We start from the raw sequence: 72,089 nt of genomic DNA on the forward strand, positions 1-72,089 counted from the left end.
AGTCCCATCCTCCAGGGGACTAACTTCTACTAGAGCCACTATTTTCCTTTTCATATAGCTGTAGAAAGTCTTATTATCTGTTTTTATATTTCGTTCGAGTTTACAGTGGGCTGTAAATCTATGGAATTATATGCTCCGGAGGATGTTGGGTCCTTGAATATATTGAAGACGGTGGTAGACAGATTTTTGAGTGATAAAGCAATAAAGGGAGCGGGCAGGGAAATGGAGCTGAATCCATGAGCCGATCAGCCATGATCTAATTAAATGGTGGAACAGGCTAGAGGGGGCACCTGGCTTGCTCTTGCTCCTAGTTATTATGTTCCAATGTTGTTATTGATATATTCCTGCAATCAACATTTTTCTGCTTCTTATAGACCACACAGCCAAAATGCTGTATTATTTGCTAATTTCTTAATCATACGGAATACTTCCAAGTCGAAATCATTGATATCTGCCAGAACAAGCAAGGGAGCAATATTGAGCCCTGTGGCATCTCACTCGGAACATCCTTCTATTCACAAAATTACGTTTCACACATTATCCCTTGAGTCCTGCGTTTGAGCCATTTTTGGATTCAACTTGCCATTTGCATTTGATCCCATGGGCATTTAGTCCCAAAATAACATTAGAAATAGGAGCAGGCGTAGGCCATTCGGCCCCTCCGACATTCGATGTGGCCATGCCTGATCTTCTACCTCAACTCCACTTTCCTGCGCAATGTCCATATTATTCTGGGAATCCTGGTTCTAGACTCCTCAGCCAGATAAACCATCCTCCCTGCATCTACTCTGCCATGCCCTGAAAGAGTGTTGTATGTTTCAATGTGATCACCTCTCATTCTTCTAAAGTTTAGAGAATATAGTCCGAGTCTACTCAATCTCTCCACAAAGGGTAACACCACCATTGCAGGAATCAGTCCGGTGAACCTTCGCTGCACTCTCTCAATGGCATATACATTCTTCCGTAGGTAAGAAAACCAAAACAGTATGATGTGCTGCAGGTAGGGTGTCACCAGGGGCCAATATCATTGCAGTAAGATGTATTTACTCTTATAGTCAAATCCTCTTGTAAATAAGGCCGACATACCGTTTGCTTTCTTAATTGCTTGCTGTACCTGCATGTTAACTTTCAATGATTCTTGTACAAGAATACCCAGGTCCTACTGAACAGCAAAATGTGCAACTCTCTCACCATTTTAAATAACTCTGTTTTTCTATTTTTCCTACCAAGATCGATAGATTCACCATCTTCGTTACGTCCACAAAAATATCAATCAAGTTAGTCAGACATGACCTTCCCGAAACAATTCCATGATGACTCGCCTTGATTAATCCGTGTCTTTCGCAATGAAGATTCATCCTGCGCTTAAAATGTTCTCCACTAATTTCCCCACCACCAAGTTGAGGCTAACTGGCCTGCATTTAATCGATCTATTCCTTTATCATCTTTCAAACAAAAGTACAATGTTAGGCGTCTCCCAGTCCTCAGGCAGAACACCTGTGGCCAGAGAGGATTTTAAAATGACGGCTAGAAGCTCTGGTATTTATCCTTTTGTTTCACTTAGCAATCTGGGATACATGTTAGCTGGGATTGGTGAGTTATCCAAATTCAATTCTGATACATCCCTAATTACTTCCAATATCACTACATTTATTTCATCAAATATTACACACTCCTCCTCCCTCATTGCAATGTCTGCATCACCCCTCTCTTTTCTGAACACAGAGGCAATGTATTCATGAAGAATGAAGCCCACGTCTTCGCCTCCACACACAAGTTACCTTTATTGTCTCTAATAGGCCCTACTCTTCACTTAGTTAATATCTTGCTCTTAATGTACATATAAAACATGTTCTGGGTTTCATTGCTTTTACTTACCAACATTTTTTCATGCTCCCTCTCTCTTTGCTTTCCTGATTTCCTTTTTTAATTTAACGCTGCACTTTCTATAGTCCTCTTGTGTTTCTGCAGAATTGAGCCGTCGGTGCTGCGTAAGCCTCCTTTTTTTTCTTTATATTACCCTGCATGTCACTTTAAATCCATGGGCTCTAGATTTGTTACTCCCACTCTTTTGCTTTAAGGGAACACACTTGCTCTGAACCCTCGAGTTCTCCTCCTTAAATTCCTCCCACTGCTCTGACACTGATTTAACTTCAATAGTTGTTTCCAGTCGACCTTGGCTAAATCATATCTCAACGCAGTAAAATTGTCTTTCCCCCAAATTAAACCAGTTATTCGTGCTCTGTGATTGTCCTTTTTCGTAACTACACAAACTCCAACTGAATTATGATCACCGGCAGCAAAATGCTCTCACATTGTTACCCCTACCACCAGCCCAGCTTCATTCCCTACATCAAAGTCCAGAACCATGCACTCCCTTGTTGGGCTTGCTACATACTGGATAAAAAAAAGTTCTCCTGAATACATTTTAGGAATTCTTCACCCTCAATATCGGTCACATTAATTATATCCCTGTTAATATTAGGGTAGCTGCAATCGCGTTGATGTCACAGTTTAGTTTTGCACATAATTGAATCTCATTCCTTTGAGGTGGAACATTGTATTTGCTGCTTCACAATAAGTATTATCTTGTTATACGTTTTTGGCTGATCAGTTCCTCAGTTTCACAAGCAAATTTGGCTGATACTCTCAAAATAAGGGCCCGCCCATTTAAAACTGAGATGAGAAGAAATGTCTTCTCTCAGATGGATGTAAATCTATGGAACTCTCTGCCCCAGAGAGCTGTGGAGGCTGGGTCATTGAATGTATTTAAGGTGGAGCGAGACAGATTTTTGAACAATAAGGGATTAAAGGGTTATGGAGTGCGGGCAGTGAAGTGAAGCTGAGTCCATGATCAGATCAGCCATGATCTTATTGAATGTCGGAGCTTGCTCGAGTGGCCAAATGTCCTATTCCTGCTGCTATTTCCTATGTTTTTATGTACTCATTTAGTTTATGTATGAAAGTAACACTGGAATTCCTTCAGCATCAACCCACTGACTGAAACTCAGATAAACGCAGCGAGAAATAGCGGCAGCATCGGGACAGATGGTGGAATCTATAAGAGAGATGGTGAGATCCAAAACGGCCTCAGACTCCAAAAGGCATGACAGGTAGCTGATTGATATCATTTAGTGGCTACAAGGCTGCCCGGCTGTGGTTTGGCTCCGTGGCTTAGCTGGTCAAAAAAACTGGCTAGTAAACAGGAAATCCTAGGTTCGGAACATAGCCCTCTTTTTAATAATGCACAATGGGCGAATTTCTTCCCGGGTGAAAGGATTTTTCAATTGAACTGCGGCTGCACCAGTTGCTATTCTGGATTAACGGTCCAGTCGCAGCAGGAGATGGGTTGAATTCCACCGGTGCCATAATTTCTGGCGGGGCGAATGTTGGCCTCATCAAAAGAAACATTTTTCTAAGCAGTTCTGCTTAAGCCTTTGCTGTGGCCAGCAAACGCTTGTAACAGCTGCTTTGGGGCGCTGTAATCATATAGTGGTTAGTACTCTGCGTTGTGACTGCAGCAACCTCGGTTCGAATCCGAGTTATGCAACAGTTTGCTTTTAATCTCTTGTCCTCTGCGGCACCTGCTGATAAACACAGCAATACATCAATCTTTACGATATGAAACAAATATTATTTTGTTGGCGGTACAAACATGTTTACTCATTTCAACACGTCTCTTGTCACAGATTTTTCTGCCTTCCATGAACAACAGCCCTTTGCTTACCATTTTCTCCACAATAATTGTTGTGGCGGCAGCAGAGGCTGCGTGGTCGAATAGAAAAGGCGCCTGACTTTGATACTAACAAAGCCGTGTCAAGGTCCTTTAATTTACCAGTTCAAACATTTTTTTTCACTGTTTTGAATCTGTTCCAAAACAGAACATTTCTGGTGCTCCCTCACGTGAAGCAACGGAAGGCCATTTACTGACAAACACGAATTGTACACCTTGAACATTGTTGCAACTGGGTACAGGGCAGGACAAGTGGTGAGTTCCGTTTGTCACTGGGGATTTCTGTTTGGATGCAAAAAGCAGAAAGCTGAATGACTGATTACACAGTACCATTATACGAGGTGGCCGAGTGGTTAAGGCGAAAGATTGTTAATCCATTTTGCGCTACTTGCGCGAATTTGAATATAATCCTCGTTTTTAATGCATTGGACATTTGATGCTTCAGTTTGTTTTGTTAATCACCAGAAGCGTCAGGTCCAAATTCACCTTTTGCTCCACGTATGCTACACTCAGCTCATGTCATGTCTCAAATTACTAACATGCACATTAAAGAGAAAACATTTGTAGGATTATGGGGAGTGGGACTAATTTAAAAGCTCTCTCAGGGACACAGCACAGGCAGGATGGGCGTTAAAACGGTCAAGAAGAATATGAGATTTCAATATGTAATGAGTTGCGTTGTATTTTTTATCGGAGGCTCGTTGGTCTAGCGATTTGATTCTCTCTTTGCGATTTTAAGCAATGAAATGCGATAGATCCCGGGTGCAAATCCCGGACTGTCGTCGCTCGCGTTTAGTCAAAAATCACCTTCTCATAGCCGAAATGCACTGCAGAAAAGATCAATAATTTAAATTCAAAATCTGTGAATTTGCGCTGTATTTTGTACATGGTGCGAAATCACGAGCTTCACAGGAGCAACAGTAAAACCAACCAACTGAGGAAAGTTAGATGCTTCCCGGTATCTGCGGCTCTGTGTCCCATTGGACGTCTTACACACGTGGGAGCGGAGAGGAGCGTCCGTTTGCCAAGCGGGAGCAGAGAGTAGTGGATGTTCACAGAGCAGGAGCCGAGAGCAGCGGCTGTTTACAGAGCGGGAGCAGAGAGGATCGGCTGTTTACAGATCGGGAGCAGAGAGAAGCGGCTGGTTACAGAGTGGGAGCAGAGAGGAGCGGCTGGTTACAGAACGGGAGCAGAGAGGAGTGGCAATTTACAGAGCGTGAGCAAAGAGGAGCGGCTGTTTACAGAGCGGGAGCAGAGAGGAGCGGCAGTTTACAGAGCGGGAGCAGAGAGGAGCGGCTGTTGAGAGAGCTGGAGGAGAGAGGAGCGGCTGTTTCCAGAGCTGGAGCAGAGAGGAGCAACTATTTACAAAGCGGGAGCAGAGGTTCCCGGCTGATTAAGGAGCGGGAGCAGAGAGGAGCGGCTGTTTCCACAGTGGGAGCAGAGAGGAGCAGCTGGTTACAGAGCGGGAGCAGAGAGGAACGGCTGTTTACAGAGTGGGAGCAGAGACGGGGTCTGTTTACATAGCGGGAGCAGAGAGGGGGTCACTTTACAGAGCGGGATCAGAGAGGAGCGGCTGGTTACAGAGCGGGACCAGAGAGGAGCGGCTGTTTACAGAGCCGGAGCGGAGAGGAGCGGCTGTTTACAGAACGGGAGAAGAGAGGAGCGGCTGTTTACAGAGCGGGGGCAGAGAGGAGCGGCGGGTTACAGAGTGGGAGCAGAGAGGAGCGGCTGTTTACAGAGCGGGGGCAGCGAGGAGTGGCTGTTTAGAGAGCGGGAGCAGAGAGGTGCGGCTGGTTACAGAGCGGAGAGGAGCGGCTGGTTACAGAGCGGAGAGGAGCGGCTGATTACAGAGTGGGAGCAGAGAGGAGCGGCTGGTTACAGAGCGGGAGCAGAGAGGGGGTCTCTTTACAGAGCGGGATCAAAGAGGAGCAGCTGGTTACAGAGCGGGACCAGAGAGGAGCGGCTGTTTACAGAGCGGGAGCGGAGAGGAGCGGCTGTTTACAGAACGGGAGCAGAGAGGAGTGGCTGTTTCCAGAGTGGGAGCAGAGAGGAGCGGCTGTTTACAGAGTGGGAGCAGAGAGGAGCGGCTGGTTACAGAGCGGAGAGGAGCGGCTGGTTACAGAGCGGGAGCAGAGAGGAGCGGCTGGTTACAGAGCGGAGAAGAGCGGCTGGTTACAGAGCGGAGAGGAGCGGCTGATTACAGATTGGGAGCAGAGAGGAGCGGCTGGTTACAGAGCGGGAGCAGAGAGGAGTGGCTGTTTACAGAGCGGGAGCAGACCTGAGAGACAGTCCCTGGTGCTGGACCACTGGCGTGTTTCGAGCAGTTGCTAATTAAATTCTTTTTCAGCATCTGAATTACTTCGCTGTTTTTTATTGTGCTTCACTTTGTATTAATAAAATGCAATAATTAATTGCGCTGACTTGATGACTAAATAACAAAACAATGTAAGCTTTGGTAGTTCAGGCATGGAATTCCCACCTGCCACGCGGGAGACATGGTTATTGTGCAAAAAAGAAACGTAACACATCCCTTAAAAGTTGTTGGATTATAAAGAATAAATTAAATACTCACTTTGTGCGAAAATCGAAAGTAACAGATCACTTGTTTCTGAGAATACTTATTGCACCAACAGTGAACAGCTCTTCCTTCAAAGTGAAGCTGGCCCAATGGCAACGTGCGATTTCGATGTGCTTGGAAACCGCTGGCGTCTTATCTGGGATCAGAATGTCTACCATTGCAGCATAAGGTCCAAAGGCGACAAGTGCAGCCGCAACTATAAGAAAGATCAAGTAGCGTGCGGAGACCTGGCCTGGAAATTGTCGCGGTCCAGGCCTGCAAGACCATCAACAGGCCGAGGCCTTTGGAGGGAACAGCCCCTGCTGCTGCAGGAGGGTGACGGCTATGAAGCCAGGTCACTTATTGCAGTGCAGGCAGGCACAGCTGGAGAGGTGAAGGAGCGGCAAGAGTCTATAGGTGGAAGTGACCGATTCCCAAGAGACGCGTGAATCTGGGGCCCAGAAGTGACGAGAGCTCAAGGGCAGCATGGGACAGCCCACACAACGATATGTGAATCCCAAAAAGTTAGTTTGCAGTGCAGCAGGTAATCGGCAAGGCGAATGGGATGTTGGCCTTCCTTGCGAGAGGGATGGAGTACAAAAGCAAGAAGCTCCTACTGCAACTGTACAAGGTATTGGTGAGGCCGCACCTGGAGTACTACGTGCAGTTTTGTTCACCTTACTTAAGGAAGGATATACTAGCTTTGGAGTACAGAGACGAGTCACTAGGTTGATTCCGGAGATGAGGGGTTACCTTATGATGATAGATTGAGTAGGCTGGGTCTTTACTCGTTGGATTTCAGAAGGATGAGGGGGGATCTTATAGAAACATTTAAAATAATGAAAGGGATAGACAAGATAGAGGCAGAGAGGTTGTTTCCATTGATCGGGGAGACTAGAACTAGGGGGCACAGCCTCAAAATACGGGGGGGGAGCCAATTTAAAACCGAGTTGAGAAATAATTTCTTCTCCCAGAGGGTTGTGAATCTGTGGAATTCTCGGCCCAAGGAAACAGCTGAGGCTAGCTCATTGAATTGATTCACGTCACAGATAGATAGATTTTTAACCAATAAGGGAATTAAGGGTTATGGAGAGCGTCGGGTAAGTGGACCTGAGTCCACGGCCAGATCAGCCATGATCTTTTTGAATGGCGGAGCAGGCTCGAGGGGCTAGATGGCCTACTCCTGTTCCGAATTCTTATGTTCTTATGTTCTTATGTGTGCGCGCTCGGTCTGTGCAGCAGAGCTGGTCTCCAGTATGTCTTGCGTATTCCTTGCCACTGGATCAAGACCTAGCTCTGTCAAGTCCGTGTGATTGCTGGTATGCAACGGCCACCACACGTTAAAAAGTCCAAGCTCAGGCAACTTCCACCCTTCACGATGTAATTCGGGATCTGGAATATTAGGTCCTTCATTGATACACCTTGCTGTTTGGCGTGGGAGCAAGTCATCCTCGCTACGAGAGACTGCCTATGACGATGATAAAAAGAAAATGCTAGAAATACACGGAAAGGTCAGGCAATATCCTGGAGAGCGAAACAGAGTTAACCTTTCAGGTCAATGATGGTCCCTCAAAACATGTCTAGAGGAGGGTGCAATGAGCTGCTGCTGTTAAAATGTGGGAGCAGATAAGACATGGGTTCGATTTCCGGCCAATTGCAATCCCCCGGTTTTCTAATGAAGTTCAGTATTCATATTAAATTTTAAAATTACATGAAGCGCAGTGCAACGAAAACTCCCATTTGGGGGTTTCAGACCGTGATATCTCGGTCTGTGACGCTGTTCCATTTGTCTTGCAATCCCGGTGCTGCATATATCGGCCAGCCTGGGACTATGTTCATCCCAAAAACAGTTGTTGGTTTTCTGATGACAAGAAAGCTAACTGCCCTAATTGCTCAATGCAGCAACAGGATATATATCAAAATCAGCTTTCGACCAATCGGCATAGCTTGATTCCGAAGCTGGGCGGTATATGTTTCAATTCATTCACAATGTGGCTGGTTTACTGTTCCAACAAGATGACTACGTCATTGTCTTGTCTTGGGATCGCAACCACGCCCGCATCACCCACGCCACGACAATAGCTGATGATTGCTAAATGGACCACCGCCTGTTATTAAATGAATGTCGACTCAAAACAGCAGCAGGAACAGAAATGCTGGCACAGTAAAACCAACGCTGGAGCACTCAAAGACCCTATTAAGAAAGCCCTATTCAATAGCGTCTCGCAATCAACTTCAGGAATTCTAGTCAGCTGGACAGACAGAATGTCCAAAGTGCCTGGTCGGCCTTCCAGGCCTGTATTGTTAGCATCGCTGTAGAGACGCTTGATAAATCCATGAGGAACCATCAAGACTGGTTCGACGCGAATGACCAGGAGATCCAGGAGCTAATAAGCCACAAATGCAAGTCATTGTTGAATTGGAAACAGATGCACATCTCGAGAGCAAGAAAGCAGTTCTTTAGACGTCTGAAGGCCGCGATCCAAGATTAATCTCGCGACCTAAATAACAGATGGTGGCTGGAAATAGCGCAGGAGATCCAGCAACTAGCTGACAAACACGACGTGCAAAGATTCATTGGTGCAACCAAGACCAATTACGATCAAGCAGTGAAGTTTGTACCCAACCCAGGGCCAGAAACGAAGTGTAATTACAAGGACAGAGAAGCAGTAGAGCCCGCTGGAAGGCATACTTCAAGATCTGCTTATCGGAAACTCTGTCTTCAACATTATTGTCCTTGATTCCATCCGACAGCATGCTACCCGTCACCAACTCAGAAAAACCGCAGCCTGGCACAAAGTTCAAAAGGCCATCCGATAATTGAAGAACAACAAGACCTCAGGAGCACAAGGAATCTCCGCCGACGCACTAAAGCATGGCGGCGAATTATTTTTGGCGCGAATCCATTAACTCAGTTCTCTTATTTGGAATGAGGAGAACAAGCCAGCAGATTTCGGAGACGTTGTAATCGTGATTAGCTTCAAGAAAGTCCGTTTGCGATAATTACAGAGGAGTTTCCCTGCAGCCTGCCCCAGAGAAAGTCATCGGAAGAATCCTCCTTAATCCCATTCTCCCAGTGACTGTCGAGGGACCACAACTGTTTACAATATACATAGATGACCTGGAAGAGGGGACACAATAGTGTAACACAATTTGCAAATGGCACGAAGATTAATGGGAAAGCGAGTTGTGTAGAGGACACAGAGAGGGTGCAAAGAGATTTAGATAGGTTAAAGAATGGGCTAAGGTTTGGCAGATGGAATACAATGTCGGAAAGTGTGAGGTCATCCATCTTGGGAAAAAAAAAACAGTGAAAGGGAATATTATTTGAATGGGGAGAAATTACAACCTGTTGCGGTGCAGAGGGATCTGGGGATCCTTGTGCATGAATCCAAAAATTTAGTTTGCACGTGCAGCAGGTAATCGGGAAGGCGGATGAAATGTTGGTGCGAGAGGGATGGAGTACAAAAGCAGGGAGGTCCTTCTCCAACTGTACAGGGTATTGGTGAGGCCGCACCTAGAGTACTGCGTGTAGTTTTGGTCAACTTACTTAAGGAAGGATATGCTGGCTTTGGAGGGGGTTCAGAGACGATTCACGAGTCTGTTTATTGAACTGGATGTAGGTGTTGGGGGTACGATCTGCAAATTTACAGATGATACGGAGATCTGTGTGAATGTTAGGACTGTAGACGATGTTCGACTGTTTCAGGTGGACCTTAATGTGTTGGAAGATTTGGCTCATGACTGGTAAAAAATTATGTTTAATTTGGATAAGTACAGTGTTATGCATGTGGGCAGGGCGAATGCTCAACATTCAAACAGTCTTCAGGGAAAAGCATTAAAGAAGGTGGAGAAAGAAAGCGATCTGGGCGGTCTAGTGCATTGACCTCTCAAGATTTGTGACCAATGCCATGAAGCAATAGCTAGAGCAAATAGTGTTGGGATTGCTTTCATAGGACAATTGGTTATAAAACGAGGCATACTATTTTGTCCTTGAACAAGACCATGGTCATGCGTCACTTAGAATACTGTGGCCAGTTTTTGGTTTCCTCACATGGTGGGTGATATTGAGGCTTTTGAAAGGGTGCATAGGAGGGCCACTAGAATCATTCCCAGTATAAAGCATCTTTTCTATCAAGATAGGCAAAAAGTTAGGACGCTACATTTTAGAGAAGTGTAGACATAGGGGTGACCTGATTGAGATTCACAAGATGATATAAGGAATAGGTTATGCTCTAGTTGATGATTTTTTTCCAATTAAGTAGGTTAGGGAGGAACAGGGGTCACAATTTTAAGCTGTGTAAGGCCAGATCTAGGTTAGATGTCAGGAGTTGAATCTTCCCAGAGAATAGTGGAGCTCTGCAACAGGCTGCCAGCTTGTGTGGTGGACGGCGATTCACTGAATTCCTTCAAGCGAGAGCTGGACCTGTTTCTGATTGGAGTGGAAATCAATCTTACAAAAGGTGCATACTTTAGGGAATTCAGAGCCATCGTGATCTCATGGACTTGTTTTGATTGCTTGATGGATAGATTTTTCTCTCCCCAAATTGGCCAGGATTTTTATGTGGTTTTCTGTTTCCCAGGCCATCACATGGTTTTGGGTAGGGTAGAGAGTATTGTGACAGGCTGGATGGACCAGAGGGTCTTTAACTGTCTGTCATTTTTTGTATGTTTGTAAGTTAGTCAAACACTATTTGCCTTTAAGAAATTCGTTCTGACTTTGATTTATTAGCCCATACTTTTCTATATACCAATTAATTTTGTCCTGGATTGTTGTTCCTAAAAGTTTTTCTACATTAGGCTAACTGGCCTGTAGTTGCTGGCTTCAGCCAATGCCCCCTTTTTTAAACACGGGTGTAACATTTGTTGCAATCCTATTCTGTAATGAAGACAGATGAAAAGTACTCATTTAGTACCTGAGCATTGCCCTGTGGCTCCACAAGAAGATCTCCAAGTATTTAGTGAAGTATCTTTCACTACCCTTTTACTATTTGTGTTTATAAAATACTTTTGGGTTCCCTTTAATGATAGCCACTAATATATTCTCATACACTCACTTTGCCTCTCATTTCCTTTTTTTTTAAGATCTCCTCTGTATTTTCTATATTCAGATTGGTTCTCCTGTATTCATCCTATCATAGGCAGTCCCTCGAAATCGAGGAAGACTTGCTTCTACTCTAAAAGTGAGTTCTTAGGTGACTGAATAGTCCAATACAGGAATTACAGCCTCTGTCACAGGTGGGACAGACAGTCGTTGAAGGAAAAGGTGGGTGGGGAGTCTGGTTTGCCGCATGCACTTTCCGTTGCCTGCACTTGTTATCTGCATGCTCTCAGGGACGAGACTCGAGGTGCTCAGCGCCTTCCCGGATACTCTTCCTCCAGACTGATTCCCGGGATGGCAGGACTGACATATGAAGAAAGACTGGATCGACTAGGCTTATATTCACTGGAATTTAGAAGAATGAGAGGGGATCTCATAGAAACATGTAAAATTCTGACGGGATTGGACAGGTTAGATGCAGGAAGAATGTTCCCGATGTTGGGAAAGTCCAGAACCAGGGGTCACAGTCTAAGGATAAGGGGTAGGCCATTTAAGACTGAGATGAGGAGAAACTTCTTCACTCAGGGAATTGTGAACCTGTGGGATTCTCTACCACAGAGAGTTATTGAGGCCAGTTCGTTAGATATATTCAAAAGGGAGTTAGATGTGGCCCTCACGGCTCAAGGGATCAAGGGGTATGGAGAGAAAGCAGGAAAGGGGTACTGAAGTTGCCTGATCAGCCATGATCATATTGAATGGTGGTGCAGGCTCAAAGGGCTGAATGGCCTACTCCTGCACCTATTTTCTATGTTTCTATGTTTCTATGAGGGGGTTACCTTATGATGATAGATTGAGTAGACTGGGTCTTTACTCGTTGGAGCTCAGAAGGATGAGGGGTGATCTTATAGAAACATTTAAAATAATGAAAGAGATAGACAAGATAGAGGCAGAGAGGTTGTTTCCACTGGTCGGGGAGACTATAACTAGGGGGCACAGCCTCAAAATATGGGGGAGCCAATTTAACAGCGAGTTGAGAAGGAATTTCTTCTCCCAGAGGGTTGTGAATCTGTGGAATTCTCTGCCCAAGGAAACATTTGAGGCTAGCTCATTGAATGTATTCAAGTCACAGATAGATAGATTTTTAACCAATAAGGGAATTAAGTGTTACGGGAAGCGGGCGGGTATGTGGAGCTGAGTCCACAGTCAGATCAGCCACGATCTTGTTGAATGGCGGAGCATGCTCGAGGGGCTAGATGTCCTCCCCCTGTTCCTAATTCTTATGTTCTTATGATTCCAGATTAGACGACAGTGGGTTCCAATCACGTCTACATCGCACGTTTTCATTGGGCCAGCATCACTTTTAAGGAAGAGCTATACATTGTTGGTGAAATAAGTCTTCTCAGAATCAAGTGATCTGTTCCTTTCGATTTTCGCACACAGTTTTTTTTTAATTTATAGTTTATATTTCAACAATATTTAAGGGAACCATGTCTCCCACGTGCCAGGCGAGTATTCATCCCCGAATCACCAAAGCTGACCCTGTTTTTGTCATGTACAGAAGAACTCCACGAGTCTGAGTCCAGTGAGCTAAACTTCGTGTGTCCTTACACTTCTTTATTACAACTCCAGAGTGCCTGAACAACATGCCAGGCAACATTTTATACTGGCCCTGCACGTGTGTGCAGGCGACCATTAGGGCTGCAACAGTCGCGCCCTCTGGTGGTAAATATTACATAGTTATATGCATACCATCACTCCCACCTTCGGCACAAGTTATTTAATAGTTGATGAGATCCAGAGCCTTTCACCCCCTGGTTTATCGTCCAATTACAAACACTAGCACGTGTGAGTTGGCCGGATCATTTCTGCGCTGCGCTGGTCTGACCGGACTGTCCGCAACGGTGGATTCATCCTCGCGATTAACAACGAGTTTGATTGCTGGTTCTGTGTGCATTGGTGGATCGTTCGGTGGTGATGTCCTCTTCAAGCCGTACCTGGTTTTCAGCAAATCGCAAATTAAACTGATCTGAATGCTCTCTGCTCTTTTCGGCATTTGACAGTGTGATTATTGTCATCCTATTCCCTTCCTTGGCAAAAAGAGTGCCAGCAATCCACTTGGAACCATGAACATAATTCAGGACAAATAGAGGGCCATTAACATCAATGTCACGTGACCAGCCGCGTGTTCGTGGTACGTGTTCTGCCAGTGTCGCCGGATTTCCACGTGGTCATTTAGATCCGGGTGGACGAGAGAGCGCCTGTTTTTCATTGCTCTCTTCATTAACAATGCTGTATTACAACTCCAGAGTGCCGAAACAGCATGGCAGCCAATCTTGTATACTGGCCATTAGGAATCCAACAGTCGTGCCCTCTGATGGCAAGTATAACATAGTTACATACATAGCAGTTTTTTTATTTAATCGTCTAGCCAGCGCAATTAATCATTGCATTTTTTAAACACAAAGTGAAGTACAATAATGCACAGCAAAGTACTTCAGATGCTGAAGAAGGATTTCTTCTGCAACTGCCCGAAAACGTCACAGGTCCAGCAGTGGGCACTGCCACTCAGTTCTGCAAACAGCCGCTCCTCTCTGCTCCCGCTCTGTAACCAGCCGCTCCTCCCTGCTCCCGCTCTGTAACCAGCCGCTCCTCTCTGCTCCCGCTCTGTAACCAGCCGCTCCTCTCTGCTCCCGCTCTGTAACCAGCCGCTCCTCTCTGCTCCCGCTCTTTGAACATCCGCTCCTCATGCTCTGCCTCTTAACACCCCCCATGTGTGTAACACATCCAATGAGACACACAGCCGCCAACACCCGGAATCCAATAACTTTACTCAGGCGGTTGGTTTTAACATTGCTGCTGTAAAGCTCTGTGATTTCGGACGATGTACAAATACGGTACAAATTCGAACATTTTAACTTAATTTATTGATCTTTTCTGCAGTGCCTTTCGGCTGTCAACATGTGATTTTTGTCGAAACCCTTGTGACAACAGTCCAAGAATCGCACCCAGGATCTGTCGCATTTCAACGCTGAAAGTCCCAAAGCGAGAATCAAATCGCTAGACCAACGAGCCTCTGATAAAAATAAACAACGCAACTCATTACATATTGGAATCTCTTGTTCTGTCGGTAAAGAATACAATTTTAATGCCCATCCTGCGTGCGCTATGTACCTGAGAGCTATCGAATTAGTCCCACTCCCCATAATCCTGCAATTTTATTCCTTTGAATGGAAATATTAGTAAAGTGAGAAACGACATGAGCTGAGTATATGATATGTGGAGCAAAAGGGGAATTTGGACATTAAACTTACAGTAATTAACAAAACAAACAGAAGCTGTACACTGTACATTAATGATTTAGACGAGTGGATTAAATGTAGTATCTCCAAATTTGTGGATGACACTAAGTTGGGTGGCAGTGTGAGCTGTGAGGAGGATGCTATGAAGCTGCAGAATGACTTGGATAGGTTAGGTGAGTGGGCAAATGCATGGCAGATGAAGTATAATGCGGATAAATGTGAGGTTATCCACTTTGGTGGTAAAAACAGAGAGACAGACTATTATCTGAATGGTGACAGATTAGGAAAAGGGGAGGTGCAACATGACCTGGGTGTCATGGTTCAGCAGTCATTGAAGGTTTGCATGCAGGTACAGCAGGCGGTTAAGAAAGCAAATGGCATGTTGGCCTTCATAGCGAGTGGATTTGAGTACAGGGGCAGGGAGCTGATGCTACAGTTGTACAGGGCCTTGGTGAGGCCACACCTGGAGTATTGTGTACAGTTTTGGTCTCCTAACTTGAGGAAGGACATTCTTGCTATTGAGGGAGTGCAGCGAAGGTTCACCAGACAGATTTCTGGGATGGCGGGTCTGACAAATCAAGAAAAATTGGATCAACTGGGCTTGCATTCACTGGAGTTCAGAAGAATGAGAGGGAATCTCATAGAAACGTATAAAATTCTGACGGGTTTAGACCGGTTCGATGCAGGAAGAATGTTCCCAATTTTGCGGAAGTCCAGAAACAGGGGTCACAGTCTAAAGATAAGGGGTAAGCCATTTAGGACCGAGATGAGGAGAAACTTCTTCATCCAGAGAGTGGTGAATCTGTGGAATTCTGGACCACAGAAAGTTGTTGAGGCCAATTCACTAAATATATTCAAAAAGGAGTTAGATGTAGTCCTTACTACTAGTGGGATCAAGCAGTATGGCGAGAAACCAGGAATGGGGTACTGAAGTTGCATGTTCAGCCATGAACTCATTGAATGGGGGTACAGGCTCGAAGGGCCAAATGGTCTGCTCCTGCACCTATTTTCTATTTCCTCTTGCATTCCTCGGGAACCACCGACCAGCTCCCATTGAGGGTGCATCGTTTTACTAGTGATAACAGGGGGTCTTGCCTGGTCCAGGACCTGATCTGGCGAGTCGTGACGGGCGACCCTCGCTCTCAAAGGCATCCATTCCCAGAAGCAAGTCTGCAGGTTGCACCATTTCTACACCGGTACTGGGCAATGGCAACCGAGTCTGGGCGTCTGCGCAGTTTTGTGTGCCTGGTCTGTGGTGGATTACATAGTCATATGCAGACAACGTACGTGCCCATTTTGGATATGGGCCGAAGCATTGGTGTTGATAGCTTTGCTTTATCAGAGCAGTGATGTGAGCGGTTTGTGGTCGGTTCGCATCTCGAACCAGAGACCAAATAGTTATTTCTGCATTTTCTTAACCCCGTATACACAAGTAACCGCTTCTTTCTCCACCATACTATAGTCTCTTTCATCCTTGGACTAATTTCTGGATGCATATGCAACTGTTTGCAGTTTGCCTGACACATTTGCTTGCTGTAACACATACCCGACCCTATATGACTACACGTCACTTGCTGGTACCAAACAGTTACATGGTCATACAACACACGTAATTTGTTGGAGCATAGCATGTGTCTGGCCTTGTGAAAGGCTGTTTCTTGAGATTTACCCCAAACCCAGTTGTTACCCTTGCATAGCAGCTAATGCAAAGGTTACAGCAAAATAGTCAACCCCGGTATAAAGGTAACAAAGTAGTTGAGGGGTCCCAGAAACGAACGCAGCTCCGTCACGTTTTGTGGTCTGCGTGCATTATTGAAGGCCTCCGTCTTGGAGTCCGTGGGACTGATGCTGTCCGCCGCAATCTTTTTTCCCAGAGATTCGACTTCATGCGCCAGGAGAACACACTTGAAGCGTTTCAGCCTGTGTCCCACTTTGTCCAGTCGCTTTCGGACCTCTTCCAGGTTGTGCAATTGATCGGGGTTGTTTCGACCATTGATTAAGATGTCGTCCTTGAACACCACTGTAATGGAACCGATATAAGCAGAATCTCCATGTTCCTCTGGAAGATGGCCACTGCCAAGCGAATCCCAAAGGGACATCTGTGATTCACGAACAGTCCTTTGAGCATGTTGATGCAAGTCAACTTCTTTGACGGTTCAGCCAGCTCCTGCTTGAAGTAAGCGCAGGTGAGGTCTAGTTTGTTGAACAACCTTCCCGCTACTAGCTTTGCGAAGAAGTCCTTTGCTTTGGGTAGTGGATACTGGTCCTGTAAGGAGATTCGGTTGATCATCACCTTGCAATCGCCGTAGATTCGGACCGTCTCATCGCTCTTCATTACCGGCACGACTAGACTGGCCCACTCGTTGATCTCGACTTGCAAATGATTCCCTCTTGTTGAAGTCTGTCCAGCACCATTTCGACTTTCTCTCGCATCATATCTGGGACTGCACGAGCGTTGTAATCAACAGGCCATGCCCCAGGGTAAAGGTGGATCTTCACTGTGAAGTTGCCGATGCCTGGCTCAAATAGTGGCAGGAATTTCTTTGGCGTGTGGGCGCACGGGGCTTCATCTGCCGAGGACGTGGCTTTGATGTCATCCCAGTTCCACTGGAACTTGCCGAGCCAGCTCCTGCCGAACAGCGTAGCATCGCCTGGGACAATCCATAGTGTAAAATCATGCACCAGTCCTTCATACGAGACTTTCACTGCCGCACTGCCTGTGACAGGTTTGAATTAATTGTTGTTAATGCACAGTGTAGTGTGAAACGCGTTCAGTTTTGGCCTCAGTGCCTTGTTACTCCACAGTTTATCAAAAGCCTTCTGGCAGATTATCCATTGGCTTGCTCCCGTGTCCAGTTCCATGGAGACTGGAATGCCGTTAAGATTAACTTTTAACATAATCGGAGTGCTTTTGGTGGTGAAGATGTGTACCTCATTCAGTTCCTTCTCATCCTCCAGCTGAGTTGCCTCTCCTGTTCGTTCAGCGTGGTCTGCGCTGGAACCGTCGCTTTCTGCTGCTTGTGCCACGTGGTGAGTCCGAGGTCGCTTCCACAATCGCTGAAGGTGCCCCATCGTCCCACAGCCCTGCACAGATAGTGCTCACAAAGACATTGATGGGCTCCGTGACTGTCCCCAACAGCACCAGCATGGCGTTAATGGATTCACATTAGCGCTCCGCAGCGGCCTCTGAGTCACCCTAGCACTATCATGCACAGTCCTGCCTGCCGAAGGCATTAATTTATGCACAGTACTTGCCGGTGTACCTCGATTGTGTGAAGATATCTGCTTTGTGTTGTCGCTCGTGGATATGAAGGCCTGGGCTTCGTGATGGCCTTGCTCAGATCCAGGGATCCAGCAGCTTGCGAAGGATGCCTTCGTGGCAAATTCCAAGCACGAAAAGTACCCACAAAATTTCCCCCAAGCAAAGTCGCTCTGCCCCGCAAGGCGTTTAAGGTCGACGATTAAACTCACCATGGTCTGGCCCATGGAGCGACGGTGCGTGTAAAAGCTCTCCTTGGGCTTGAGGTGAACCTTAGCAAGCGTGCAGAGCTATGTGTACGGTTTGTCCCTCAGTTTGGCCGGTGCCAGCCAGTTCATACGCAGCACATATACTGATGACCCACATATGGTGAGGAGAATCGCCCTGCGCTAGATCCCTGTTTCAGGCGTGACCAATTTGTCGGCCACAAAGTACTGGTCGAGGCGCTCATCGAAGGCATCCCAATCATCACCCTCAATAAATCTCACAAGAATACCAATGGCAGCCATTTCCGCGTGAATATGCGTTGTTGTAACTCGTCGCCAGTTATGTTTGGAATATCTCCACGGGACTGTGTTGTAGATTTAAACCAGTGCGACCTTGGTCTGTTTAATCTAACCCCAAAGTGAGGCAGCAAAGTGGTAGACTGCCTTTTAATGCCTGTTTGAACCAGGGAACACACACGTGACCCATAGGTCTTCCACAGGTGTGCTATCTGGTGGCAAGTCTTACACACAAGTAAGGTTCACATACATAACAATAACCATCACATAATCCCCCACCACCAACATCCTCGGGGCTCACCATTCACCACAAACATAACTGGACAATCATCATTTTAGGGTATCCCTCTAAATTCGAGAAAGACTTGCTTCCACTCTAAAAGTGAGTTCGTAGGTGACTGAACAGTTCAATAAGAGAATTACTGTCTCTGTCACACGTGAGACAGTCATTCGTTGAAGGTAAAGATAGGTGGTGGGTCTGGTTTGCCACACGTTCCTTCCACTGCCTGTGCTTGCTTTCTGCATGCACTCGGCGACGATAATCGAGTTGCTCAGCGTCCTCCCAGATGCTCATCCTCCAATTGGGGTGGCCTTTCCCCAGGGACGCCCAGGTTCCGGTGGAGATGTTGTATTTTATCAAGAGGCTTGATGGGTGTCCTTCAAATGATTTCGATGCCCAACTGTGCTTTGCACAGTTGATGTGGTATATTTAGACTTTCAGAAGGTTTTCGACAAGATCCCACACAAGAGATTAATGTGCAAAGTTAAAGCACATGGGATTGGAGGTAGTGTGCTGACATGGATTGAGAACTGGTTGTCAGACAGGAAGCAAAGAGTAGGAGTAAATGAGTACTTTTCAAAATGGCAGGCAGTGACTAGTAGGTTACCGCAGGGATCAGTGCTGGAGCCCCAGCTGTTTACATTGTACATTAATGATTTGGACGAGGGGATTAAATGTAGTATCTCCAAATTTGCGGATGACACTAAGTTGGGTGGCAGTGTGAGCTGCGAGGAGGATACTATGAGGCCTCAGAATGACTTGGATAGCTTATGTGAGTGGGCACATGCACGGCAGATGAAGTATAATGTGGATAAATGTGAGGTTATCCATTTTGGTGGTAAAAACAGAGAGACAGACTATTATATGAATGGTGACAGATTAGGAAAAGGGGAGGTGCAACGAGACCTGGGTGTCATGGTATATCAGTCATTGAAGGTTGGCATGCAGGTTAAGAAAGACAATGGCATGTTGGCACTTCATAGCGCGGGGAATTGAGTACAGGGGGAGGGAGGTGTTGCTACAGTTGTGCAGGGGCTTGGTGAGGCCACACCTGGAGTATTGTGTACAGGTTTGGTCTCCTAACTTGAAGAAGGACATTCTTGCCATTGAGGGAGTGCAGCGAAGGTTCACCAGACTGATTCCCGGGATGACGGGACTGACCTATCAAGAAAGACTGGATCAACTGGGCTTGTATTCACTGGAGTTCAGTAGAATGAGAGGGGACCTCATAGAAATGCTTAAAATTCTGATGGGTTCAGACAGGTTCGATGCAGGAAGAATGTTCCCAATGTTGGAGAAGTCAGAACCAGGGGTCACAGTCTAAGGATAAGGGGTAAGTCATTTAGGACCGAGATGAGGAGAAACTTTTTCACCCAGAGAGTGGTGAACCTGTGGAATTCACCACCACAGAAAGTTGTTGAGGCCAATTCACGAAATATATTCAAGAAGGATTTAGATTTTGTCCTTACTACTAGGGGGATCAAGGGGTATGGCGAGAAAGCAGGAATGGGGTACTGAAGTTGCATGTCCAGCCATGAACTCATGCAGGCTCGAAGGGCTGAATGGCCTAATCCTGCAACTATTTTCTATCTTTCTATGTTTCTATGCTTGCCGTGTAGGATTTCCGAGTAGAGCGCTTGTTTTGGGAGTCTTGCATCAGGCATGTGAACAGCGAGACTCGCTCAATGGAGCTTGTCGACAGTGGTCATTGCTTCGATGCTGAGGGTGTCGTCCTGATCGCAGATACTCATATTGGTGCGTCTGTTGTCCTGGGCCATTTGGAGAATCTTGCGGAGATATCGTTGGTGGTATTTCTCCAGCGATTTGTGCCACGTAAAATGTAACTATTCACATGCGGCAGCAGCTGTTCCAGGAGGCTGAAGTAGAGCATGAATGCCGGCATGGACTGCTTGGTCCACATGGCCTGTTTCTGTGTCGTTGATAATGAAGAAAAAAGCTGCAAACTGCAGGAAGATACCAATGCACTGGGAAGGTGGGCAGAACAGTGGCAAATGGAATTCAATTCGGATAATTGCGAGGTAATGTATTTGGGGAAGTCTAACAAGGCAAGGGAATAAACATTAATTTGTACGACGCTGAATTGTGTAGAGGAATAAAGGGACCACGGAGTGCAGGTCCACAGATCCCTGAAGGTAGCAGGCCAGGTAGATAATGTGGTTCAGAAGGCTTGTGGAATACTTGCCTATATTTCTTGCGGCAGTGAATACAACATCAAGCAGGTTATACTTGAAGTGTATAAAACACTGGTTATGCTGCAGCTGGAGTACTGTGTTCAGTTATGGTCACCACATTTCAGGAAAGATGTGTTTGCACTGGAAAGGGTGCAGAGGAGATTGCAAGAATGGTGCCTGGACTGGAGAATTTGGCTTTGAGGAAAGATTGGAAATGCTGTTCTGTTTGCTATGGAACAGAGGACGCTGAGAAGGAACCATATTGAGGTCTATAAAATTATCAGGGGCCTTGATAGAGTGGGTGGAAAGGACTTGTTTCCCTTGGCACAGTGGTTAACAACCACGGAGAATATATTTAATGTTATTGGAAAAGTGCGTCTGTTTTGACAAGCTATGAGTTGGTCGTGGGAATCTGGAACTCACTGCCTGATTGGCAGGTAGCGGCAGAAACCCTCATACAATTTAAAAATACTTGCATGAGCATGTAAAATTGCAGTAACCTATAGAGCGGACATTGAGCTGGAAAGTGGGATTCAGACTGAGAAGGTTTTGGTCGGCTGCCACCTACACGATGAGCTTCCATGCTGTCAATTCTTGCATTTCCTACATGACAACAGTGACCACAATTTAGAAGTACTTCATTTGCTGCGAACGGCTTTGGGATGTCCTGAGGTGATCGTCACCATAGAAATGAAAGTTTTGTTCTTTCACAGCCTCTGAAAAAAGTGCATATTCATAAGGCCGGCGAGCTCTGTTGTTTAGAGCCTAATACGAATCACGCCAAAGTAGCGGGTTTTATTCACGTACTGGCTATTTATTTTATTCTTGGTGAAAGTATTTTAGAGCAGCTTAAACATGTAGGAAAGCAACTCACACGGGACCTGCAATACTTTGAAGTAATGCTGCAAAACATGAGTTTTGCAGAGAGCTCAATGACCTGCGGCGTGTTTGCAGCATTTAATGAACGTTTCCACATCCTCAGCCGCTTTGCTACGTTTAGTATTTCAATCACAGAATGGCTCACTGCCGCTGAATGGTCTGCAGTGGAAAATATCAAACAGAAATAAATACAATTGCGGTGTGTAATCCCTAATTCTCACCGTTAAACTGCTCTGAACTGCAGCGAGCGTGTGGCCATTTGGCTAAGGTGTCTCACTTTGGTGCAATTCCTAATGTTATCAGAAAATTGCAGATTCGAGGCTTGTGTTGGTGGCTTTTGTCAAATCTTGTTCAACTTTTAACTTTTCACTTTAACTTTCAACTTTTAAAACCAAACCACGTTCACACTCATTCGCTGAAAGAGATTTCCTTCCAAACAATGCAGGGCTCTTTATTAAAATGCATTTTATCATTCTGTTTCCTGTCCATATTTTTCACTGATCTTTGCAAATCGCTTCCATCAAACCAACCATCACAAATTAATGCTTGTAAATTAATAGTGTTTGCAATTCCAACATCAGCTTCGCATCAATCAGTGTAATAAAGGAAGTGTGATCAGATTCCAGCATTATCCACACAGATCCAATTAAAGAAGGAAACATTTCTTGTAGAATCGCTGCGAGCAGGGTTCAAACCTGTGTGGAGAAACGCCATTGGATTTACAAATCGAACGCCTTAACCACTCGGCCATCGCAGCTACATCATGAATCTGCTTTAACAGTCCAATGATCGGTTCAAAATATCAGACAAATCGACTTTTAGTCAATGTAATAAAAGGCATTCAAAAATTGTGAGTTTGAGTCCCACCGGAGACGGATTTTAGGTCAGGATTTGATGTTTATTGGGCCGCACAATCAATTTTGCAGCAGATCACTACTTCAGAGATGTGAAACTGCTGCCTCTCACTTGCTGTTACAAAAAGGCTCCAATGATCCTCTGAAATCTCTGGGCGCCCTGAGTCATTTGCACAGTAACAGAAGCAAGACATCGCGCCATTAACCCCTCGAATCAGTTGCAAAGGACATGAGAAAGAACAGTAGAACTCTATTCTGTCACGCGAACCTGCAGCATAGATGACGAGAAGGCAATGCCAAACCCACGAACATGTTGCACAGAAATAGGATTAGGCCATTCAACACCTCGAGCCTATTGCATAGGACCAGGGAGTTGCCATTCCATCTCTCAAAATGAGGAACAGGGTAATATATTTATGTTTGGGTGAACTGACACCAGAGTGCGCCACTGTCGGATGTCATTGAGGCAATACAGGAAGTCGGAACTTGTTCTTAACCGAAGTGGGAATCAAATAAATCGGGTGCAAACCCGAAGCAGTTTGCAACAAAGGACTCTTCTGTTATTACACACAGGGACAGGAGGAGTCATTCAGACCCTCGAGGACATTAAACAGACCGAGACAAAAAATAGTGGCATGATGTTCTCTCACCATCCAGGGGGTGGTCAATCCTTACCTCCAACTGTTGCCCAGGAACAGGAGGAGCCATTCAACCCTTCGAGCACATTACACAGGCGGCCAATCATCGTAAGATTACTGTTTTTTCAATGGACTTGTAACCCAGAGACAGAAAATTACAGCCCACCACTAGACTCGGGTAATTTAAATGTAATTAAATAAATCTGGAATTTAAAAGTCTCAGTAATGGTGACCATTATCGTACAAACCCATCTGATTCACTAGTCTCCTTTAGGGAGGGATATCTGCCCTCCTTACCAGTCTGGGCCTATATGTGACTCTACACCCACAGCAACTTGGTTGACTTTTAACTGCCCGCTGATATAGGGTATTGGTGAGGCCGCACCTGGAGTACTGCGTGCAGTTTTGGTCACCTTACGTAAGGAAGGATATACGGGCTTTGGAGGGGTTATAGAGCCTATTCATTAGGCTGATTCCGGAGATGAGGGGGTTACCTTATGAGGATAGATTGAGTAGACTGGGTCTTTACTCATTGGAGTTCAAAAAGATGAGGGGTGATCTTATCCTCATGAAAGGGATAGACAGGATAGAGGCAGAGAGGTTGTTTCCTCTGGTAGGGGAGGTTAGAACTAGGGGGCACAGCCTCAAAATACGGGGGAGCCAATTTAAAACCGAGTTGAGAAGGAATTTCTTCTCCCAGAGGGTTGTGAATCTGTGGAATTCTCTGCCCAAGGAAACAGTTGAGGCTAGCTCATTGAATGTATTCAAGTCACAGATAGATGGATTTTTAACCAATAAGGGAATTAAGGGTTACGGGGAGCGGGCGGGTAAATGGAGCTGAGTCCACAGCCAGATCAGCCATGATCTTATTGAATGGCGGAGCAGGTTCGAGGGGCTAGATGGCCTACTCCTGTTCCTAATTCTTATGTTCTTATGTTCTTATGAAATGGCCTGGCGAGACATTCCGTTGCATATGGTTGCTCATCAACACCTTAACAAGGGCAATTAGAGATGGACAACAAATGCTGCCCTTGCTAGCGATGCCCACATGCTTGATTTAATCAAATAAAACACTGGTACCTCTAGATTGTTACACAGGAACAAGAAGACCTGCAAGCCAAGTCAGAGAATGCTGAGTCAGGAGACAATTAGAAGAATGGATAGCTCACTGGTTTCAAGACATAAAGCAGAGAGTAGACTTAAAAGCAAGCTTTTCATATTGGCAGAAGATGGGTAGTGGTGTTCCACAAGGATCTGTGCTGGGACCACTGTTGTTCACAAGTTATATTGAAAATTTGAACCAGGAAGCTAAAACATAATTTCGAAATTTGCAAGTGACACCTAATTAGGGGGGTGGGTCAAAAGTGAAGAGGATTGCAACAAATTAGAGGAGGGCATTACTAAACGTGCATTTGGGTTTCAAACCATATAAATGTGAGGTGTTATATTTTGTTCAGAAAATAGGATGGTTACATATTATTGGAGAATGCCAGTCTGGGTGGCGTAGAGGATCAAAGTGATCTCAGAACAAAAATGCACAAAACTCTAAAAGTTAAGACACAGCTTATCAAGGCTATAAAAAGGCAAAGACAACGAGATTATTTATTTCTACACGTACAGAATATAAAAGTAGCGACATTATGCGAAACCTGTATTTAAACGTTGTTAGACCACACAGGGTGCTACTTACAGTTCCATTCGCCATATTATAAAAAGCATACAGAGGCATTGAAGAGTGTGCAGAGAAGACTTACAAGGATGATACCTGAACAGCCAGTGTACACATATCAGGAAAGGACGAACAGGCTGGGTCTATATTCACGTGAAGAAAGGAGGCTGAGGCGTTACCCGGGTTTGGTACTCTGTTTACAAGGTTGAGGTATATGCTTGGACATAAGGTTACAGATTGTGTGGTATAATATTCTGATGCTGCTGAAGTCCTACAACACCTCAAGGATGCCCAGCTTTGAGCTGCTAAACCTCTTCAGAATATATCCAAATTAGCACGGTGGTAGTGAGTACCAGACAACACAATGCAGAGTGTCCTTCGTGTGAAGACAGGACTTGGTATCCACAAGGTGTTTCCAGTATTCACTGCTACCAATATTGCCATGGACAGTTGCATCCGCGACAGACAGATTGGGGAGGAGGAGGTCAAGTCGGTTTTGTATTATCGGAGCGGCAGTTGTGAGGGAGCACAGCACTGTCGAAGTTGCTGACATTTGGTTGAGATCTTAAACCGAGACCTGTCTGCCCTCCGAGCTGGACGTAAAAGATCCCACGCTCGCTATTCGGAAGGTGCGCAGCAGAGTTCACTCCGGTATCATGGGGCCAATGTACATCCTTCAACCCACATCTGCTCACTATCACATCGTGGGTTCTTGCCGTTGCAAATCTGCTTTTGCATTTCCTACATTACAAAAGTAACCACACTGTAAAACTACTTAACTGGCTGTGAACCGCTTTGGGAAGTTCTGAGGTGAACGACGCTGCAGAAATGTTCGTTTTTTTCTTTTAGATCGTCCGATAAAAGTACACGATAGTCAGGCTGGTTAATTAAGATGGTTAATGCATGGTGCTGTTAATGTGAAGGCCGTGCGTTCGATCACCGTACGGGACATTTTTTTTTTGCGTGGGGGAGGGTGGTGTTGCCAGTGCCTTAGCTTTGTTATTTTAGAGCAGCTTAAGCATTTAGGAACGAATATCACAAGGGCCCTTGAAGCAATGCTGCAAAATCTTAGTTCTGCCAAGAGCTCATGGAACTACGGAGTGTTTCCAGTATTTAATGAACAATTCGATTATCTCGGAGAATTTTGGACTTATCATTTTTCAATCAGTTAATGGCCCACTGCCGCTGATTGGTTTGTAGTTCTCAGTATTGAACTGAATTCAATACAAATCCGGTGAATCATCGCTCATTCTCACCATTAGTCTGCTGTGTACTGCAGAAGCAGCGTGGTCTAATGGATAAAGAATCTGGCTTCGATACAAACGCTGATGTTATCAGAAGATTGTCGATTTGAGTACTGCCTAATCTTGTGCAGCTCAATAAGTAAAGGGTAGGTGCAACGAGACCTGGGTGTCATTGTACATCAGTCATTGAAGGTTGGCATGCAGGTGCAGCAGGCGGTTAAGAAAGCAAATAGCATGTTGGCCTTCATAGCGAGGGGATTTGAGTACAGCGGCAGGGAGGTGTTACTACAGTTGTACAGGTCCTTGGTGAGGCCACACCTGGAGTATTGTGTACAGTTTTTGTCTCCTAACTTGAGGACGGACATTCTTGCTATTGAGGGAGTGCAGCGAAGGTTCACCAGACTGATTCCCGCGATGGCTTGACTGACCTATCAAGAAAGACTGGATCAACTGGGCTTGTACTCACTGGAGTGCAGAAGAATGAGAGGGGATCTCATAGAAACGTTTAAAATTCTGACGGGTTTAGACAGGTTAGAAGCAGGAAGAATGTTCCCAATGTTGGGGAAGTCCAGAACCAGGGGTCACTGTCTAAGGATAAGGGGTAAGCCATTTAGGACCGAGATGAGGAGAAACTTCTTCACTCAGAGAGTGGTGAACCTGTGGCATTCTCTATCACTGAAAGTTGTTGAGGCCAATTCACTAAATATATTCAAAAAGGAGTTAGATGTAGTCCATACTACTAGGGGGATCAAGGGATATAGCGAGAAAGCAGGAATGGGGTACTGAAGTTGCATGTTCAGCCATGAACTCATTGAATGGCACTGCAGGCTTGAAGGGCCAAATGGCCTACTCCTGCACCTATTTTCTATGTTTCTATGTTTATATGTTAGTGGGGTATTTGAGTGCTCTAGCTTTGGTTTTCCTGCGCCATTGTTTCTGATCACTCTGCTGTTTTGAGTCTACATTAATTTAAGTAACAGAATTGATTCGGCGGTGGTCCATCCAGCAGTCACCATCTCCTGTCATGGCGTGGGTGATGTGGACCTCGTTGCGATCCATCACCCAGATGATGATATAGTCATCCTGTTGGAACAATAACCCAGCCACCCGGTGAAAGAATTTGAACCATAGAATGCCCAGCTTCGGAATCGAGCTATGCCGATTGGTCCAAAGCGGATTTGTATCTATATTCTGTTGCTGCATTAAGCAATTAGGGCAGTTAGCTTTCAGAAGATCGACAACTGAACTGTTTCAGAATGAACATGGTCCCAGTCTGGCCGATATATGCAGCACCGGGATTCCATTGCAGATTAAGCAGAATGACAGACCGTGATATGAAGGGCTGAAACCCACAAATGAGAGTTTTCTTTGCACATTGCTTCATGTAACTTTTTAAATGTAATTTGTTTACTGAAATTCATTAGTAAAACGGGGATCGGGATTGGCCTGGAATCGGACCCGTGTCTTCTCTGCTCCACATTTAAACAGCTGCTCCTCACTGCACACTTCTATATAGACTTGTTCTGAGGGATCATTATGGACCTGAAACATTTACTGTGTTTTGGTACCCACCGATACTGTCTTACCTTCTGTGAATTGCCAGCATGTCCTGTTTATATCCTTCCTATAGATGCGGCTGCACTTGTCGGCTTTGGATCTTGTGCTGCAATGGTAGTGGTTCGTGTACACAGTGGAAGACACAAAAACCATGCCAAAAATTGCTGGTCACAGGAATGTGGGAAGGGAGGATATTGAGACAATCACTATCACTAGCGGGGTAGTGCTGGACAGGCTAACAGGACTCAAGGTAGACAAGTCCCCTGGTCCTGATGCAATGCATCATGGGATATTAAAAGAGATGGTGGAAGTTATAGCAGATGCATTCATTATAATCTACCAAAATTCTCTGGACTCTGGGGAAGTACCAGCGGATTGGAAAGCAGCTAAAGTAACGCCTCTGTTGAAAAAAAGGGGGCAGACAAAATGCAGGTAACTATAGGCCGGTTAGTTTAACATCTGTAGTGGGGGAATTGCTTGAAACTATCATCAAGGAAGAAATAGCGGGACATCTAGATAGGAATACTGCAATCAAGCAGACACATCATGGATTCATGAAGGGGAAATCATGTGTAACTAATTTACTGGAATTCTTTGAGGATATAACGAGCATGGTGGATAAAGGTGTACCGATGGATATGGTGTATTTAGATTTCCAAAAGGCATTCGATAAGGAGCCACAGAAAAGGTTACTGCAGAAGAATAGAGGTACGCGGAGTCAGAGGAAATGTATTAGCATGGATAGAGAATTGGCTGGCGAACAGAAAGCAGAGAGTCGGGATAAATGGGTCCATTTCGGGTTGGAAATCGGTGGTTAGTGGTGTGCCACAGGGATCGGTGCTGGGACCACAACTGTTTACAATATACATAGATGACCTGGAAGAGGGGACAGAGTGGAGTGTAACAACATTTGCAGTTGACACTAAGATTAGTGGGAAAGCGGGCTGTGCAGAGGACACAGAGAGGCTGCAAAGAGATTTGGACAGGCAAGCGAATGGGCGAAGGTTTGGCAGGTGGAATACAATGACAGAAAGTGTGAGGTCATCCACCTTGGGAAAAAAACAACAGCAAAAGGGAATATTATTTGAATGGGGAGAAATTACAACATGCTGCAGTGCAGAGGGACCTGGGGGTCCTTGTGCATGAATCCCAAAAAGTTAGTTTGCAGGTGCAGCAGGTAATCGGGAAGTTGAATTAAATGTTAGCCTTCATTGCGAGAGGGATGGAGTACAAAAGGAGGGAGGTCCTTCTGCAACTGTATAGAGTATTGGTGAGGCCACACCTGGAGTACTGCGTGCAGTTTTGGTCAACTTACTTAAGGAAGGATATACTGGCTTTGGAGGGGGTACAGAGCCGATTCACTAGGCTGATTCCGGAGATGAGCGGGTTACCTTATGATGATAGATTGAGTAGACTGGGACTTTACTCATTGGAGTTCAGAAGGATGAGGGGTGATCTTATAGAAACATTTAAAATAATGAAAGGGATAGACAGACAACATTTTATACTGGCCCTGCACGTGTGTGCAGGGGACCATTCGGACTGCAACAGTCGCGCCCTCTGGTGGTACATATTACATAGTTATCTGCATGCCATCACTCCCACTGGTAGGGGAGAGAAGAACTAGGGGGTACAGCCTCAAAATACGAGGGAGCCAATTTAAAACCGAGTTGAGAAGGAATTTCTTCTCCCAGAGGGTTGTGAATCTGTGGAATTCTCTGCCCAAGGAAGCAGTTGAGGCTAGCTCATTGAATGTATTCAAGTCACAGATAGATAGATGTTTAACCAATAAGGGAATTAAGGGTTATGGCGAGCGGGCGGGTAAGTGGAGCTGAGTCCACGGCCAGATCAGCCATGATCTTGTTGAATGGCGGAGCAGGCTCGAGGAGCTAGATGGCCTCCTCCTGTTCTTTATTCTTATGTTCTTATGCTTCCAGATTAGACGGCAGTGGGCTCCAATCACGTCTACATCGCACATTTTCATTGGGCCAGCATCACTTTGAAGAAAGAGCTCTCCATTGTTGGTGAAATAAGTATTCTCAGATTCAAGTGATCTGTTCCTATCGATTTTCGCACAAAGTTTTTTTTTCATTTATAGTTTATATTTCAACAATATATAAGGGATGTGTTATATTTATTGTTTTCACAATAACCATGTGTCCCGTGTGGCAGGCGAGTATTTGTCCCCGAATCACCAAAGCTTACCCTGTTTTTGTCGTGTACAGACGAACTCCACAAGTCTGTGTCCAGTGAGCTAAACTTAGTGTGTTCCTAGACTTCTTTATTCCAAGTGTAGAGTGCCTAAACAACATGCCAGACAACATTTTATACTGGCCCTGCACGTGTGTGCAGGGGTCCATTCGGACTCCAACAGTCGCGCCCTCTGGTGGTACATATTACATAGTTATCTGCATGCCATCACTCCCACCTTCAGCACAAGTTATTTACAAGTTGAGGCGATCCAGAGCGTTTCGCCTCCTGGTTTATCGTCTAATTACAAACCCTGGCCCGTGTGAGTTGGCCGGAACATTTCTGCATTGCAACGCGGCTGACCTGACCGTACTGTCTGCAATGGTGGATTGATCCTCGTGATTAACAACGAGTTCGATTGCTGGTTGTGTGTGTGTTGGTGGATCGTTCGGTGGTGATGTCCTCTTCCAGTCAAACCTGGTTGTCCGCAAATCGCAAACTGGTCTGATCTAAATGCTCTCTGCACGTTTCGGCATTTGACAGTGTGATTATTATCATCCTATTCCCTTCCTTGGCAAAAACAGTGCCAGCAATCCACTTGCAACCATGGCCATAATTCAGGACAAATAGAGGGCCGTTAACATCGATGTCAAGTGAAACAGCTGCGTGTTCGTGGTATATGTTCTGCCGGTGTCGCCGGATTTCCACGTGGTCATTTAGGTCCAGGTGGATGAGAGGGAGCCTGTTTTTTAGCGCTCTCTTCATTAACAATTCTGTATTACAACTCCAGAGTGCCTAAACAGCATGGCAGCCAATCTTGTATACTAGCCCTGCCCTTGTGTGGAGATGATGACCATTAGGAATCCAACAGTCTCGCCCTCTGTTTTGTTACATACATAGCAGTTTTGTTATATAATCTTCAAGCCAGCGCAATTAATCATTGCATTTGTTTGAATACAAAATCAAGCACAATAACGCACAGCAAAGTACTTCAGATGCTGAAGAAGTATTTCTTCTGCAAATGCCCGAAAAAGTCACAGGTCCAGCAGTGGGCACTGCCACTCAGCTCTGCTCACGCTCTCTAACCAGCCGCTCCTCTCTGCTCCCACTCTGTAACCAGCCGCTCCTCTCTGCTCCTGCTCTGTAACCAGCCGCTCCTCTCTGCTCCCGCTCTGTAACCAGCCGCTCGTCTCTGCTCCTGCTCAGTAAACAGCCGCTCCTCTCTGCTCCCACTCTGTAACCAGCCGCTCCTCTCTGCTCCCACTCTGTAAACAGCCGCTCCTCTCTGCTGTAACTCTGTAACCAGCCGCTCCTCTCTGCTGCAACTCTGTAAACAGCCACTGCTCACTTCTCCCGCTCCGTAACCAGCTGCTCCTCTCTACTCCCAATCTGTAACCAGCCTCTCCTCTCTGCTCCTGCCTTTCGAACATCCGCTTCTCATGCTCTCCCTCTTAATAGCCCCCACGTGTGTAACACATCCAATGAGACACACAGCCGCAAACACCCGGAATCCAATAACTTTACTCAGTCGGTTGTGTTTAACGTTGCTGATGTGAAGCTGTGTGATTTCGGACGATGTACAGAATACGGTGCAAATTCGCACATTTTTACTTAATTTATTGATCTTTCTGCCGTGCCTTTCGGCTGTGAAAATGTAATTTTTGAGTAAACCCTTGTGACAACAGTCCGAGAATTGAACCCAGGATCTGTCGCATTTCAACGCTGAAAATCCCAAAGCGAGAATCAAATCGCTAGACCAACGAGCCTCTGATAAAAATAAACATCGCAACTCATTACGATTTGAAATCTCATATTCTTTCAGTAAAGAATAAAATTTTAACGCCCATCCTACGTGCGTTATGTCCCTATCGAATTAGTCCCACTCCCCGTAATCCTACAATTTGTTTCCTTTTAATGGAAATATTAGTAAAGTGAGAAATGACATGAGCTGGGTATATGATATGTGGAGCAAAAGGTGAATTTGGACGTTAAGCTTACGGTGATTAACAAAACAAAGATAAGCTGTACACTGTACATTAATGATTTAGACGAGTGGATTAAATGTAGAATCTCCAAATTTGCGGATGACACTAAGTTGGGGGGGCAGTGTGAGCTGCGAGGAGGATGCTATGAGGCTGCAGAGTGACTTGGATAGGTTAGGTGAATGGCAAATGCATGGCAGATGAAGTATAATGTGGATAAATGTGAGGTTATCCACTTTGGTGGTAAAAACAGAGAGACAGACTATTATCTGAATGGTGACAGATTAGGAAAAGTGGATGTGCAACGAGACCTGGGTGTCATGTTACATCAGTCATTGAAGGTTGACATGCAGGTACAGCAGGCGGTTAAGAAAGAAAATGGTATGTTGGCCTTCATAGCGAGGGGATTTGAGTACAGGGGGAGGGAGGTGTTGTTACAGTTGCACAGGAACTTGGTGAGGCCACACCTGGAGTATTGTGTACAGTTTTGGTCTCCTGAGGAAGGACATTCTTGCTATTGAGGGAGTGCAGCGAAGGTTCACCAGATTGATTCCCGGGATGGCGGGACTGACCTATCAAGAAAGACTGGATCAACTGGGCTTGTATTCACTGGAGTTCAGAAGAATGAGAGGGGACCTCATAGAAACGTTTAAAATTCTGATGGGTTGAGACAGGTTGGATGCAGGAAGAATGTTCCCAATGTTGGGGAAGTCCAGTACCAGGGGTCACAGTCTAAGGATAAGTGGTAAGCCATTTAGGATCAAGATGAGGAGAAACGTCTTCACCCAGAGAGTGGTGAACCTGTGGAATTCTCTACACAGAAAGTTGTTGAGGCCAATTCACTAAATATATTCAAAAAGGAGTCAGATGAAGTCCTTACTACTAGGTGGATCAAGGGGCATGGCGAGAAAGCAGTAATGGGGTACTGAAGTTGCATGTTCAGCAATTAACTCATTGAATGGTGGTTCAGGCTAGAAGGGCCGAATGGCCTAATCCTGCATCTATTTTCTATGTTTCTATGTTTCTAAGCATCAAATGTTCAACGCAATAACAACGAGGATTATATTCGCATCAGCGCATGTAGCGCACAATGCATTAGCAGACCTTTGCATGAACCACTCGGCCACGACGTTTTATTGCAAGAGTGTAATCAGTCACTCAGCTTTATGCTTTTTGCATCCAAACAGCAATCCCCAGCGACAAACGTAACTCAACGCTTGTCCTGCCCATGCACCAAGTTGCAACAATCTTGAAAGTGTACAACTAGCGTCTGTCAGGAAAAGGTCTCCCGTTCCTTCGGGTGAGGGAGCGCCAGAAATGTTATGTTGCGAAACAGATTCAAAGCAGAGAAAAAGAAACGATTGACCGGGGGAATTAAGCACCCACGACAGAACTTCGTTAGTATCAAAATCAGTCACCTTTTCCATTAATCAACGCAGACACTGCCTCGCCACGACAGCTGTTGAGGGGAGCATTTTAAGCAAAGGGCTATTGTTTCTGGAAGGCAGAAAAAGCTGAGACAACAGGCACGTTCGAATGAGTAAACATGTTTCTACTGGCAAAAACATAATACTTGTTTAATAAAGTAAAGATTGATGTGTTGCGGTTTTCTATCAGCAGTTGCCGCAGAGACAAAAGATAAACTGTGCCGTAATTCAGATTCGAACCGTGGTTGTTGCAATCACAACGCAGAATAATAACCATTATACTATCACAGCACCTCACATCAGCTACTGCAAGTTTCCTCTGACAGAAACAAAGTCACACACAGCACTGCTTGGAATTTATTGATGAGGCAAAAATTCGCCCCGCCAGAAATTATGGCAGTGGTGGAATTCGACCTACACCATGCAGCGATTGGAGTGTTAATCCAGAATGGCAACTGGTTATTGGCGGTAGGTAAACTTAAAAGCCCTTTCACGCAGGAAGAAATTTGCCCATTGTGCCTAGTGAAAAAAAACTAGGCCCTGCTGATAGATGAACCCAAGATTGTCCTGTTCACTAAACAAGTGCTTTGACCAGCTAAGCCACGGAGCCGTACCACAACTTTACTGGCTTGCTTCCACTGACTGATATCAGTCAGCTACCTGTGACTGCATTTTGGACTCGGAGGCTGTTTTGGATCTAAACATCTCCCTTGTCTATTCCGCCATCTGACCCAAATCTGCCGCTATCCCTCCTGCGTTTATCTCAGTTTCAATCTGTGGCTTGATGCTGAAGGAATTTCAACGTTTCTTTCGAACATGAACTAAATGAGAACATAAGAACATAAGGAATTGGGGCAGGAGTAGTCCATTTGGCCACTCCAGCCAGCTCCCGACATTCAATAAAACCATGGCTGCTCTGCTCATGGATTCAGCTCCACTTCCCTGCCCGCTCTCCATAATCCTTTAAACCTTCAACACTCAAAAATATGTCTATCTCTGCAATAAATAGATTGAATGAGCCAGCCTCCACAGCTCTCTTGGGCAGCGAATTCGTCAGATCCACAACCCACTGAAATAAAACATTTCTCCTCATCTCAGTTTTAACTGGGCGGCCTCTGATTCTAAGATTATGCCCTCTAGATCTAGTCTGCCCTAGCAGTGGAAACATCCTCTCTGCTTCCACCTTGCCAAGCCCTCACAATCTCATACGTTTCAATAAGCTCACCTCTCATTCTTCTGAATTCCAATGAATAGAGGCCCAACCTACTCAACTTGTCCACACCTGTCAACCTCCTCATCTCTGGAATCAACCTTGTGAAGCTTCTGTGAACTGCCTCCAAAGCAAGTACATCCTTTCGTAAATATGAAAAACAAAACTGCACGTATTATTCCAGGTGTGGCCTCACCAATACCCTGTACTACTGCAGCCAGACTTCCAAACGCCTTTGCCATAAAGGCCAATATTCCATTGGCCTTCCTGAGCTCTTGCTGTATCTGCATACTAACCTTTTCGCGTTTCATACACAAGTACCCCCAGGTCCAGCTGGACAGCAGCACTTTGCAATTATTCTACATTTAAATAATAAATAGCTCTTAATTTTTGCTGCATCATACTTTCAAAAATTATACTCCATCTGCAAAATGTTTGCCCATTCAATTAGCCTGTCTATTTCCTTTTGCAGATTTCTTGTGTGATCTTCATGCATTGCTTTTCTTCCCATCTTTGTATCGTCGGCAAACTTGGCTACGTTACACTCGCTACTTTCCTCCAAGTCGTTAATATAGATTGTAAATAGTTTGGTCCCCGCACTGACCCCTACAGCACCCCCTGGTTACTGATTGCCGTCCTGAGAATGAACCATTTATTCCTACTCTCTGTTTTCTGTTCGTTCGGCAATCCTCCATCAATGCTATTATATTACCCCCTATACCGTGAAGCTTTATCTTGTGCAGTAATATTTTATGTGGCACATTGTCGAAGGCCTTCTTGAAGTCCAAATACACCACATCCACTGGTTCCCCTTCATCCACCCTGTTCGTTACGTCCTCAAAGAATTCTAACCAATGTGCCAAACATGAATTCCCCTGCATGAATCCATGCTGACTCTGCCTGACCGAATTTTGCTTCTCCAAATTTCCTGCTACTGCTTCTTTGATAATGGACTTCAACATCCTCCCATCCACAGAAGTTAGGCTAACTGGTCTATAGTTATTTGCGTTTTTATCGGCCTCTTTTTTTAAATAGTGGTGTTACTTTTGCTGTTTTCCAATCTGCTGGGACCATCCCAGAATCCAGGGATTGTTGGTAAATTACAAACAATGCATCCACTATTCCTGCCGCTACTTCACTTAAGACCCTATGATGCAAGCCAGAGGTGCAGGGAACTTATCTGTCTTTCGTCCCATTAGCTTACTTAGTGCCACATCCTTAGTGATTTTTATTGTGTTAGGTTCATTCCCCTCTATAGCCCCTTGACTATCCATTGTTAGCATATTATTAGTGTGCTCCACTATAAAGAATAATACAAGATATTTGTTCAGAGTTTCTGCCATCTGCATGTTTCCCATTACTAATTCCCTGGTCTCGTTCTCTTAGGAAACAACATTTAGCCTCTCCACAATTTGCATTTTTATATACCTATAGAAACTCTTGCTATGTGTTTTTATATTTCGTGTTAGTTTACTTTCATAGTCTATCTTCCCATTCTTAATCAATTTTTGTCATTCTTTGTTGGCTTTTAAACGCTTTCCAATCTTGTGCCTCCCACTAGTTTTGGCCATATTGTATGTCCTATTTTGAATTGGATACCGTCCTTTATTTCATTAGTTCGACATGGAAGGCTATTTTTTCTCTTTCGCCGTTTCCTCCTCAGTGGAATATATTTTTCTTGAGAGTTGTGAAATATCTCATTTTATGTACACCGCTGTTCATCAACCATTCATCACCCTAATGATTGGACATGCGGTTTGGTTTTATGAAGTTAAAATATAATTAACTAGCGTTTAATGCATCCAGGACAAGACTCGAACCTGCAAACTTCTGATAACATTCTGATTTACACAAGAATCACACACATTATTAAGTCACATCGTATCTGCAATTAACATTCATGTAATGACGATAATGATTGATTCAAGCCCCTGATTATATTTATTTCAGTTCCATTATTTACACTCCAACAGCAGATGTGAACCATTCACTGATTGAAATATGAGAAGTCGTGAAGTCGAACCGCAATCAGTATAGATCCAACCTACACAGCCTATCTTCAAAAGTCAACGGTCTCATCTCCAAAATCATTCCAGTGAACCTTCTCTGCACAGTCTCCAATGCAAGTATATCCTTCATAACTAAGGATACCAAAACTGTATGCAGTACTCCTGGTGTAGCCTCCCTAATAACCTGTAAATTTGTAGCGGGACTTCTCTGCTTTTATACTCTATCCTCCTTGCTATAAAGGCGAACATTACATTTGTGCTATTGATTAATTGCTGTACCTGAATATTAACTTTTTGTGTTTCATGCACTAGGCTCCCCACGTCTCTCTGTACTGCAGCACGTTGCAATTTTTCTCAATTTAAATTATAATTTGCTTTCCTATTATTTCTGCCGACGTGGATAATATCACAATATCCCACATGATTCGCCACCTGCCAAAGGTTTTCCCACTCATTGGCTGTCTATCTCCCTATGCAGATGTTATATGTCCTCATCGCAATTTGCGTTCCCAACCATCTTGGTATCATCAGCAAACTTGGCTAAATTACACTCGGTCCCTTCACCTAAGTCATGAATACAGACTGTAAATAGTTGAAGACTCAGTACCCTGACCCTGTGGCACCCCACTAGTCAGCTTTGCCAACCGTACAATGCCCCATTTATTCTGAATCTCTGTTTTTTGTTATTCAGCCAATGATAGTACATTACCGCCAAATCCATGAGCTTCTATCTTGTGCAGCAACCTATTATGTGGCAGTTTATCGAATGCCTTCTAGAAATCTAATTACACCACGTTCACTGGTTATTCCTTATCTATCTGCTCGTTACATCCTCAAAGAACTCCAGCAAATTTGTCAAGCATGATTTCCCTTTCAGAAAACCATGCCATCTCTGCTTTATTGCATCAGACTCTTCCAAATGGCCCACACGGTGGGAATAGGTAAGGCAAGGGGAGCAAAATAGAGTTGAAACAGGGAGACATCAGTTCCATGGGGCGCGAACAGGCTGAAGCGATGGTTGTAATTGGCTGTGCGGATTTGGGGAACTATGAGATTAGCGGCCGTGTGGGAAGATCCCCAGAGCAGATGAGATCAGTGACCTTCTTGGTAATGATGAACTGATGTTCGCTCGTGGGCCATAGTCCAGGGTCAGCTAGGATGAAGTGTGAGACTAATGGGAACAATTAATTATTAAACAACGTGATAGTTTTTATTTCCATTTCTTTCAAAACGATATAAGAATTAGGAGTAGGAGTCAGCCATTCGGACCCTCGAGCTTGCTGCGCTATTCAATGAGATCATAGCTGATTTTCTACCTCAAATCTACTTTCCTGCACTGTCCCATATCCCTTAATGTCCTTAATATCCCCTAATCTATCGATCGCTGTCATGTATATACTCAAAGACAGAGCTTCCACAGCCCTCTGGGGTATATAATTCAAAAAGTTCACCATCCTCTGAGTGTAAATGTTTCTCCTGATTTCAGTCCTTAATAGCAGAACTTTTATTCTGAGACAGTGCCCCCTGTTTCTCGACTGGCAAGGCAGAGTAAACGTCCTCTCTGCATTTATGCTGTCAAGCACTGTAAGAATGTTGCATATTTCAATGAGTTCACCTCTCATTATTCTAAACTCGAGCGAATATATTCATGGTCTACTCAATCTCTTGTCATCGAACAATCGCAACATCCCAGGAATCAGTCTGGTGAACCTTCCTTCCTCCCTCTCTATCCTTCCTGAGGTTATGACACCACAACTGCACACATTCCTTGTACTCCAAACAAATCAACGGCTGTGAACCGTTCAATGATTGAGAAACGAGAATTCCAAAGTTAATCTCCATTCTGTGCGTTTCCTCCTCAACAGCTTTTCTGCTGCCGTCAGGAAGTTCCTTTGCTTCTTGACTTCTTTCCAAATCCTCCTCAATCCCATAACTTAAATCACAGTCCATCAAACTACACCACGGACTACATGCAACCAAATCCTTCCTCGCTGGTTGCCAACCTTTTACCTCTGAGTTATGGAGTATCCCAAATGCGTAACATCAGCTGTCTCAACCCTAGCCTCAGCGCTTCTGCTGCTAAAATCTTCATCCATGCATTTGTTGCCTCGGGAATGGACTATTCCAATGCACTCCTGGGTGGCCACCCACGTTCTACACTATGAAAACTTGTGGTCATCCAGAAAATAGACTGCCTGTATCCTAACTGGCACTAAGCCCGTTCACCCATCGCCCCTCTGCTCACTGACCTACATTCACTCCCGGTTAAGCACCTCATCGATTATAAAATCTCATCCTTGCTTTCAAACCACTCCATTTCCTCGCCCCGCCCTATCTCTGTCTTCTCCTCCAGCTCCATAAATCCCTGACAAATCTTCACTCCTCTAATCCTGTCTTGTTGAGCATCCCTGATTATAATCACTCAACCATTCATGGCCTTATCTTCAGCTGCATGGGCTCTTAGCTCTGGAATTCCCTTTCGAAATCTCTGAACCTTTCTAACACTTTCTTCTGATAGAATAATAGAAATAATACGACACTAAGGGAATCCATTTGTCTCATTGTGTCTCTGCCCGCCGACAAATAGCTAACAGCCCTACTCCGACGTTCAACTCGAGGTCCGTAGCCCTATCGGATCCGGTTCTTTAAGTGCACTTCCAAGTACGTTATAAATAATGGTGAGGGTTTCTGCGCCTACCATTCTTTCAGCTAGTGAGTTCCAGACACCTATCGTCATCTGGATACATTTATTTCCCTTAACTCCTTTCTAATCATGATACCAACTAATTGCATCGATATGCCTGGTTTTTGACCACTCACATAAGGCAAATATTCTTTCTAATGTCCTTGCTACCCATTCTATCTAGGTCCCTCATATTTCATGCATTTCAGTTCAATCTTCCATCAGCCTTCTCAATTCCAATCAAAGTAAAACACAGTTCATCCAATCTTTCCTCAAATCTTCAATTTTCCACTCTATGCAACATCCTCGTAATGTCCACTGTGCCCTCTTGAGTGCAATCAAATATTTCTTGTCATGTAGTGAGCAGAACTGCAGTAGTACTCTAGCTGTGCCTTAACTATTGTTTTGCAGTTGTTCCGTAACTTCCCTGCTCTTACATTCTATCCCTCGGCCAATAAAGTAAAGGATTCGATAGGCCTTAAAGCTACATAATCGACCTGTCCTCTAACTTTAAGGATCTGAGGGCATGCACTCGAAGGTCCCTCTGTTCTTCCACACCTCTCAGTATCCCGCTATTTTGTGTGTATTCCCTTGCCTTGTTGCACCTCCCAGATTGTATTAGCTCACACTTCCCTGCATTGCTTGCCATGTTTCTCTTTTCTACCCAACTGACTGGTCAATCGATATTTTCTTGCAGTCGAAACTTCCTTCCACACTGTCAAACACACAGACAATTTTTGTATCTTTTGTGAACTTCTTTACCATGCTCCCTACATTTATGTCTAAATCATTAATGTAAACTATAGAAAACAAGGGACCGAGAACTGAACCCTATGAACCTCACTGGAAGTAGCCTTCCATTCGCAAAAACATACATGAACCATTTTCTTCCTCCCACTGAGCCAATTGTCGATCCGATTTGCCACACTCCCTTAAATACCATGGGCTTTTAGTTTTTTGATCAGCCTGCCATGTGAGACTTTGTCAAAAGTCTTGTTAAAATCTATGTGGATTACTTCAAATGCACTGCCCGTATCGTACCTCTTTGTTACCTCTTCAAAAAATTCAATGAAATAAGTCAGACACGACCTTTCCTGAACAATTCAATTTCTTTTGAATCAATGTCTTTCAAAATTAAGGTTTATACTGTCCGTCAGCGTTGATTGCAATAATTTTCCCATCACTAGGGTTAAATTAACTGTCTTTAATTATTCGCTGTTTCACTTTCTCCCTTTTTAAATAATGGTACAACGTTAACAGTTATCCAATGTTTTTTTTCCTCTACTGCACCTAGGGAGGTTGCTCAAATGATCATCACAGCCTGCGCAATTTCGCCATTTGCTTCTTTTAATAGCCTCGGATATATTTCATTGCGTCCTGGAGATTTATTTACATTTGTAGATGCGAAATCCCTTAATCATTGCTCCCTTACTATGTTTATCCAATCCAATATTACATTCTCTTCTTCCTTACCTTTATCGCTGGCATCGTCGCCCTCCTTTATTAAACCGCTGCAATACTTTCGTTAAGTACCATTCCCACATACTCCACAACCACACATAGATTACCATTTTGGTCGTTAAATGCCATACTCTGCCCGTCGTTATCCTCTTGTTATTTATGCAATTGTGAAATATCTCTGGGTTTCCTTTGATTCAACGTGCCAGTATTTTTCATGCTTTCTCTTTTCTTTCCAAAATTCATTTTTAATTTCACCTCGAGGCTTTCTGTAGTACTGGGCTCTCGATTGCTGAAAAAAGCTTCCTCTCTTTGCCTTAACTTTCACTGTATGCACCTTGTTATCCAGGCGGCTCTTGATGTGCACAGTTGCCGTTTTTCTTTCCAGGAACATGTTGAAACTGAACTGGTATCTCCTTCTTGAATGTCTCCCACTGCTCTGACACTGATTTACTTTCAATGAGCTGTTTCACGTCCACTTTTTCTATTCATCGAATCATGGAATCACAGAAATTTACAGCACAAAAGAAGGCCATTTCTGCCCGTCCCGTTTGCACCATCCAATAAAGAGCTATCAAGCCTAATACCACTTTCTACCTCTTGATCCACAGACCTGTAGGTTATGGCACTTCAGATACACATCCGAATACATTCTAACTGTGGTGACCGTTTTTGCACCGATTGCTCTTTCAGGCATTGCGTTCCAGACCAACCTTCCACTCACGCCCCCTCCCCCAATCTGCACCAGCACCGTCTCAGTGAAGAAATGTCCTCTCACTCCCCACCAAACCACCTACCAATTACTTTAAAGCTATGCCTCCTGGTTGTTGACCGCCTCTGCTAAGTGAACACATTCCTTCCGATCAACTTTCTCGAGGCACCTCATAATTAAACACCTTAACAAGTTCTCCCCTCAGCCTCTTATGTTCCAGAGAAAATAAAACCAGCCTCTCTAATCTTTCCCCATAGCTAAAATTCCCCATTCCAGGCCACATCCTGGTAAATCTCCTATGTACCCTGTCTCGTGCAATCACGTGCTTCCTGCAATATGGTGACCAGAACTCCACGCAGTACTCCAGCTGTTGCCTAACTATTTTGTACAGTTCAAGCGTAACCTCCCTGCTCTTATATTCTATGCCTCGTGAATTCAGGAAAGTATTCCGGATGTCTTCCTAACGCACTTTTCTGCCTGTGCTGCTACATTCATATGTGGACATGCATTAAACATTCCCTTTGTTACTGTACACTTCTCAGTGCCCTACCATTTAATGTGTATTCCTTTGCATTGTTATCCAGCCCCAAATACATTACCTAATAGTTCTCCGTATTAAATTTCTTTCACCTCTATTCTGCTCAGGTGAACAGTTCATTGATACTGAGCTGCATTCAAGAACGTTCTTCTTCATTATCTTCCACACAGCCAATGGTTGTTCCATCTGAAAACTTTTTAATCATACCCCTTCATTCAGGTCTAAATCATTGATATATACGACAAAAAACAATGTACCAAGAGGATCCCCACTCGAACAGCCTTCCAGTTGCGAAAACATCTATTTCACTTTGCTTCCTGCCTCCAGGAAAATTTTGGATCCACCTTTCCAATTTGCATTGGATTCCAAGGGCTATTACTTTCGTGAGCATTCTGCCATATATAACCTTGTCAAAAGCCTTGCTAAGATCCATATGCACAACATCAAATGCGCTACGCTTATGAACAATCCTTGTCAGAAAATGTAATCAATTTAGTCAGACAGGACCTTCCCTGAAAACATCTATGCTGACTGTCCTTGATCAAACCGAGACTTTCTAAAAGAATATTTATCCTGTTCCTCAGAATTCTTTCCAATAATCTTTCCACAACCGAGGTTAGGCTGATTGCTCTGTCATCGATCATCGATTCCTTTCTCCCTTTTTAAACAAAGATACGACATTAGCAGTCCTCCAGTCCTCTGGCACCACACCTCTAGCCAAAGAGTATAATGATGGTCAGACCCTCTACTACTTCCACTTTTGCTTCTCTTAACAGCCTGGGTACATTTCCCGTGGCCCTGTGGATTTTTCCACTTTCAAAGCTGTTACACCCCATAATGCTTCTTCTCTTAGTCTGTTTATTTAATTTAATATTTCACATCCCTCCTCCACGATTGCAACGTCTGCATAGCTGCTCTCTTTTCTGAAAACAGATGCAAAGCATTCATTCAGAACCATAAACAAATATTCCAACTCCACACGCAGATTACTTTACGGTATTTAATGAGCCCTACACTTTCTTTAGATATCCTCTTGCTCTTAATGTATTTATAAATCTTTGGGTATTCGTTGATTTTACTTGCCAAAATATTTTCAAGCTCTCACGTTACTTTTCTAATTTCCTTTTAAATTTCACGTTTGCACTTCCTGTAATCTTCTTGTGTTTCTGACGCATTGATACATCGCTATGGCATAAGCCATATTTTCCTTTATTCTACCCTGTAGGCACCTTGGCATCTTGATTTGCTAGTCCCACCCTCTTTCTTTCAGGGAACGTACTTGATCTGAACCCTGAAGATCTGCTCCTTGAATGCCTCCCAATACTCTGCAACAGTTTTGGCTTCAAATATCTGTTTCCAGTCAACGTTGGCTAAATCTTATCTCTGCTTAACAGATTTGGCTTTTCCGCAATTGAGATTATTTACTCCTTGTCTAAACTTGTATTTTTCCACAACGACACTAAATCTAACTGAATAATGATCACTTTTACCAAAATGCTCCCCAACTGATACCCCTTCTACCCACTCAGCTTCATTAACTAAAACTAAGTCAGAATCGCCCCCTCCCTTCTTTGGCTTGCTATATAATGGCTGATAAAGATCTCCTGAATGCATTTTAGGAATTCTGCCCCTATATGTATTTCGCACTAATTCTATCCCAGTTAAGATTAGTGTAGTTGAAATCGACTTCTATTCCTCCCATATAACTTTGCCAACAATTGTGCTCTTCTCTCTCACTCTGACTGGTAGCGTGTCTATAATACCCTCCCAGCAGTCTGATTGCCGCGGTTATGTTGTTCAATTCATCCCATATGTCTTGAATTGATGATCCATCAAGCACATTATCTCTCCTCAGCTGCAATTGTTTCTTTCATCAATACTGCGGTTATCCCCTCCCCTCGTTTTTATCCCCCTCCTTCTAACCACCTAAAAACCATATCAGCAGGAATGTTGAGCTAGCATTTCTGCCCTTATTTCAGCCATGTCTCCGTAATAGGTATAAAATCATACTCATCACTGGCACGTGGCGTTGGGAGTAATCTGGAAATTACTACTTTTGAGGCCCTGTTTTTTAATCTCTCTTCTAGCTCCCTACAATCTACCTTCAGTGCCTGATCCATCTTTCTACCTGTATGATTGGGACAGTAATGGGCCATACCCTTTGGTTGTACACTCACTCCCCCCAACATCCCCTGCAACCGCTCACTTAAAACGTGACCCTGCACCATGTAGGCAACACACTGTACTGGAATAAAACATAAGAATTTGGAACAGGAGTGGGCCATCTAGCCACTCGAACCTGCTCCGCCATTCAACAAGATCATGGCTGATCTGAATGACGTCTGCAGCCTGTGTGCTCCACTAACAATCGTATATTTTACCATTATTGCTCTTCCACTCTTCTCCCACAACCCCCGCCTCCCTGTGCAGCTGTGCCAGCAGTGGTACCGTGGACTTAGCTCTGACTGCATTCCCGGATCAGCCATCGCCCCAGCAGTACTGAGAACAGAATGCTGCTGGGGGAGCGAGATGCAATCAGCGGACTTCTACAATACCTGGCTGCTCCTCCCCTTCTGTCAGACGACCACACTTCCATTCCCTGCCTGTACTCTCTTAAGTTGCCGGGTGATCACCTCAAGAAACATGCTATCCATGACGTTCTCGGTCTTGCGGAGTCACTGCAGTTCTCCCATTGATATACCTTCCACCTGCGCAGCTTGGTTGCCCAAAAAGTAGTAAAGAACCGGCCTGTCCCTTGTTGGGCTTGCTACATATTGGATAAGAAAATGTTCTCCTGCATGCAATATAGGTATCCAATGCTGTCTATAACTATTACACTGATTGTACCCCAGTTAATATTACATTAAATGAAATCACCCAATATTACTGCAATATGTTCATGCATCTTTCAAATATTTGCCAACACATTGCTTGTTCTATCTCACTCGGATTGTTTTGGGGCCTACTGTACACTCCCAGGAAAGTAGTTGTTCCTATTTGTCATTGAGCCTCATTTGAAGATAATTCTAACATATCACTCCTTCTCATAGCTGCAATAATTTTTGTAATCATCATTGCCATCCCCTCCTTCGTAATCCTATCTCTATCTTGTTTGAAACACCTGTAACCAGGAATGTTGAGTTGCAAATCCTGCCCCTCTTTATGCCATGTTTCAGTAATTGCTCAGATATCATGCTTCAACATAACTATCTGTGCCCTCAGCTCCGCAGCCTTGTTCACCATGCGCCTTGCATTTAGGAATATGCCATTACGCACAGCCAAACTCATGTATTGTGTATTTTCCAATCTTGCTTTGCTCTTTCTTTCGAAGTGCCATACTACTCTTCGACCTTCCAGCTCGAGCTGTGCTTTCCACCTTTCTGATTCTATGCTCATCTTCTAAAGAACAAGTGACTGGAAGGCTGTTTCCTTGGAATTCCGCATGTCACAGTAGTAGGTACCTTGCATTTAGTGGTATATATCAATGCTTTCGACATAAATGTAGGGGGTATGATTAAGATGTTTTTAGATTGTGCTAATATCGGTTGTGTGGTTGATGATGAAGGGGAAAGCCAGAGATTGTTCGGCAGAACAGTAGAAACATGAATTGAATCATGAGGGGTCTGAAGTAATTTACTCGGGGAGGGCTATCATGGCAAGATAATACACAATCAATGATAGGACACTGAGGTGTATAAGGGAGGCAGGGGGTCCTTAGAGTGAAGTTGCACAGATCCATGAAGGTGGAACAACAGTTGGTTAAGAAGGCATGCGAATTATATATTTATTAGGTGAGGCTTAGACTATTAGAGCAGGGAGGTTGTGCTTCAACTGGATAAAACAACATTTGGGCAACAGCTAGAGTACTGCGTGCAGTTCTATTCACCACATTACAGCAAAGGTGTGATTGTACGAGAGAGGAATCTGCACAGATTGATGAGTAGGCGAGCATTCTACTGCTGAAGCACCAATGTTCGGAATTATACTTAATTTAACTTTCCAACCTCTGCAGCTTATATACCATAATTTTATTTCATAATAGATAGGGGCACACTTCTCCAACATAAAACGCAATTTTCAGCAGATGCTGTATGGAATTGTTCAATAAATGTTGGAAACACTCAGCAGGTCAGGGAACATCGTTGGCGAGAGAAACACTGGGTTAACCTCTAAGGCCCATGAGTTATAGGTCCCGTGTGAGTTTCCTTCCAAACCATTACGCAGCTTAAAAACAACACGACTAATATACCAGCAACCCCACAAAAAAATGCTGTCACCCATACGGGGGTCGAGCCCGCAAACATGGCGTTAGCAGCATCAGTCTGTAACCAACTGTGGTAAACGTCAGTACTGTGAGCAGCTAAATTCAACATACTTTTGTGTCCGAGGACTTCAATTCCTGGAACTATCCTTCAAGTACCTGCACGAATCTCTCTGCATAACAGCCTGTAATTATCAATCATTCACTATCCTATTGGCAACTATGGTGCATATGTTACTGTGTGCCACAAATCGTCACGGCATCAGCGCAGTTCTATGTTCCTGGTCTGTGGTGGATTACATAGTCATATGCAGACAACGCTAGTGGCCATCTTTGGATGTGGCACGAAGCATTGGTGTTGATACCTTTGCTTTCTGAGAGCAGTGATGTGAGCGGTTTGTGGTCTGTTCCCATCTCGAACCGGAGACCAAATAGTTATTTGTGCATTTTATTAACCCCGTATACACAAGTCACCGCTTCTGTCTCAACCATACTATAGTCTCTTTCAGCCTTGGACTAATTTCTGGACGCATATGCAACTGTTTTCAGTTTGCCTGACACATTTGCTTGCTGTAACACATACCTGACCCGATACGGTGACACGTCACTTGCTGGTACCAAATGTTTATATGGTCATACAATAAACGGAATTTGTTGGAGCATAGCATGTGTCTTGCCTTTGAAAGGCTGTTTCTTGAGATTTACCCCAAACCCAGTCGTCACCCTTGCGTAGCAGCTAATGCAAAGATTCCAGCAAAATACTCAACCCCGGTAGAATATTAACAAAGTAGTTGAGGAGTCCCAGGAACGAACGCAGCTCCATCACGTTTTCTAGTCTGCGTGAATTCTTGAAGGCCTCCATCTTGGATTCCGTGGGACTGATGCTGTCTGCCGGAATCTTTTCCTTCAGAAATTCGACCTCTTGCGCAAGGAAAACAGACTTGAAGCGTTTCAGCCTGTGTCCCACTCTGTCCACTCGCTTTAGAACCTCTTCAAGGTTGTGCAATTGATCGATGTTGTTTCGACCCTTGATCAAGATGTCGTCCTTGAACACCACTGTAATGGAACCGATTTAAGCATCATCTCCATGTTCCTCCATTGGAATACAATGTCAGAAAGTGTGAGGTCATACAACTTGGGGAAAAAAACAGGAAAAGGGAATATTTTTGAATGGGGAGAAATTACAACATGCTGTGGTGCAGAGGGAACTGGGGGTCCTTGTTCATGAATCACAAAAAGTTAATTTGCAGGTGCAGCAGATAATCGGGAAGGTGAATGGGATGTTAGCCTTCATTACGAGAGGGATGGAGTACAAAAGCAGGGAGGTCCTGCTGCAACTGTACAGGGTATTGGTGAGGCCGCACCTGGAGTACTGCGTGCAGTTTTGGTCACCTTACTTAAGGAAGGATATACTGGCTTTGGAGGGGGTACAGAGACGATTCACTCGGCTGATTCCGGAGATGAGGGGGTTACCTTATGATGATAGATTGAGTAGGCTGGGTCTTTACCCGTTGGAGTTCAGAAGGATGAGGGGTAATCTTATAGAAACAGTTAAAATAATGAAAGGGATAGACAAGATAGAGGCAGATAGGTTGTTTTCACTGGTCGGGGAAACTAAAACTAGGGGGCACAGCCTCAAAATACGGGGGTGCCAATTTAAAACCGAGTTGAGAAGGAATTTCTTCTGCCAGAGAGTTGTGAATCTGTGGAATTCTCTGTCCAAGGAAGCAGTTGAGGCTAGCTCATTGAATGTATTCAAGTCACAGATAGATAGATTTTTAACCAATAAGGGAAAGGGAATTAAGGATTACGGGGAGCGGGCGGGTAAGTGGAGCTGAGTCCACGGCCAGATCAGACATGATCTTGTTGAATGGCGGAGCAGGTTCGAGGGGCTAGATGGCCTCCTCCTGTTCCTAATTCTTATGTTCTTATGTTCTCTGGAAGATGGCCAGTGTCAAGCGAATCCCAAAGCGGCATCTGTAAATCACAAACAGTCGTTTGTGCATGTTGATGCAAGTCAACTTCTTTGACGGTTCAGCCAGCTCCTGCTTGAAGTAAGCGCAGGTGAGGTCTAGTTTGTTGAACGACCTGCCCGCTGCTAGCTTTGCGAAGAAGTCCTTCGCTTTGGGTAGTGGATACTGGTCCTATAACGAGACTCGGTTGATCATCACCTCGCAGTCGTCGCAGATTCGGACCGACCCATCGCTCTTTAGCACCAGCATGATTGGCTTGGCCCACTCGTTGAACGTGAATTGCGATATGATTCCCTCTTGTTGAAGTCTGTCCAGCACGATTTCGACTTTCTCTCGCATCATATATGGGACTACACGGGTGTTGTAATGAACGGGCCATGCCCCAGGAAAAGTGGATCTTCACTGTGAAGTTGCCGATGCCTGGCTCAAATAGTGCCGGGAATTTCTTTGCCGTGTGGGCGCACTTGGCATCATCTGTCGAGGTCAGTGCTTTGATGTCGTCCCAGTTCTACTGGTACTTGCCGAACCAGTTCCTGCCGAACAGCGTAGGGCCATCGCCTGGTGCAATCCATAGTGGTAAATCTTGCACCATTCCTTCATATGATACTTCCACTGCCGCACTGCCTGTGACAGGTATGAGTTATTTGGTGTAAATGCAAAGTGTAGTGTGAACGGCGCTCAATTTTGGCCTCCATGCCTTGTAACTCCACAGTTTATCAAAGGCCTTCTGGCAGATTATTGATTGGCTTGCTCCCGTGTCCAGTTCCATGGAGAATGGAATGCTGTTAAGTTTGACTTTTATCATTATCAGATGGGTTTTGGTGGTGAAGATGTGTTCCCCATGCATTTCCTTCTCAGCCTCCAGCAAATTTGCCACACCTGCTCGTTCAGCGTGGTCTGTGCTGGATCCGTCGTTCTCTGCTGATTGTGCCACATTGTGAGTCCGAGGTCGCTTGCACAATCACTGAAGGTGCCCCATTGTCCCACGGAACTGCACACAGATTGCAAAAAACTACATTGACGGGCTCTGTGACTGTCACCGCAGCACCAGCATGGCGTTAATGGATTCACATTTGCACTCCCCAGCGGCCTCTGAGTCACCCTAGCCCTATCATGTAGAGTCCTGCCTGATTAAGGCATTATTATAAGCATAGTACTTGCCGGTGTGCCTCGTTTCTGTGAAGATATATGCTTCGTGTTGTCGCTCGTGGATATGAAGACCTGGACTATCGTGATGGCCTTGCTCAGATCCAGGGATTCGGCAGACAGTAGCTTGTGAAGGATGACTTCGTTTCAAATTCCAAGCACGAAAAGTACCCGCAACATTTCCCCCAAGGACCTGCAAATTTACTCTGCCCCGCAAGGCATTTAAGATCGGCGATGAAACTCACCACGTTCTGGCCCTCGGAGTGACGATGTGTGTAAAAGCTGTACCTGGCCATCAGGATGCTCTCCTTGGGCTTGAGGCGATCCTTCGCAAGTGTGCTCAGCACCGTGTACGATTTGTCCATTAGTTTGGCAACTGCCAGCCAGTTATTACATAGGCCATATACCGATGATCCATATATGGTGAGAAGAATCACCCTGCGCTTGACTCTGTTTCAGGTGTGACCAATTTGTTGGCCTCAAAGTACTGGTCGAGTCGCTCATTAAAGGCGTCCCAATCATCACCCACAATAAATTGCAAAAGAATACTAAAGGCAACGATTTCCACGTGACAATCCGTGGTCTGTCACTCGTCGCCAGACAGGTAAGGTTCACATACATAGAAACATATAAACATAGAACGAGCCTGCAATGCCATTCAATGAGTTCATGGCTGAAGATGTATCTTCAGTACCCCATTCCTGCTTTCTCACCATAACCCTTGACCCCCTAGTAGTAAGGACTACATCTAACTCCTTTTTTAATATATTAAATGAATTGGCCTCAACAACTTCCATTGGTAGAGAATTCCACAGGTTCACCAATCTCTGGGTGAATAAGTTTCTCCTCATCTCGGTCCTAAATGGCATACCTCTTATCCTTAGACTGTAACCCCTGGTTCTGGATTTCACAACATTGGGAACATTCTTCCTGTATCTCACCTGTCTGAACCCATTGAATTTCAAGTCCAACGCCTTAACCACTCGGCCATCACAGCTACACTTTGCATGTATTTTAATAATCTAATGGTCGGTGGAAAAATTAAGACAATTGGTTGGCATGCTTGCCTTGTTGTATCTCCCAGTCGATGTGAAAACTAAATCGTAGAATCATTGAATCTCACAGCACAACAGGAAGCCATTCGGCCAGAACTGGAAGGATTTATTTATCGTGAAAAACTGAACAGACTGGGGAGCTTTTCTCTGCAAGAGACAAGGAAGATATTTTCTTGAATATTATGAAGTGATATGATAGCGTCGACCTGGAGAAAATAATTGCTATTGTGCAGGAGTTCAGAATTACATGTCCGCAATGGAAGACTAACACTGATGAATTCAGTAGGCAATTCAAGAGTAACTTCTTTACCAAAGATTGATCAGAATGTGGAAGGTGCTTCCACGAGCAGTAGTTGAGGCGCATAACACAGGTGCATTAAAGAGGGAGCAACCTAAGCACACGAGTGTGAAAATAATGGAAGGATATGCTGATAGGATCAGTTCAAGTAGGATAAAAATCATCTGGACCTGGGGACTTGTCTACTTTCAAATCTGCTAAAACCCTGAGTGCTTCCTCTCTCTCTATGTTTGTTTCATCCAGAATATCAAACTCGTCCTCGATGGCAGCGTCTGCATTGCCCCTTTACTTTGTGAAAACAAATGCAAAGTATTCGTTAAGAACATCAGCAAAATCTTGCGCCTTCACACAAAGGTCTCGAAGAGGTCCTATCCTTTCTTTAGTTACCATCTTACTCTTAATATATTAATAGAACATCTTTGGGTTTTCCTTAATTTTACTAGCCAAGAATTGTTCATGCTCTCTCTTAGCATTCCTAATATCATTTTTAATTTTGTCTCTTAAATTTCTATATTCCTCCAAAGGTTCATTTAGCCGTTGGTATATGAAAAAGTGTCCTTTTTTATCTTAATCCTCCCCTAAAGTCCCTCGACATCCAGGCGGCTCTAAACTTATTTTCCCAGCTTTTTACTTTAAGCGCACATGCTTGGCCTTAGCCTTCCTGATCTCCTCCTTGAATGCCTCCCACTGTTCCGAAAATGATTTACCTACAAGTAGCTGTTTCTTGTCCACTGTGGCCAAAACACTCCTCAACTTAGCAAAATTAGCTTTTCCCCAATTTGGGACATTTATTCCAGCCCATCATTTTCCTTATCCACAGCTAACTTGAATCTGACTGAATTATGGTCACGAGCACCCAATTGCTCTCGCACTGATAACCCTTCAACCTGCCCAGTTTCATTTCCCAAAACAAAATCCAAAACCGCCACATCTCCTTGTTATATACTTAGTAAAATAAATGATCTTGAATACATTTTAAGAATTATACACTCTCTCCCCTTTACACTATATGTGTCCCAATATTTGGATAGTTAAAATCCCCGACTATTACTACACTATGGTTTATGCCCCACAGCAATTTGCCGACATATTTTATCCACCATCTCCCTCCCACAGTTTTGGGGTCTATAATACACACGCAGCAGTGTGATCGCCCCTTTTTTATTTTTCAATTCGACCCATATGACACATTTGATGATACCTCTAACATATCATCCCTCTTGGATTCTATGCCTCGGCAAATTAAGGAAAGCATTTCGTATGCCTTCTGAACGATCTTCTAGGTCTGTCCTGCTACATTCACGGATTTGTGGACATGCATTCAAATTTCCCTTTGTTCCACTACACTTCTCAGTGTCCTGCCATCTAACGTGCGTTCCTTTGCCTGGTTCGCTCGCGACAGTTCTATTACGTCACGTTTCTACAGGTTGGTTTCCATAAGCCACGATTCTGACCAGCTGACCATTTCATTCATATCTTCCTGCATTCAACAACTTTATTCTTCATTATCTACCACATAGCCAGTTTTTGTGTATCTGCAAACGTGTTAATCATATGCCCTTCATTCAAATCTAAATCATTGATACAATCCACAAAGAAAAAGGAACCTCCTACGTAGCCCTGCGGATACTCACTCGAACAGCCTTCCAGTTGCAAAAACACCTATTGCTCTTTGCTTCCTTCCTCCGAGACAATTTTGGATTCAACTTTGCCACTTTGCTTTGTATCTCATGGGCTTTTAATTTGGTGAGCAGTCTGTCATATGGGACCTTGTCATAAGCCTTGCTAAAATCCTCATGCACTACAAAAATAAATGCACTGCTCTCATCGGCACTCCTCGTTACCTCCTCAGAAAATGAAATCGATTTACTTAACCAATCCATGCTGACTGTCCTTGATTAATCTGTGTCTTTCGAAATGAATATTGAACCTGTTCCTCAGAATCTTTTCAAGTAATGTTCCCACAACCGACGTAAGGCTGACTGGTCTTTAATTGTTCATCTATCCATTTTTAAACAAATGTACGACATTAGCGGTCCTCCAGTCATTTGGCACGACACCTGTAGTCATCGAGTATTATGATGGTCAGACCATGTACTATTTCCTCTTTTGCTTCTCTCGGCCCTGTGGAGTTTTCCACTTTCAAAGCTGTTAAATACTTCAATACTACCTTTCTCACTATGTTTATTTAATTTAATATTTCACACTTCTCACGATTGCGATGTCTGCATCGCCCCTCACTTTTGTGAACACAGTTGCAAAGTATTCATTAAAAGCATACACAAATATTCTGCCTCCACACATAAATTTTCTTTATGGTCTCTATTGATCCCTACACTTTCTTTTGATATCCTTTGTTCTTAATGTACTTGTAAATCTTTGCATTTTTCTTGATTTACTTGGCAATATATTTTCATTCTTTCTATTTTGCTTTCCCAATTTCCTTTTAAATTTCAACTTTGCAGTTTCTTTAATCCTCTAGAGTTTCTGAACTATTGAGCCCAAGCTTTAGCATATGTCCCCCTATTTTCTTTATTCTGCGCTGCAAGCACCTTGACATCAAGGGGCTTTAGATTTGTTAGTCCCACCCTTTTGCTTTAAGGAAGCATATTTGTGCTGAACCGTGGGGATCTGCTCATTGCATGCCTCCCAATGCTCTAACACATTTTTTGCCTTCAAGTAGCTGTTTCCAGTCCACTTTGGCTAAATCCGATCTCTGTTTTCCGAAATTTGCGTTTTCCAAATTGAGATTATGTATTCCTGGTGTAACTTTGTCACTTTCCATAACTGCATGAAATCTAACTGAGTTATCATCACAAGCACCAAAATCCTCCCGATTGATGCACCTTCGACCTGCTCAGCATCATTCGCTCAATCTAAGCCCAGAACCGCCCCCTATCATGTTGCTCTTGCTACGTCTTGGCTAAAAATGACCTCCTGAATAAATTTCAGGAATTCTGCACCCGCTAAACTTTTCACACCAATTCTATCCTAGTTAGTATTAGGGTAGTTGAAATCGCCTACTATTACTGCCCTCAAATCTTTGCACTTCTCAGACATTTGCCTACATATTTGCTCGTCTATCTACCTCTGGGCGTCCATAGTACACTCTCAGCCACTTTTATGTTCTTCAATTTATCTCATATAGGCTGAATTGAAAACACTTCTAACACGTTATCTTTCCTCACAGCTGCAATTGTTTACTTAATCAATAATGGGACCTTCCCTCTCCCCTCGGTTTTATCTCCCCGCCCTCTCGCCCGCCTGACAAACATGTAACCAGGAATGTTGACCGAACATACCTGCTCTTCTTTCAGTCATGTCACAGTAAATGCTCCAATATCATTCTCCTTGCTGGCACGTGGAACCGGGCGTAAGCCGAAATTACTAACTTTGATGTGTTGCTTTTTATCATCACCTTTGACGTTCCCTCAAACAAGGATGAATTGCTTCAACATGAGTGCACAGATGTTTCAATGAAGGACCCAATAATTCAGTCCTGAACTCCAATTGAAGGAGTGGCAGATGCCTGCGCGTGTATGTTTTTAACGTGTGGTGACCTCTGCACATCAGCCACCATCGGGACTTGATAGAGCTAGGAGTTTATCTAAGCAGGATCACTGGAGAATTGCTCTGCTGCATGGACCTAGTGCACACACATTTTGCAGTGTCGGCTAGCCCATGCTGCCCTGCGCCATCGGCTATTCTGCGCCCCGTATTCTCATTGTCGCACCTCTGCCACAAACTCTCACCACTCCTCCGCCACAATGATTCGCTCCACTTCCACCACGATCTCTGACCTTTTCTTCACCACGATCTCTTGCCGTTCCTCAGCAACAAAAGCATTCGCTGCACATCCGCCACGATCTGTCACTGCTCCTCCGCCAAAACATCTGGCCACTTCTCCGCCAAAATACATGCGCAGCATCTCCGCCATTATCTCTCACTGCTGCTCCACCACATAAAAAGTGCTGCACCTCATGCGTTTTAATCCCTCTCCTAGCTCCCCAAAATCAGCATGCAATGCTTCATCCCTCTTGCGAGCTGTGTCTTTAGTATTATAATGGATCAAGTCCTCTGGCTGTTCACCCTATCCCCCCAGCATCCCCTGCAACCGCTCAGTTATACCCTTGACCCTGGCACCATAGAGGCAACATATATCCTCGAGTGATGTCTGCGGCGTGTCTGCACTGCTAATTATTGAATCTTTTACCAATATTGCTCCCACGCTTCTTCCTACCTCCTGGCAGCTGAACCGGTAGTGGTGCCGTGGACTTGGCTCTCGCTGCATTCCCCGAAGATCCATCACCCCACTCACCAGTACTCAGAACAGAAAGCTGGTTGGAGAGTGAGAAGCACTCAGTTGAATCCTGAACTAACTGGATGTTCTTCCTCTTCAGTCTGGCGGGCACACATTCATTCTCAACCTGCACACTTTTAAGCTGCGAGATGACCAAATCAAGAAACGTGCTATCCACGAAGTTTTCAGCTTCGCAGGTGCACTGCAGTGACTCTCCCACTGAAATAATTTCCATCTGCCCAGCTCTCTTACATAAAACTAAATGCAAAACGGCAACCTCCCTTGTTTGGCTTGCTATTAATTGGCTAAAAAAAAAGTTATCCTGAATGCAATTGAGGTATTCTGTGCCGTCCATACATTTTACAATACTTATATCACAGTTAATATTAAAGTAATTGATATCGCCCACTATTACGACCTAATGTGTGTGCATTTTTTGGAAATTTGCCAACACATTGCTTCTTCTAGCTCCCTCGGATTGTTTGGGGGCCTATAATACAATCCCTGCAATGCGTTTGCCCCTTTCTACACTAATGTTGACCCCATTTAGCTTCAGTTTAATATCCTTCTAACATATGATCCCTTCGCACAGCTGCAATTGTTTATTGAACAAAAATTGCCACCCCATCATTTTTATGCCCATCCTTAACTTGTTTGAAAACCCTGTAACCAGGAATGTAGAGATGCCTATCCTGCCCCTCTTTATGCAATGTTTCTGTAATCGCTAATGTATCATCATATTTCAAGATTTCTATCTGTGCCTTCAGCTCCTCTGCCTTATTCACCTATTCCTTGCATTTGGAATATTCCATCATGCACAGCCGTGGCTGGAAGTGTGTTTCCAGTGAGTTTCCCCAAGGCTCAGTTCCAGGCCTCTTGCTTTTTGTGGTACATAGCAATGATTAGACTTGAATGCATGATGTATAATTAAGAATTTTGAAGATTATACTAAAACCGGCTGTGTGTTTGATAATGAAAAGGAAAGCAGTAGACTGCAGGAATATATAAATGCACTGGCCAGGTGGGCAGAACAGTGGAAAATGTAATTCAATCTGGTGATGAATGAGCGAATGCATTTTGGCAGGGCTAATAAGGCAAGGGAATACACAATCAGTGGTAGGGCACTGCAACACATAGAGCAAACGAGGGTCCTTGGAATGCATGTACTCAGATCCATGAATGTAGAAGGACACGTGGTTAAGAAGGCAAACGGAGTAGATACATTTAACAGGAGAGGCATGGAATACAAGAGCAGGGCGAATATGTTTGAAATGCTAAAAACACGAGGTGGAACACAGCTAAAGTACTGCATGCAGTTCTAGTCACCACATTACAGGAAAGACGTTATTGTACGAGAGAGAGTACTGCACAGATTTAAGAGTAGGCGAGCATTCTACCGATGAAGCAGCAATGCTCGGATTTATATTATTTTCACTTTCCAAACTAGGACACGGCTCCAAAATAAAATGCACAGAGGAGCAGATGCTGCATATGGAATTGTTCAATAAATGCTGAAAAAAAACTCGGCAGGTCAAGTACCAGCTGTGGCCTGAAAAACACAGTGCTAAGATCTCAGGTTTTTGAGCTCTCGGCAAAAGTAACATTTTGCAGTATTACTTCAAAGTATTATATATCCTACGTGAGTTTCCATACAAACGTTTAAAGCTGATGAAAAATAACAAAAAGAAAATACCAAACGCCCCACAAAGAAATGTCAATGGGCCGCAAGGAGTTCAAACCCACGACTGTGGCATTAGTAACACCACGTTTTAACTAACTGAACTAAGCAGCCTTGCTGAGACCCGCTACATTCAACGTACTTTTATGTTGGAAGCTGATATTATCCAGGCGTCTTCAAATCCTGCACTATCCATCAATTATAACATAAGAACAGAAGAAATAGGAGCAGGACTATGTCATTTGGCACCTCATGTCTGCTCCACCTTTCAATAAGATCATTGCTGATCTGATATTGGCCTTAGCTCCACATCCCGTCCCTCTCCCCATAACCCTTTACTTGCTTATCTCTCAAAAATCTGTCTATCTCCGCTTTAAATATATTCAATGACCCAGTCTCTTCTGCTCTCTGGGACAGAGGATTGCATAGATTTATAACGCTCTGAGAGAAAAAAAAATCCTCATCTCAGTTTTAAATGCACGGTCCCTTATTCTAACACGATGTCCCCGGCTTTAGTTTCCCCAATGATGGAAATAACGTCTCTGCATTCGCCTTTTTCGAGCCCCCTTATTATCATAAGTTTCAATAAGATCACCTTTCATTCTTCTGAACTCCAGTGTGTATAGGCCCAAACTACCAAATCTTTCTTCAATGGTCAACCGCCTCAACTGCGGAATCAACCCAGTGAACATTCTGTGAGCAGTCTCTAATGCAGGTAAATCATTCCTAAAATACGGAGAGCAAAACTGTACGAAGTACTCCAGGTGTGGCCTCACCAATACCCTGTACAGTTGCAGCTGGAGTTCTCTGCCTTTATACTCAATCCCCCTTTTAACAAAGGCCACCATTAAATTGGGCTTCCTGATTACCTGCTGCCAATGCATACTAGCCTTTTGAGTTTCATGCAGAAGCACCTCCAGGTCTCACTGTATTGCAGCACTTTGCAATTTATCTCCATTTAAATTAAAAATTGCTTTTCGATTATTTCTGCCAAAGTGGATAACTGCATATTTTTATCGATCTGCCAATTTTTTTCCCCGCGCAATTAACCTATCTATATCCCGTCGCAGATGCTTTGTGTCCTCGTCACAATTTGCTTTCCCACCCATCTTATTATCATCAGCAAACTTGGCTACATTACACCCGGTCCCTTCATCCAAAACATTAATGTAGATTGTAAATAGTTGACCCCTGCCGCATCCCACTAGTCAATGTTTGCAAACCGGAAAATTATCCATTTATCCAGACTCTCGGTTTTCTGATAGGTAGCCGATATTTTATCCCCAACCCCCTGAGATTGTACCTTGTGCAGTAATCTCTTATGTGGCATTAATCGAAAGCCATCTAGATATCCAAATACACCACATTTACTGGTTCCTCTTAAACCAGCTGCTCGTTAGATCCCAAAGCCCTCCAGCAAATTTGTCAATCATCAATTCATTTTAATAAAACCATGCTGAATCTGCTTGATTGAATCATGCTTTTCCAAGTGCCCGGCTACTGCTTCCTTAATAATGGACTCCAGCATTTTCCCAACGACAGATTTTAGGCTAACTGGTCGACAGTTTCCTGCTTGTTAGCTGCCTCATTTTTATAAATAGTGGCGTTACATTTGCAGTTTTCCAAGCCGCTAGTAACAACAATGCAATCACTAAAATAAAGCAACTCGCCTTGAGAACCTAGGATGTAAGTAATCAGGTCCAGGGAACTGGTCTGCCTTTAGTCGTATAATGCATTAAGTTCCTCTCTACATATCGCCGCCTGTTTCTTCACTATTAGGATGGTTTTAGAGCCTACTACCTTCGAACTTCGGCCTTTGACCGATACAAAATATGTGTTCAACGACTATGCCATTTCCATGTTCTACATTATTAATGTCTCAGTCTCTCCTCCAGGGGACAAACATTTAGTTTTGCAAATCTTTTCCATTCAATGTACCTGTAGAAATTCTTACTATCTGTTTTTACAATTTTTACATGTCGTGCTAGTTTACTTTCTTAAACCTTCTTCCCTCTCTTAATCATTCTCTGCTGGCTGTTAGAATGTACCTTCACGAATCTCTCTACATACAACCTGCATTTATGAATCATTCACTATCCTATCAGCAACTACTCTGCATATGTTAATTTATGCCACAAATATACACATCCAGCAGATTATTAAACTTGCATCACATAAGTGCCAGGCAATGACGATCTCTGGTAAGCGATAGTCAAACCTGCGCCACTTGAAATTCAACGTCATGACCACCAACAACAACATCCTGATGGCCACCATTCACAACGAACTTATCTGGATCAGCCAAGTCAAATGTAACTATTCACATTGGCAGAAGGTGAATGGTGGTGTTCCACGAGGATCAGTGCTAGTTCATAATTTATTTTAATGATTTCGATACAATTCCTAACTTTGCGCATGACTCAACATTGTGTGCTGTGGGCGTTGGTGGGGATAGTTAATACCAAAGGGGAATGCAAGAAATTACAGTAGGACATTACGAAAATTGCAGATTGGCATATAATTGGAAAACGAAGTTCAACACAGATAAATGTGAGATGGTATATTTTGTAGGAAACATAGAAAAATAGAAACATAGAAAATAGGTGCAGGAGTAGGCCATTCGGCCTTTCGAGCCTGCACCACCATTCAATGAGTTAATGGCTTAACATGCAACTTCAGTACCCCATTCCTGCTTTCTCACTATACCCCTTGATCCCCCTAGTAGTAAGGACTACATCTAACTCCCCTTTGAATATATTTAGTGGCTTGGCCTCAACAACTTTCTGTGGTTGAGAATTCCATAGGTTCACCACTCTCTGGGTGAAGAGGATTCTCTTCATCTCGGTCCTAAATGGCTTACCCCTTATCCTTAGACTGCGACCCCAGTTTCTGGACTTCCTCAACATTGGGAACATTCTTCCTGCATCTAACCTGTCTAAACCCGTCAGAATTTTAAACGTTTCTATGAGATCACCTCTTATTCTTCTGAACTCCAGTGAATACAATCCCAGTTGATCCAGTCTGTCTTGATATGTCAGTCCCGCCATCCCGGGCATCAGTCTGGTGAAACTTCGCTGCACTCCATCAATAGCAAGAATGTCCTTCCTCAAGTTAGGAGACCAAAACTGTACACAATACTCCAGGTGTGGCCACACGAAGGCCCTGTACAGCTGTAGCAACACTTCCCTGCCCCTGTACTCAAATCCCCTCGCCATTTGCTTTCTTAACCGCCTGCTGTACCTGCCAACTTTCAATGACTGATGTACCATGACTCCCAGGTCTCGTTGCACCTCCCCTTTTCCTAATCGGTCACCATTCAGATAATAGTTTGTCTCTCTGTTTTTACCATCAAAGTGGATAAGCTCACATTTATCCACATTATACTTCATCTGCCATGCATTTTCCCACTCACCTAAGCTATCCAAGTCACTCTGCAGCCTCAGAGCATCCTCCTCGCAGCTCACACTGCCACCCAACTTAGAGTCATCCGCAAATTTGGAGATACTACGATTAATCCCGTCGTCTAATTCATTAATGTACAATGTAAACAGCTGGGGTCCCAGCAAAGAACCTTGCGGTTTCCCACGAGTCACTGCCTGCCATAACATCGGCCTGTAAATGTGTTCTGGGGCTATCAGGCGAAGGTTACGATCTGAGTAGGGCATGATTAAAACAAGAAGCTGGGTTCATTTGCAAGCATTGGTTCAAATATACGTATACATGGTGTTCCATTTCTGGCCACCAGCAGAAGCGTGTTAACATTTGTAGCTTGGTAGGGGATGTATAACGTACAACCGCTGGGTGGGAGTGAAAGAGGATTTACATGCCGTCTTTAAGTTGTGGAAGAATGCACAAAATAAATTACCATCCTTGTCGTTAATCATACGCTAGGAGTGGCTGACTCCATCGCTATGCTGGAACAGAGTGTCCCTGGGGTGTGTTGCGGTATTGGCCACCCCTGATAGTGCCACGCCATTATTTGATCATATGGAATATGCAAAGTTTGTGGTTCTATGAAATCGATGGCTTTTACAATATTTGCGGGTGGAACAACAGGTGTCTGGAATTTATCCATCATCCACCAGGGTACTGTCAATTAATTTTTGCGGATCCCTTAGCAAACCGATCGGCTGCTTTGTTGAATCGGGTGTGGGTAATGAATCTTTCTGAATGGCTGCTATCTTTCCTACATGACAGGGGGCGACTCATACTTGGAGCACTTCTCCTAGCTTTTGGAGGAGACCAGAATGTAGTGAAGGTTTACCATATGATAAGCAGTTCTCATTGTTTGATACAGAGGCAAGGCCATGTCTGCGTTACAAACATAACAGCTTTCAGACCAAATATTACTTGTTGCAGATGCGGTAAATTGGGCGGCAAGAGTACCACTATCACTTCTGTTTCTTGGAATTCCAACGACCAATTGAAAGCATATATATCAGCCATGGCACATCCCGTTTTCGGGTGGCCGTCAATGTAGTAAGACAAGCAATCCACATACACATTGTGAGCTTCTGAAATAACATTGCTTTTATTGAGTTTAAGTCCATTTCCAACACAGGTTAGGGAAACTGGCGTGGACTTCCCTCACAAGCGAGCATAAGAGGCAGAAACGTTGTTCAGGTGGTGGGGTCAGGTGAAATCTCGCTGCAATGATTCAAGTGGCCATTTGCTTATGCTTTGTCTGGACACCGTGTTGTAACTTGGATTTAAGAGGATGTTAAGAGGTGTATATGGCGATGGTAGGATAACGGTCTGAAGCTCGGAAATGTGAATACAAACATCGACCGTCCAAAGGTGGGCAACAGGCGAGGTTCGCATGCTGAATACTCTCCGCTTCTCTCAAAATACGGGAGGCATATGCAATGAGGCAGGACATCCCATATAGCTGCTGTTCATGACATAAAATTGCTGTTCGTCTTCCAAGTGAAAAGTTGAATTGGGGCTCTGTGGAGATAAGGGCAAAAGTTTATAATCTTGCCTGCTTCGAAGCATTCACTGAGTATGTTTGGCTATCGCCCCATACTGCACAAATGTCTTCGTCCACATCCCTCTTTAGCATTTCATGCATGGGCTTGGCCAATTCTGCAATATTCGGGATAAAACTTCTCAGATAGCCTTCCAACCACAAAATGGATTGTAACGCTGTCTGTGTTAAAGGTAGGGGAAGCTTCTGAACGATTTCGACCTTATCATGATCAGGGCTGTGCCCCGTAGTGGAGATCTTCAGTCCCAAAACGTTGACTTCGCTCTACACCGAGTGAGCATTTTTCTGGTTCACGAGTCCTGCGTTCTTCAACAGAACTAATCGTTATTTAAAAGCAAGAAATGGTCTTCGACATTCTGTGTGGCAAGTAAATAGGTCGGCCACTTACTGAAGGAGAGCTGATCACTTAGAAAATGCTCTGACTGCTTGTATTGATGGATTATTGACGGCGGGTTATGGAGACCCTGTTACAGATGCGTAAATGAGTAACCCTGTCGCTCAACTGTAAATACGAATTGATACTGGTCCTCCTTAGCAAATGGAATACTCTAAAAACATTCGCTTTGTCAAGATGAATGAAAAAGGTAGCGTTGGTAGAGACCGGTCTCAACAGTGAAGGGGCCGGACTAACGGTCGGGCTTTGACTTGTGGTGCCTTTACTCAATGCTCGATAATCAATGGCGAGTCTCCAGGACCCAGCTGGCTTCCCACCAGGCTATGCCAGGGGATTGGTGATAGAGCACCTTTTACGTAACACACCCTATTCTTCGCATGGCACAATGATTGTTGACAAGCACAGAATCCATTCCCTCTGCATAGGGGACTGTTCACAGGCACGGTGAGGTAGGTCATTTATCTGAACTTCAACACTCTCCCACAATCGTGTGTCAGACTCAGAATGATCGGCAACTACAGTTTTGCCAGCAAGCAGTGATTGCGTTGGCATGGCAACAGACATAACCTTTTTAACAGCAAGCACTGAGTAACCATTTAAAATGTGCTCGATATCCCCTTGTCCTACACCAGCCCATAAACTGCTGTTGATTATAATCTGTAAGAGCTGCCACTGTACGGAGGATATTGATCGCCAAAATTTCCATCTCATTCTCCATACTCATGCAACCGGGTGTGGCAATTTGCATTGGAATCGCCTTCAAGGTACTAATACTACTGTTCCCTGGATGAGCTGTAACTTCATTCCCCATATCACTCTTGATATTAAAATAACCCTTGCCCTATGCCAACTAGGATTCGGGGTGTGGGGTATGCAAGGTCATAAGGGACGACCCTGTGTCCATACTCAAATGTTGCTGCTGGCTCTGAGGCAGTAAAGAGGAGAGGCTAGGTCGTCTGTGCCCATCCCGTCTGGACCCCACTTCATCTCTAGACGTTGTGGCGGACCATTTCATTGCGGGATTCCAGTCCCCTTTTTTAATGGGGTGGAGGCGGGTCTGTAAGTTTCTCTAAGGGGCGTCCTGATGTCTGAATGGTTACCAGAGTCTGCACTATAGTAGAACGTCTGTCCAGATTACTGGCAGTGCCTCCTGCTGAATGTTCCAGATTAGAGGGAAAAACTTCTATTTTAGTTTCCACAGGACCGGGTGGACGTGTTAGATAAGGCGGTGGATTTGAGCGTTGGTGGTTGTTAGGTCTTCTTATCCCAAACTCTTGTCACCGAGCACGCCAGCGGTCCATGGCATAGTGTCCTGGCTTGCCGCCAATAAAGCATGCCCCTAATTGTTTAATGGGTAGCACAGGTGGAATGATGCAGGGTCCTTCGCCGACGTGGACAGGGTTTGCTCTCAGGATTCCCCGGGTCCGACTTTTATCAAAGGTCCATGCACCACTTGCATCTCGTAAATGATCAGTTCAGTGTGTGTTGTGATTAAATGACTGATGTAAGCATCACGTAGGGAAATTGCATACTTTTCAGAGACATATTATAAAAGCAATCTCATGTTTACAAGCCAAATAATTATTGTTGGGGATACTCGCATCATCGCATATATAGTGTATAGTCGTTCTCCGAATACACGGTGACCTGTGCAATTTTTGCATTTTCTCCGTTCGGTCGATGCTTTCTATTCCAAACGCGGCTTGCAGGCATTAATGAACTCACTCGGGGTAGCAGTAAAAGGCAGATTGTTTCTCAGGTCCGGAGCAAGACTGGACAAAAAACTCATTATCATAGGCTGTCCCTCGATATCGGGAAAGACTTTCTTCCACTCGAAAATTGAGCCCTTATGTGGCTGTACAGTGCAATACGAGAGCTACAGTCCTTGTCACAAGTGGGACAGAGAGACATTGTGGGAAAAGGTGGGTGGGACTGGTTTGCCGCACGCTCTTTCTGCTCCCTGCACTTGATATCTGCATGCTCTCGGCGATGAGACTCGAGGTACTCAGTGCCCTCCCGGAAACACTTCCACCACTTTGGTGATATTTGGCCAGGGACGCCCAGGTGTTCGTGGGATGTTGCACTTTATCAGGGAGGCATTGAAGGTGTCCTTGAAACGTTTCCTCTGCCCACTGTGCAGATAGCAGTTAATGGATACGAAGTGGTTGGCATCACGGAGACATGGCTCCAGGGTGACCAAGGCTGGGAACTCAACATCCAAGGGTATTCAACATTTAGCAAGGATAGACAGAAAGGAAAAGGAGGCGGGGTGGCGTTGCCAGTTAAAGAGGAAATTAATGCAATTGTAAGGAAGGACATTGGCTTGGATGATGTGGAATCGGTATGGGTGCAGCTACGGAATACCAAGGGACAGAAAACGCTGGTGGGAGTTGTGTACGGACCTCCAAACAGTAGTAGTGATGTTGAGGAGGGCATCAAACAGGAAATTAGGGGTGTATGCAATAAAGGTGCACCACTTATCATGGGTGACTTTAATATGCATATAGTTTGGGCTAACCAAACCGGAAATAATACGGTGGAGGAGGATTTCCTGGGATGCATAAGGGATGGTTTTCTAGACGAATATGTGGAGGAACCAACTAGGGGGGAGGCCATCTTAGACTGGGTATTGGGTAATAAGATGATTAATTAGCAATCTCGTTGTGCAAGACCCCTTCGGGAAGAGTGACCATAATATGGTGGAATTTTACAATAGGATGGAGAATGAAACAATTAATTCAGAGAGCATGGGACAGAAATTAAAGAAGGGTAACTTTGAAAGTATGAGGCGTGAATTGGCGAGGAGAGATTGGCGAATGATACTTAAGGGGTTGACAGTGGATGGGCAATGGCAGACATTTAGAGACCGCATGGATGAACTACAACAATTGTACATCCCTGTCTGGCGTAAAAGTAAAAAAGGGAAGGTGGCTGAACCGTGGCTATCAAGGGAAATCAGGGATAGTATTAAAGCCAAGGAAGTGGCATACAAATTAGCCAGAAATAGCAGCGAACCCGGGCACTGGGAGAAATTTAGAACTCACTAAAGGAGGAGAAAACGTTTTATTAGGGCAGGGAAAGTAGAATACGAGAGGAAGCTTGCAGGGAACATTAAAATGGACTGCAAAACTTCTATATATATGTAAAGAGCAAAAGGTTAATAAAAATAAACGCAGGTCCCCTGCAGTCAGAATCACGGAAAGTCATAACTGGGAACAAAGAAATGGCTGACCAATTGAACAAGTACTTTGTTTCAGTATTCACTCAGGAGGACATAAACAACCTTCCGGATATCAAAGGGGTCAGAGGTTCTAGTAAGAAGGAGGAACTGAGGGAAATCCTTAGTTGTCGGCAAATTGTGTTGGGGAAATTGATGGTATTGAAGGCCGATAAAACCGCAGGGCCTGATGGTCTGCATCCCAGAGTACTTAGGGAGGTGGCCTTGGAAATAGTGGATGCATTGACACGCATTTTCGAACATTCCAAAGACTCTGGATCAGTTCCTATCGAGTGGAGGGTAGCTAAGGTAACCACACTTTTTAAAAAAGGAGGGAGAGAGAAAACAGGGAGTTATAGACCGGTCAGCCTGACATCGGAAGTGGGTAAAATTATGGAATCAATTATTAAGGATGTCATAGTAGCGCATTTGGAAAGAGGTGACATGATCGGTCCAAATCAGCATGGATTTGTGATAGGGAAATCATGCTTGACAAACCTTCTGAAATTGTTTGAGGATGTTTCCAGTAGATTGGACGAGGGAGAACCAATTGATGTGGTGTATTTGGACTTTCAGAAGGCTTTCGACAAGGTCCCACACAAGAGGTTAATGTGCAACTTTAAAGCACATGGTGTTGGGGGTAGTGTGCTGACGTGGGTTGAGAACTGGTTGGCAAACAGGAAGCAAAGAGTTAGAGTAAATGGGTACTTTTCAGAATGGCAGGCAGTGACTAGTCGGTTACCGCAAGGTTCTGTGCTGCGGCCCCAGCTGTTTACATTTACATTAAGGATTTAGACGACGGGACTAAATGTAGTATCTCCAAATTTGCGGATGAAGCTAAGTTGGGTGGTAGTGTGAGCTGCGACGACGATGCTATGAGGCTGCAGAGTGACTTTGATGGGTTAGGTGAGTGGGCAAATTCATGGCAGATGAAGTTATAATGTGGATATACGTGAGGTTATCCATTTTGCTGTTAAAAGCAAAGAGACAGACTTTTATCTGAATGGTGACAGATGAGGAAAAGGGGAGGTGGAACGAGACATGCGTGTCATGGTACATCAGTCATTGAAGGTTGACATGCAGGTACAGCAGGTTGTTAAGACAGCAAATGGCATGTTGGCCTTCATAGCGAGGGGATTTGAGTAAAATGGCAGGGAGGTGTTACTACAGTTGTACAGGGCCTTGGTGAGGCCACACCTGGAGTATTGTGTACAGTTTTGGTCTCCTAACTTGAGGAAGGACATTCTTGCTATTGAGGGAGTGCAGCGAAGGTTCACGAGACCGATTCCCAGGATGGCGGGACTGACATATCAAGAAAGACTGGATCAACTGGGCTTCTATTCACTGGAGTTGAGAAGAATGAGAGGGGAATTCATCGAAACGTTTACAATTCTGACGGGTTTAGACAGGTTAGATGCAGGAAGAATGTTCCCAATGTTGGGGAAGTCCAGAACCAGGGGAAGTCGTCTAAGGATAAGGGCTAAGCCATTTAGGACCGAAATGAGGAGAAGCTTCTTCACTTATAGAGTGGTGAACTTGTGGATTCTCTGCCACAGAAAGTTGTTGAGGCCAATTCTCTAAATATATTCAAAAAGGAGTTAGATGTAGTCCTTAATACTAGGGGGATCAAGGGGTATGGTGAGAAAGCAGGAATGGGGTACTGAAGTTGCATGTTCAGCCATGAACCCATTGAATGGCGGTGCAGGCTCGAATGGCCGAAATGCCGACTCCTGCACCTATTTTCTCTGTTTCTATGTCAATGTTTGGCTCATTTGCCTTGAAGGCGTTCCGTATCGAGCGCTTGCTTTGGGAGTCTTGTGCCTGGCATGCGAACAATGTGGCCTGACCAGCGTAGCTGATCAAGTGCTTTCAGTGCTTCAATGGTGGGGATGTTGGCCTGATCAAGGATGCTAACGTTGGTGCAACTATCCTCCCAGGGTTTGCAGGATCTTTCGGATACATCTTTGGTGGTATTTGTCCAACGATTTGATGCATCGACAGTACATGCTGCATGTCTCTGAGCCATACATGAGGCCATGATGTCTTCGAAAATTAAGACTATCAAACCATGAAATCAAGTTTACATTTTTAAGTCGAAAATAAGTGTACTAAAATATTGAGAGGATTAAACACACAAAGAGCGTGAGGATAACTAAAGCAAGAACAGTGTCGATTCGAGTTCATAAAGGTAATCTCTGTGTGGAGGGGGAAGAAGCGAGTGTGGAGCTAAATGAATAATGTGATTTCACGAAAGACAAAGGGCGATGCAGACATTGCAATCAGGACGAAGGATAGTGAAATATTAGCTGCAATATAAGTGTGCGAGAATGCGAAAGTTCGGGAGGCGAGCGGCTTACAAAAACCTGTCAGTGAGCAGCGGGAGATCGGGGTCGAGGAGGCGGGATTTCGGGAGTCGAGCTGCCTACAAGAGGCCCGTCATTGAGCAGCGGGTGTTCGCGGTCGAGGAGGCGGGTGTTCGAGAGGCGAGCGGCCTGGAAGAGTCCCGTCAGTGAGCAGTGGGAGTTCATGGTCGAGGAGGTGGGAGTTCCGGTGGTGAGCAACCTAGAAGAGCCCCGTCAGTGAGCAGCGGGAGTTCGTGGTCGAGGAGTCGGGAGTTCGGGAGCCGAGCGGCCTACAAGTGGGCCCGTCAGGGAGCAGTGGGAGTTCGTGGTCGATGAAGTGGGAGTTCGAGAGGCGAGCGGCCGACAAGAATCCCGTCAGTGCGCAGTGGGAGTTCGTGGTCGAGGAGGCGGGAGTTCTGGAGGCGAGCGGCCTACAAGAGGCCAGACAGTGAGCAGTGGGAGTACGTGATCGAGGAGGCGGGAGTTCGGGAGAAGAGCGGCCGACACGAGGCCCGTCAGTGAGCAGTGGCATTTCGTTCCTGAGGAGGCGGGAGTTCGGGAGTCGAGCTGCCTACAAGAGGCCCGTCATTGAGCAGTGGGAGTTCATGGTCGAAGAGGCGGGAGTTCCGGTGGTGAGCAACCTAGAAGAGCCCCTTCAGTGAGCAGTGGGAGTTCGAGTCCAGGAGGCGGGAGCTCCGGTGGTGAGCAGTCTGCAAGAGTCCCGTCAGTGAGAAGTGGTAGTTCGTGGTCGTGGAGAAGGGAGTTAGGGATCAGAGCGGCCTACAAGAGGCCCATCAGTGAGCAGCGGCATTTTGTTGTCGAGGAAGTGGGAGTTCGGGAGGCTAGCGGACTACAAGAGGCCCGTCAGTGAGCAGTGGGAATTCGTGGTCAAGGAGGCGGGAGTTCGGGAGGCGGGCAGCCTACAAGAGGCCCGTCAGCAAGCAGTGGGAGTTCGTGGTTGAGGAGGCGGCAGTTCCGGTGCTGAGCAGCCTACAAGAGTCCCGTCAATGAGCAGTGGGATTTTCGTGGTCAAGGAGGCGGGAGTTCGGTAGCAGAGCGGACTACAAGAGGCCAGACAGTGAGCAGCGGGATTTCGTTCACGAGGAAGCGGGAGCTCGGGAGGCGAACGGCCTACAAGAGGCCCGTCAGTGAGCAGCGGGTGTTCCTGGCCGAGGAGGGCAGCTGGTGCAGCTGCAGCAGGGAGGCAAAAAAGAAGTAGAAAGAAATTGAAAGGTGACGTCAGTGCCAAGGTGGTAAGTGATTGGCTGGTGATTGGTAAGTCGTATTCCTTTTTCTTTTCTTTATCACTAATTAACCTTTAGCATTGTTGTTGCCAAATTAAGTTAATCTAAGTGTTTGGGCATGGCAGGAGAGCTCAGACACGTGTTATGCTCCTCCTGTGCTATGTGGGAAGTCAGGGACGCTTCCCGTGTCCATGAGGACTACATGTACGGGAAGTGTATCCGCCTACAACTCCTGATGAACCGCATTGCGGCAATGGAGCTGTGGGTGTATGAACGCTTGAGCATCCACGATGCTGAGAATGACGTGAATAGCATATTTAGTAGGTTGGTCTTACCGCAGGTAAAGGATATACAGCCAGAAAGGGAAAGGTTGACCAACAGGAAGAACAGCGCAAGGAAGGTAGTGCAGGTCATGCGGTCATCCCCCTGCAAGACAGATACTCCGCTTTGGGTACTGTTGGGGGGGATGACTCATCAGGTGAGTGCAGCAGCGGCGAAGTTCATGGCACCATGTGTGGCTCTGCTGCACAGGAGGGCAGAAAAAAGTGTGGGAGCGCTTTAGGGATAGGGTATTAAATATAAGGCGACACGATGGACGATTCTGCTGCCGCGACCGAGACGGCAAGATGGTATGTTGCCTCCCTGGTGCAACGGTCAAGGATGTCCCCGAGCAAGTGCAGGGCGCTCTTAAAAGGGAGGGTGAACATCCAGTTTGATGCATATAGGTACCAACGATATAGGTAGAAAACGGGATGAGGTCCGACAAGACGGATTTAGGGAGCTAGGAGATAAATTAAAATGTAGGACTTCAAAAGTAGTCATCTCAGGATTGCTACCAATGCCACGTGCTAGTCAGTTGGAATCGCAGTATAGCTCAGATGAATACGTGGCTTGAGGACTGGTGCAGAGGGGAGGGATTCAAATTCCTGGGACATTGGAACCGGTTCTGGGGGAGGAGGGACCAGTACAAACCCGATGGTCTGCACTTGGGCAGAATTGGAACCAATGTCCAAGATGGAGTGTTTGTTAGTGCTGTTGGGGAGGAATTAGTTTAATATGACAGGGGGATGGGAATCTATGCAGGGAGACAGACGGAAGTAGAAAGGGTACAGAAGCAAAAGATAGAAAGAAGAAAAGTCAAAATGGAGGGCAGAAAACCTAAGGCAAAAAGCAAAAAGAGCCACATTATAGCGAAATTCTAAAGGGGCAAAGTGTGTTTGAAAGAAAAGCCTGAAGGCTCTATGCCTCAAAGCTAGGTGTATACGGAATAACGTGGACGAATTAACTGTGCAGATAGCAGTTAATGGGGATGATGTAATTGGCATCACGGAGACATGTGTCCATGGTGACCAAGGCTGGTAACTCAACATCCAAGGGTATTCAACAGTTAGGAAGGATAGACAGAAAGGAAAAGAAGGCGGGGTGGCATTGCTGGTTAAAGAGGAAATTAATGCAATAGCAAGAAAGGACATTAGCTTGGATGATGTGAAATCCAAATGGATGGTGCTACGGAATAGCAAGGGGCAAAAGCACTAGTGGGAGTTTTGTACAGCCCACCAAACATTCTTACTAAGGTTGGGGAAAGCATCAGAAAAGAAATTGTGGATGCATGCAATAAAGGTACATCTGTTATCATGGGTGACTTTAATCTACATATTGATTGGGCTCACCAAACTGGTAGCAAAGCGCTGGAGGAGGATTTCCTGGAGTGCATTAGTGATAATTTTCCAGACCAATATGTCGAGGAACCAACTAGGAAGCTGGCCATTCTATATTAGATGATGTGTAATGAGAAAGGACGAATTAGCAATTTTGTTGTGCGAGACCCCTTGGAGAAGTGTGACCATAACATGGTAGACTTCTTTATGAAGATGGAGAGTTACACAGTTAAATCAGAAACTAGGGTCCTGAACTTAAGGAAAGGTAACTTTGATGGATTGAGGCGTGAATTGGCTAGGATAGACAGGCAAATGATACTTAAAGAGTTGATGGTGGATAGTCAATGACAAACATTTAAAAATCATATGGACGAACTTCATCAATTGTACATTCCTGTCTGGAGTAAATATTAAATGGGGAAGTTAGCTCAAATGTGGCGAACAAGGGAAATTAATGATAGTGTTAAATCCAAGGAGGAGTCATATAAATTGGCAAGAAAAATCAGCAAACCTGAGGACTGGGAAAATTTTAGAATTCAGCTGAGGAGGACAACGCTTTGATTCACGAGACGGAAAATAGAGTACGAGAAGAAGCTTGACGGGAACATAAAAACTTTGATAGATATGTGAAGAGAAAAAGATTAGTGAACACCAACGAAGGTCACTTGCAGTCGGATTCAGGTGAATTTATAATGGGGAACAAAGAAATAGCAGAATAATTGAACAAATACTATGGTTGTATCTTCACAAAGGAAGACACAAATAACCTTCCGGAAGTACTGGGGGACCAACGGTCTATTGCGAATGAGGAACTGAAGGATATCCATATTAGGCGGGAAATTGTGTTAGGGAAAATGATGGGATTGAAGGCCGATAAATCCCAGGGGACTGATAGTCTGCATCACAGAGTACTTAAGGAAGTGGCCCTAGTAATAGTGAATGTATTGGTGATCATTTTCCAACAGTCTATCAACTCTGGATCAGTTCCTATGGACTGGAGGGTAGCTAATGTAACACAACTTTTTAAAAAGGGAGGGAGACAGAAAGCGGGAAAATTTAGAACCGTTAGCCTGACATCATTAGTCAGGGAAAAGTTGGAATAAATTATTAAGAATGAAAAAGCAGTGCATTTGTCAGCAGTGACAGGATCAGTCCAATTATCATGGATTTAGGAAAGGGAAATCACGCTTGATACATCTTCTGGAATTTTTTGAGGATGTAACTAGTAGAGTGGGCAAGGGAGAGCCAATGCGTGTGGTGTATTTGCACTTTCACAAGGTTTTGGCAAGGTCCCACACAAGAGATTGGTGTGCAAAATCAAAGCACATGGTTTTGGGGGTAATATACTGACGTGGATAGAGAACTGATTGGCAGACAGGAGCTGAGATTCAGGATAAACGGGTTCTTTTGTGAATGGCAGGCAGAGACCAGTGGAGTGCCGCAGGGCTCAGTGCTGGGACCCCAGCTTTTTACAATATACATCAATGATTTAGACGAAGGAATTGAGTGTAATATGTCCACGTTTGCAGATGACACTAAACTGGGTGGCGCTGTGAGCTGCGCGGGGGACGCTAAGAGGTTGCAGGGTGACTTGGACAGGTTAGGTGAGTGGTCAAATGCAT

The sequence above is a fragment of the Pristiophorus japonicus genome, chromosome 21, assembly GCF_044704955.1.
Source record: "Pristiophorus japonicus isolate sPriJap1 chromosome 21, sPriJap1.hap1, whole genome shotgun sequence".
In the NCBI taxonomy this organism is placed as follows: Eukaryota; Metazoa; Chordata; class Chondrichthyes; family Pristiophoridae; genus Pristiophorus; species Pristiophorus japonicus.